The sequence below is a fragment of the Hyperolius riggenbachi genome, chromosome 3, assembly GCF_040937935.1.
Source record: "Hyperolius riggenbachi isolate aHypRig1 chromosome 3, aHypRig1.pri, whole genome shotgun sequence".
Taxonomy (NCBI): Eukaryota; Metazoa; Chordata; class Amphibia; order Anura; family Hyperoliidae; genus Hyperolius; species Hyperolius riggenbachi.
This window is the reverse complement of record NC_090648.1, coordinates 6,601,366-6,673,454: the sequence shown is the minus strand read 5'-3', so window position 1 is coordinate 6,673,454 and position 72,089 is coordinate 6,601,366. Positions and strand designations below refer to the sequence as shown.

General features: G+C 47.5%; 2 protein-coding genes across 2 annotated transcripts; both read left to right on the top strand.

The window, feature by feature from the left end:
• The first annotated feature begins 27,736 nt into the window (after positions 1 to 27,736).
• On the top strand, positions 27,737 to 29,886 carry LOC137562467 (E3 ubiquitin/ISG15 ligase TRIM25-like). The gene has a single exon (XM_068273834.1). It carries the CDS (start codon positions 27,743 to 27,745, stop codon positions 29,786 to 29,788), a length of 2,046 nt encoding a protein of 681 aa, XP_068129935.1. The 5' UTR covers positions 27,737 to 27,742; the 3' UTR covers positions 29,789 to 29,886.
• A 29,165-nt stretch (positions 29,887 to 59,051) lies between these two features.
• LOC137560937 (E3 ubiquitin/ISG15 ligase TRIM25-like) lies at positions 59,052 to 60,530 on the top strand. Its single transcript, XM_068272126.1, has one exon. The coding sequence runs from the start codon at positions 59,052 to 59,054 to the stop codon at positions 60,528 to 60,530; it is 1,479 nt and encodes a 492-aa protein (XP_068128227.1).
• Positions 60,531 to 72,089: the final 11,559 nt, after the last annotated feature.

Sequence of the window (72,089 nt, the reverse complement as noted above, 5' to 3'; positions counted from 1 at the left end):
AGTACATAGTTATGTCACTGACTGTCCTCAGAGGAACTCACACTCTAATCCTACCATAGCCATAGTCTAATGTCCTACCATATTATTATTATGTATTTATATAGCACTGACATCTTCTGCAGCACATTACAGAGTACATAGTCATGTCACTGACTGTCCTCAGAGGAGCTCACAATCTAATCCTACCATAGTCATAGTCTAATGTCCTACTATATTATTATTATGTACTAGCTGATGGATCGGTGTATGTATTTGGCTGGTGTTGGCTGGATGTTTGTTACTCAATCACACAAAAATGGCTGAACGGATTTGAATGAAATTTGGCACACACATAGTACATTACCTGGAATAAAGTATAGGATACTTTTAATTCCCATAACCAAAAAGTGGGCGGAGACAAATACAAATTTCACTGAAAAACTTAAACAGCAGCCATTCTTACACTGTTAATGATAGGGTTCTCAAACTTTGCACAGGTGGTCACTGGGTGACTGAGATTGATATTCAGAAAAGTGGGTGGAGCCTACAAAAGCCAATCAAAATGTATCTATTGATTTTCAAGGGGAAAATGTCATCGCTGCCATTCTTGCACTGTTATTGGCACAAGCCCCAAACTGGGTACAGTTAGTCATTGGGTGACTGGGGTTCAAATTCAGAAAAGGGGGTGGAGCAACAAACAGTCAATCAGATTTATTGTATATATATAAAGCTCTCTCTGTGAACACCAGTCACAGAGGCGCTGAGCTTTGTACCAGATCTGTTTGAGGTAAGACTTTTAGACTTTTCTGAACCATTGTTGTAACGATTGCAGAATTATTTCCGTGGTCAGCACACAAGATGTGCTCTGACACTGCGAAAATCCTCCACAAGCGAGTAATTTAACAGAACCCAGCTATGGTGCTATGCACCTGTAGAGGGAAATTCCCACCGGCAGATGGAGCTGTGGAGTGCAGAGTGGAGTGGGAATTGTACAAGTTTAAGCAATTCAGGGCAAGATAGCCCTTAGAGAGAGAGAGCACAGAAACAGAATGTATGTGTGTCCACCAATCTAGTCGCCACCCAGCGACGGTGAACACACAACAGCGGAAACGAAGTAGGAACGCAATCGCAAGAGTGGCGATTACCAATAGTGACACAAGACCGAATCAGACAGAGCACACGTGTAGCAAGAAAGACACAGCAAATAACAATGATCAGAACGTCAAAGAAAATAACAAACACTAGCTAAACGCGAACTCCGCACTCATTCGCAACAGCGAATGCATTAAAGACACGATCACCACGCGTTAGGCGCCCAGTGATAAGCGTGCCACCCTAACTAACCAATGTAACACAAACACAAAAATAGAGAACGCGAACGCTTGCTAAACGGTTACCTCACGGAGCCTACAGCAATCGTTCGTATCAGACAAGACAGAGAGAGGGAGTAGCCAGCAGCAACCGCAGCTCTTGCCTACACTCCCAGACAGAGTACAGAAAGAACCACTGCCACTACCACTAGGGCGAATGTGATCCAGACAGACAGACAGATGGGGCTACCAGTAGCAACCGCTGCTCTGGTTAGCACCCCTAAGGCAGAATACAGAAGGAACCACCGCCACTACCGCTAGGGCGAATGTGATCCCAACAGACAGAATGATGCAACAGATAGACAGTACAAGGCAAAACAGATAATACAACCTGACTACGCTAGAAGGAATGCCTAGTGCACTCCCAAGGAATTACTCTAAGATAATCTTAACAAACGATTAGCAAAGGCTGAGACTCCAGGTAAGTCAGCAGGAACAAACCATCATGATCAGCAAGAAATTCTGGTAAGAACTGGTTTTTATACTGCAAGCCATCAGAGGAAGCAGCTAAGCAATTTGCATGACAAGTGGATGCAAATTCCTCTCCAGAACAGCAACTCTGCAGCTTGCAGAGTGGAGGCAGGTCTCTTTCACAGGGACCTGCCGCACTCAGACCTAACAAATAGTCAAACAGCTGTCTGCCTGTGCAGACAGCAGAGCTGATCATTTCAATTGTATTTTATTTTATTTTTCCCGCAACTTTTTGCTTACTATAACTATGTACTACCTACTCATACTCCACTATGTGTTAACTCTTTACCCCCCTTCCCTGTTATTTTCATCTATGTTCAAATTACTTTTATGTAAAAGAAGGAATAGGGCAAGCACCAGTCAAATACTAAAGCTTCTATAATATACCAATCAACGTAATGCGTGCAGAAGGGGATTATATAAATTAGCAACAACAATTGGAAAGACTATCCCCATAAAACCGCACCACACTAGTATAACAAAATGACAAAGCTTTATTCATCATATTACAATGGATACCAAATGTTAAAATCAATTAAAAATGAACGTCCAAAACACACCATTCTGTATATATTATATTATAGTAATATAAATGCAATATTAAACGCTTCTACCATAGTCTACAATGAAAGTGAGAACCTCCCATCTAGGGCAGCAAGGAAAGTGCTAGTGCATGAAAAGGAGCCGATCCCTGTGATGAATGGGAAAATAGTGATACTAATAGCAGCAGAAGAAAAAGTGACTGGTGCATGGAGCGTGATGAAAGAGGATAGTGTAAGTGGAAAGTCCCACCAGTGGAAGGGCTGGACGGAGCCAGCAAACACCAACAAGAAACAGTGACGTGAAAACCCCGTGGCCAAGCTTACCAAGGAGGAGGTTGTACTGGAAGCGCGGTGTGCTAGGAAGAGACTTCGCGATTCGCCGCCGACTGCGGCTTCTACTGGGCATGAAATGAGCTGAGCGCCTTCCGTCTATGTAAGTAACGCGTAATAGCGAGGGGCGGGACAGGCAGTCAAAGTCTCGCGTTGTTTGTGCGTGGCCACGCACATAGGATCAGATCCAGCGCTGAACTCAGCGCTGAAATCCGTCCCACCCGGAAGTCAGAAGAACTCAAGGTAGTCAAGGAAACTGGGTAAACAATGCTAGTAAGCGTGCGCATGCCAGAGGGGAGCGAAAGAACACTTGGAGACAGGCACTGGAGGCTCGCAGTGTGCGCAGATTGTGGTGAAGAACAAAGAAACTGTCTGACCTACATAACGACCTTATATTAAGTTTATCCAACTATGAATAATTATACATAAATACCAATCACAATGATCCTGAGAACAAAAGGGCAAACACATCCCAGCTCCAGAGGCCACCTGGTGGTGAACTTGCAGAGTAACAATGTCAGAATACAATCCATACAACACCAGGATAGAATAAACAGATTAACTCCCACAAAAAGTGGGGAGAAACAGGCTATAGAATCACAAAATTAATGCAACCATCCCATTAAATGAATATAATCCAATAATTATCCGAGTTCCTTGTAGATGGTACGGTCTATTCTATCTTCATATGCCACAGATCGATGTTAATGATTCAAGTGAATGAAACTCATGTGTCCACACTGTACAGAAATAAAATAAAACAAGGATTAGAGCTCACACACACATAATCTCCAGCAATATTCCCTAGGTAGCACTCAGAGTGTAAAAACCCCCATCTCCACACCAGAGCATACACACGTGACAAAGGAGAGGGTCTACTCACCAAGACCCTGGATTTGCAGAATAAACATTATATGCATCACTCCAATAACAAGCCATTCTGCAAGGTGTCACCCATGTCAGTGAATGGAACACATCAGCCGGCATGCAGAATCATTACAGAGTGGAACAACAACTAAGCGTATAGGAAAGGTGTCAAGCACGTGTCTACTTACTGGACACTACACAGAAAAGGTGAAACACATGTAGCACTGACACTAATAATAAACCAGATAAAGACTTCGTGAGAGATATATTAAATCTAATGTAGGTATCCAAGAAAGGTAAATTCTTCATTTAAACCTACCGGCAGGGCCGGCCCGCTCATGAGGCGGGGTGAAACTTTTGCCTCAGGCGGCAAATTTCCAGGGGCGGCACCCGCCCGTCCGTGGGTGCGGGGAGCCGGCCCGCCGAGCTGGAGGGGTAGCTGGCAGGACGGGGGTATTGGGCCAGCGGCGGGGAGGGGGGTCGGACCTCCCCCTCCCTCGCCTGGGTCCCCCGTCCTCCGCTCCCCTCCAGCCTAAATAGAAGCAGCCGTATGTGTAAGAGGCACGGGCGGGGAGACACTCACCTCCTCCTCGCTCCAGCGTGCGCTCCACTGACATCACTTCCTGCAGGACGCTGCAGGAAGTGACGTCAGTGGAGCGCACGCTGGGAAGAGGTGAGTGTCTCCCCGCCCGTGCCTCTTACACATACGGCTGCTTCTATTTAGGCTGGAGGGGAGAGGAGGACGGGGGACCCAGGCGAGGGAGGGGGGGGTTCGACCCCCCTCCCCGCCGCTGGCCCAATACCCCCGTCCTGCCAGCTATCCCTCCAGCTCGGGGGCCCCCCAGAGCGGCCCCCCCCCGAGGGGGGGGGGGAGGGGCGGCGGTGACAATTTTTTAAAAAATTTGCCTCAGGCGGCAAAAAGTCTAGGGCCGGCCCTGCCTACCGGTGTAAGAGTATCCAGCTCATAGATCCATCTTGTCTCCTGACGCAATAAGGTCTGTGTGATGTCCCCACCCCTGGAAGATAAAGTGGCATGCATTAGTCCACACACTTTCCATCCTTTCATGTTACCTCTATGTGCTTTAAGCGCATGTTCAGCCACTGGAGTCAGTGTCTTACCATCCTGTAAATCCCGTTCGGCCAGTCGTATGGTGGACATGTGTTTCTGAATCCTTGTTTTCAGTGCGTTTTTTGTCTGTCCCACATACAACTTGTCACACGGGCAACGTAACAGGTAAACAACTCCCGTTGTTTGGCAATTGATAAAATCTTTGATGACATGTGTGTGGCCATTCCTCCGACTTATTACAAATTTCGTGGGTGTCATCAAGCTACAGACATTACATCTGCCGCACGGGAAACTGCCACACACCGCTGGACGTTTCCTAGGGAATCGCTGAAAATGGCTCCGACATAATCGGTCTTTCAGATTGGGGGCTCTCTTGGCTGTGATTGAGGGCCTGTGGGTGAGATAGCGTGTTAGAATGGGATCCGTTTGTAATACTGCCCAGTGTCTAGACAAAATATCCTTGAGATCATTCCATCTATTGTTATAGGGCGTGCAAAATCTCACCAGGTTACTCTGTTTCTGCTGTTTCTTACCATATAGTAGTTGTTCCCGGTTTGCATGTGATGCCTGATAATAAGCTTTTTGTACCACCTTTCGTGGGTAGCCTCTCTGCAAGAATCGTGTCCGTAATTCCATTGCCTGAGTTCTAAAGTCATTGTCATCTGAGCAATTCCTTCTGAGTCTCAGGAATTGTCCTGTAGGAATGTTGTCCTTCAGTGTCTTTGTATGAAAGGACTCATAGTGTAGAAGGCTGTTCACAGCTGTCTCTTTCCTATACAATTTACTTCCAATTCGACCTGTACCTGTAAGAAAAAGATGGAGATCCAAGAAGTCCAAAGAATCTTCTGCAATGTGTGAGGTAAGGACTATATTATGCTGGTTCTGGCCCAAGGCTGTAATAAAATCGGTGGCCATCTCTTTGGGCCCATCCCACAATATTAAGATATCATCAATAAAACAATACCACCCCAAAACATGGGGGTGGTATCGTTCCAACGAAGGGCCCCAGACAACCTCCCGTTCCCGCCAGCCAAGAAAAAGATTTGCTACCAAGGGGGCACACTTGGCCCCCATTGAAACTCCATGAACCTGTAAGTAGTACTTACCATCAAATACGAAGTAGTTATGCTGTAGAACGAATTCCAGGAGAGATACTAGAAAGTTATTAAAATCCGATCTTGTGTGAGTAGTCATCGAGAGAAAGTACCGTACGGCCTGACAGGCGTCCTGATGGTCAATGTTAGTATACAATGCCTCAACATCCAAGGATATTAAAAGTAAATCTGTGGGAACACAAACATGATTCAATTTTGTAATTAAGTCTAAAGAATCCCGCACATAGGAGTCCAGAGTGCGGACATGTTCCTGCAAAAAAAAGTCAATAAACGAGCAACATTTCTCTATCAGACTCCCAATCCCTGACACTATAGGTCTGCCGGGTGGGTGGCTTCTATTTTTGTAATTCTTGGGAAGTAGGTAGAAAGTGGGAGTAATGGGTTTTTGAACTGTTAAATACAACTTCTCCCTGTTTGAAATAACCCCACCTTCTTTGGCAGCGTCAAGTAGTGAATCTAATTTTTTCTTAAAGATCTCCATGGGATTACTGCTCAATACCTTATAAAATCTCCTGTTCTTAAGTTGTCTCATTACTTCACTTACATAATCATCAATGGGCCATAGCACCACGTTTCCGCCTTTGTCTGCTTCTCGTATGACAAACTCTTTAGAATTGGATAGATTCAATAGAGCCTTGCGCTCTACTTGTGTTAGATTATCGCACTGTTTTCTACCCCCTCGTAATCTCTCAATGTCCCCTGACACAAGTTCAAAGAATACCTTGATGGCCGGACAAGAGGACAGATTAGGCATGAAACTTGATTTAGGTCTAAACTTACCACTCCTTTGATCAGGTTCTGTACCACTTGTAGATGTATTTTCATTCTCCCCCAGTAATTCCATAAGGTCTTAAAACACCTGTCTATCCACAGCATCAGGTAGATCGACAATATGTCTCGCATTGTCGTCCATAGAGTTATCATGATACATTCTTTTTAGGGTCAATCTTCGGCAAAATAAGTACAAGTCCTTCACTGTTTCGAAGATATCAATATCCTTCGTGGGTTAAAAAGATAACCCTTTCTGTAAAATCTGTGTCTCTGTTGGAGACAGTTCCATGGCTGTAAGGTTGATTATCTGTAATAGGTCTGTAGTCTCTACAGGTCCGCCTGATCTGGGCTCAACTCCACCCTCATTCTCTTGTTGTCCCTGGGTCCACCTATTCCTCTTTCTCTTATAAGCGCGGCCGCCCCTTCGGCCTCGCTTTCCGTGTCTAAAAAATAGTCTGTACTGGACTCAGATACAGAGGAATAGGTTGGAATACCTGGTGTAATACCCCCTGATGGATTTTTTACTGGTCTTGGTGGCTTAGGATGTCGTTTCCTATGTCTCTTACCCTTACCATTTCCCTTGTGTTTCCATCTAAAGGCTTGTCCTGTAGCATAATCATTTCTATCTCGTGCCAATTTCGTTTTTTTCCCTTCAGTCGTTTTCTGTTCTATCTTGTTCACTTCACTCTGGAGCTGTGCCAAAAAAGGTTGTACAAATCTCACCTCATCAAATCCATTCAATTTCTGTAAAAGAGAGGTGATTTTGACCCTTAATTTAGGTAATAAATCTCTGTCGTGAGTCAAAAGCATGTTGATAATAATGACGGAACACTGTCCTAGACCTGTTTCCCAGGCTTTTTTCTCCTGGGAGGACACCTCCCATGAGGGAAAGATCTGCACCCTAAGTCCCCTGGGAAAGATGCCCTCCTTTTTATAGTTCTCTAAACTCTGAATGTTCCACCAGAGTCGTATATACTCTGCATGTGCGTTTTTGATCTCCACACATAATTTCTTAAAGTCTGGTGGGCAATCAGTTCCACCACTACCAGCTGCCTGCACCTCCCCAAACACCTGACTTAATTGGGAAGTCCAATCTCTTTCCAATCTATTCAGCGTCTCCATGTTTGAATCAACCAAGACCCAACCCACAGCCAAACTGTATCCTGCCAGAGACCAGATAAACAGATGTATAAATGTTTTCTCAATTGAAAACGTGAGGGAATTTTTACAACAAATGAATAAAAAGTGTGTGCTTATCAGGATCCTGTAGCATCGGTCCTCAACCTCAACATAGAAAACTCATAACGTTGGACTTTCAACAATGGTTCATGATCAAACGGAGAACAAACTCCTTGGCTCCACCACAACAAGCGTCGAAACGCCGCATACATGCAGGGCCAATCCCCTGCACCCTCTGGCAAAGACCGTGCTGTAGCCCTGGAAAAGACCAAAGACAGTCGTATGACCAATAATGTAAAAGAAGGAATAGGGCAAGCACCAGTCAAATACTAAAGCTTCTATAATATACCAATCAACTTAATGCGTGCAGAAGGGGATTATATAAATTAGCAACAACAATTGGAAAGACTACATATGTGTATCTGAATTCTGTGTTGGAAATATCTACAAAGAACCTCTTACAGAGATATTTTTAATGGACTATCTATTTTTGTGTCAATAAAGTTTTGATATTTTTGTACTTGAAGATCCTGTATGAATCTTTTTCTATGGTCCTTTCTATAATGTACCACATACAACTTGTCACACGGGCAAAGTAACAGGTAAACAACCCCCGTTGTTTGGCAATTGATAAAATCTTTGATGACATGTGTGTGGCCATTCCTCCGACTTATTACAAATTTTGTGGGTGTCATCAAGCTACAGACATTACATCTGCCGCACGGGAAACTGCCACACACCGCTGGACGTTTCCTAGGTAGAAGCGTTTAATATTGCATTTATATTACTATAATATAATATATACAGAATGGTGTGTTTTGGACGTTCATTTTTAATTGATTTTAACATTTGGTATCCATTGTAATATGATGAATAAAGCTTTGTCATTTTGTTATACTAGTGTGGTGCGGTTTTATGGGGATAGTCTTTCCAATTGTTGTTGCAAATTACTTTTATATCTACTTTGTACTTGACTTTGTACTCCCTGTTCCCCTTTCTCCCTTTTTCCCCCCACCTGATTTTTTCTAGTACCCCACCCATTTGATTACATGTTGAAAAAAACCTTTTATTGTTCATATTATGCACTACTTTAAACCCAGCATGTCATACTGAGCCAGCTTTTCTGTCCCACAGTTTTATGCTCCTTTTGTATTGCCTGATGAAGCGGGAGATGCCTGCGAAACATGTTGCACTTTTTGGAGTATACAAATAAATCTTTTGTTGTTTGAATTAACACAACATTCTTATGTGTCTGATTGGAGGAGGTAAGTCCACCACTGCCTCCTCTCATTTTAACATTTTTAGCATATTTTATTCTTCTGGCGCCTCTGTCTGCTTACACAGCCAATCAGATTTGTTTCATTCCAATGCAAATTATTGATGCCAAAGACCACAAAGCTCACAGACTTGGTCATTGAGTCATTGATTAATTGTGTGTTAGGGTTAGGAAAAGTGGTCCCAGCCAAATACATACCCAGGCAATGCTGGGTCATCAGTGGGTGGAGACAAATACGCATTTTACTGGGAAAATGTAAACTGCAGCCATTCTTACACTGTTAATGGTAGGGTTCTCAAAGTTTGCACAGTTGATCACTGGGTGACTGAAATTAATATTCAGAAAAGTGGGTGGAGCCTATAAAAGCAAATCAAAATTCACCTATTGATTTTCAAGTGGAATATTATATTGCTGCCATTCTTGCACTGTTAATGGCACAAGCCTCAAACCGGGTACAGTTGGTCATTGGGTGACTGGGGTTCAAATTCAGAAAAGGGGGTGGAGTCACAAACAGCCAATCAGATTCGTTTCATTTCAATGCAAATTATTGATGCCAAACACTGCAAAGCTCACAAACCTGGTCATTGATTAAAGGGGCACTACAGCAAAAAAATGTAAAATTTAAAATATGTGCAAACATATACAAATAAGAAGTCTGTTTCTTCCAGATTATTATGAGCCATAAATTACTTTTCTCCTATAATGCTGTCACTTACAGTAGGCAGTAGAAATCTGACAGAAGCAACAGGTTTTGGACTAGTCCATCTCTTCATAGGGGATTCTCAGCAAGGCTTTTATTCTTTATAAAGAGATTCCCTAAAAAGTATTTAAACAGTGATGCTGGCCGGCTTCCCTGCTCCCTACACAGTTTTTTGGCAGTTGGACAGAGCAACTGCCATTCACTAAGTGCTTCTGAAAATAAATATATCCCTGAAAATCCCCTATAAAGAGATGGACTAGTGCAAAACCTGTCACTTCTGTCAGATTTCTACTACCTACTGTAAGTGACAGCAACATAGGAGAAAAATCATTTATGGCTCATTTTACTCTGAAAAAAAAAATGTACCTCTTATTTGTATATGTTTGCACATATTTTAAATTTTACAGTTTTTCGCTGTAGTGCCCCTTTAATTGTGTGTTAGGGTTAGGAAAAGTGGGCAGAGGCAACCCCAGCCAAATACATACCGTAACCCGGGTAACGCCGGCAATCAGCTAGTATATACATAAATGCTACACAATTACAGAGTTTAGCCCCGTATGCTTCTGGCTGCGCTACGTCTATTGAACACTGGGGGGCAGAAGGGGACGATCGTTGTCTAGCAGTAATCACAGACCTGTGCTGGCCGGGGCCCAGGCTGATCAGTGGCAGAGAAACAGTAAACGATCCTGAGGGCTGACGCTGAGCAGGCACTGCTGTATGAGTCTCAAGGCTCATACACACGCTCAACAGAAGTCTTCTGTAATGCACAATTATCAAGCAACTTGGACAGGTTGGCTGATGATTATGCGTAAAAAACATGCAAAGGACGAGACGGAAGAACAGATAAGGCATACAAAATGACAGATAACATGTAACAGGGGTGTTGCTTGCTTCAAAGATCAGTGGCACGTGCCCTGTATCTATTCTGGGGTGCCCTGATGTCCCCCAGGCAGAGTCAGCTGTGGTGCCTCAATGGTGGGGGTGCTGGGAGCTGTGGTAAATCAATCAGGGCTATTCTGGGAGTTGTGGTGCCTCAATGTGGGCATACTGGGTGCTGTGGTGCCATGCTGGGTGCTGTGATGTCTTTATGGGGGCATGCTGGGAGCTGTGGTTCTTCTATGGGGGCATGCTGGGAGTTGTGGTGCCTCAATAGAGAGTCAGTGGGAGCATGGGAAGTAGTCCACTAGAAGGTCAGGGAAAGATATTGGGGGACTGGCAGACAACCTGGCAGCAGGCCAGCCCACCCAGCAGCAAACCAGACAGCCAGCACAGAAGCCAGGGAACTCTGCCTAGTTATGATTAAAGGGATACTGTAGGGGGGTCGGGGAGAGATGAGTTGAACTTACCCGGGGCTTCTATTGGTCCCCCGCAGACATCCTGTGCCTGCGCAGCCGCTCACCGATGCTCCGGCCCCGCCTCCCCCGCAGATGTCCGCGCACCCAGTCACCGATGCTCCGGCCCCGCAGACATCCTGTGCCCAAGCAGCCACTCCCCAATGCTCCAGCCCCGCCTCCGGTTCACTTCTGGAATTTCATTGCTCCCGCTGATGTCACCAGGAGCGTATAGCACAAGCCCAGTATGGTCTGTGTCTGTGCAGTACACTTCTAGCAACGTCAGCGGGAGCGAGAACACGGCAACGCAGGCGCAGTGGTTTACCGACTTTAAAGTCTGAAATTCCAGGAGTGAACCGGAGGCGGGGCCGGAGCATCGGGGAGTGGCTGCGCGGGCACAGGATGTCTGCGGGGGACCATTAGAACCCCCGGGTAAGTTCAACTCATGTTCCCCCGACCCCCCTACAGTATCCCTTTAAATGACACTGCCTATTTATGTGATGTGCTGTATTTGTGGGTTATTTTTGTATTAATGGAGAGGGGGGGCTTCGTCCAACAATTTGCTGGGCAGGCCCAATTAGACCACTGTGAAGTTCATGTAAATTTGGCTCCACCCATGATGACCACACCCACATGCCCAAAAGTGCCCCAGATCTCTTAGAATCCTAGCAACATCCCTGACATGTACCTCAAACGATTCAACCTTCGGATTGAACTGACAGACCATGCCGTGGAAGGATGTAGTTCAGTAATCAGTTGTGAACAGAAATCCGTCCAGAGGTTTGAACAACTTGTATCGGTTCAGCCGGGGTGGAAGTGTATAATGACATCTTCACGTTATTTATGTTTTCATGTATTTTACATCACCACAGTATGCAAGAAACACTTGTTCTGCATGTTTTTTTTCAGGGCAGCGGAGAGGAACCAGCTGATTTACCACAGCCTGGACTCTTCTGAATGCACTTTTCTGAAACAGCTCAAGTTTGACATGAACAATGGATACCCATACATGACCTTTACCTGGGTGAACTTTGATGATGTAGGTGATGGCCACTGCGCAGACTTCCTTCTGAACCCCCACTTACTGCCCACTCCATAGGTGATGGCCACTGTGCAGACCTCCTTCTGAACTCCCACTTACTGCCCACTCTGTAGGTGATGGCCACTGCGCAGACCTCCTTCTGAACTCCCGCTTACTGCCCACTCTGTAGGTAATGGCCACTGTGCAGACCTCCTTCTGAACCCCCACTTACTGCCCACTCTGTAGGTGATGGCCACTGTGCAGACCTCCTTCTGAACTCCCGCTTACTGCCCACTCTGTAGGTGATGGCCACTGCGCAGACCTCTTTCTGAACTCCCACTTACTGCCCACTCTGTAGGTGATGGCCACTGCGCAGACCTCCTTCTGAACCCCCACTTACTGCCCACTCTGTAGGTGATGGCCACTGCGCAGACCTCCTTCTGAACTCCCGCTTACTGCCCACTCTGTAGGTGATGACCACTGCGCAGACCTCCTTCTGAACTCCCACTTACTGCCCACTCTGTAGGTGATGACCACTGCGCAGACCTCCTTCTGAACTCCCGCTTACTGCCCACTCTGTAGGTGATGACCACTGCGCAGACCTCCTTCTGAACTCCCGCTTACTGCTCACTCTGTAGGTGATGACCACTGCGCAGACCTCCTTCTGAACTCCCGCTTACTGCCCACTCTGTAGGTGATGACCACTGCGCAGACCTCCTTCTGAACTCCCGCTTACTGCCCACTCTGTAGGTGATGGCCACTGCGCAGACCTCCTTCTGAACCCCCGCTTACTGCCCACTCTGTAGGTGATGACCGCTGCGCAGACCTCCTTCTGAACTCCCACTTACTGCCCACTCTGTAGGTGATGACCACTGCGCAGACCTCCTTCTGAACTCCCGCTTACTGCCCACTCTGTAGGTGATGACCACTGCGCAGACCTCCTTCTGAACTCCCACTTACTGCCCACTCTGTAGGTGATGACCACTGCGCAGACCTCCTTTTGAACTCCCGCTTACTGCCCACTCTGTAGGTGATGGCCACTGCGCAGACCTCCTTCTGAACTCCCGCTTACTGCCCACTCTGTAGGTGATGACCACTGCGCAGACCTCCTTCTGAACTCCCGCTTACTGCCCACTCTGTAGGTGATGACCACTGCGCAGACCTCCTTCTGAACTCCCACTTACTGCCCACTCTGTAGGTGATGACCACTGCGCAGACCTCCTTCTGAACTCCCGCTTACTGCCCACTCTGTAGGTGATGACCACTGCGCAGACCTCCTTCTGAACTCCCACTTACTGCCCACTCTGTAGGTGATGACCACTGCGCAGACCTCCTTCTGAACTCCCGCTTACTGCCCACTCTGTAGGTGATGACCACTGCGCAGACCTCCTTCTGAACTCCCACTTACTGCCCACTCTGTAGGTGATGACCACTGCGCAGACCTCCTTTTGAACTCCCGCTTACTGCCCACTCTGTAGGTGATGGCCACTGCGCAGACCTCCTTCTGAACTCCCGCTTACTGCCCACTCTGTAGGTGATGGCCACTGCGCAGACCTCCTTCTGAACCCCCGCTTACTGCCCACTCTGTAGGTGATGACCGCTGCGCAGACCTCCTTCTGAACTCCCACTTACTGCCCACTCTGTAGGTGATGACCACTGCGCAGACCTCCTTCTGAACTCCCGCTTACTGCCCACTCTGTAGGTGATGACCACTGCGCAGACCTCCTTCTGAACTCCCACTTACTGCCCACTCTGTAGGTGATGACCACTGCGCAGACCTCCTTCTGAACTCCCGCTTACTGCCCACTCTGTAGGTGATGACCGCTGCGCAGACCTCCTTCTGAACTCCCACTTACTGCCCACTCTGTAGGTGATGACCACTGCGCAGACCTCCTTCTGAACTCCCGCTTACTGCCCACTCTGTAGGTGATGACCACTGCGCAGACCTCCTTCTGAACTCCCACTTACTGCCCACTCTGTAGGTGATGACCACTGCGCAGACCTCCTTCTGAACTCCCACTTACTGCCCACTCTGTAGGTGATGACCACTGTGCAGACCTCCTTCTGAACTCCCGCTTACTGCCCACTCTCCGCCTCCATCCAGCCCTTCCCACCTTAATCATGAGAAGAGGAGGGCTGTGGGCGGAGAGCAGAGAAGATCTGCTCCTTCCTACTTCTTTCTCGGCCGTGTGGGGGCCAGGTCACGTGGGGGGACAGTGCAGTCTGATCCAGCACCCCCCCCCTCCATGTGCTGAGCCCGGAGACATATCCCCCCTTGCCCCACCTAGCTACGCCTCTACATAATTTAGTGATAATAACACAGGCCCTGCAGCAGTAGTGGAAAAAAAGGTGCTTTTATGTGGCACACAATTCAATATCACTGTAAGTGGGCACATGTGTGGCTCAGTGCTGTCTGTGGGCACAATGGTGGGGGCCTGTGGGCTGTGGAGTTTAACAGGATGAAGTAGCCCTCAGAAGGGCTGTTTGGGGTGATTAAACAGCAATCAGCCAGCAAGGATCACAATAAACAGACCTAGCTAACGCTTTCCCTATCTCCAGCAAGCGCTGTCCCTTCCTCTCCAGCCAAAGACAGACTGGAACATGGCAGGCTGATTGGCTGCCATGTGCCTGCTGACTGTGATGTAAGGGGTCAAACTTTAGCTCAATGATGATGTATGGGGGGCGGGTCGAATAGCACAAAGTTCTCGCCACTTGTGGCAAGCATGAATACTTGATCTTCGACGGTGAGCTATTCGGACCACCTCTATTAAACAATGCCATGTTGCTTTGCACTGAGCATGCAGCCAACCTAAGCTGAAGTCAGTGGCATAGCTAAGCAGCTGTGGGCCCCGATGCAAGCTTTACAATGGAGCCCCCCAAGCATTCTATACATAACAACTGATACGGCGCACCAAAACCTGCCAAGGACAGCACAATGACAGAGGTGCAAGAAGGGGATGGGGAGCAGTATGTTAATGATTACCACTATTCAAAGTATCTATAGAAGTGATAATTATGAGCGCAGGACTAGAGTTGAGTTGAAATTTTCGTAATTTCGCATTACTAAAATTACGCATGCGAAATTTGCTATTACGATGCGAAATTACAGTAGCGTAATTGCCATTAAAATCGTAATTGAAAATACCGTAAGCGTAATTTTCAACGCGTAATTTCGCGTTTCGTTCATGCCGTAATTTCGCATTAAACGCTACCGTAATTTCGCGTTAAACCGTAACGCTCCGTATAATATAAAAAAGCCGCCGACTTTAAGGGTTAATAGCAAAGCCCCCTTAAATGCTAAGAGCCTCAAATTTGGAGAATATATTAAGGAGATCAGGAGGAATAAGAGGAAATTTTTTTTTTCAAAAAGACCTTATAGTTTTTGAGAAAATCGATGTTAAAGTTTCAAAGGAAAAATGTAAACATTTAAAAACCCGCCGACTTTAACGGTTAATAGCAAAGCCTGCTTAAAGTTTAGGAACACCAAATTCCCAGGGTATATTAAGGGGATCAGTGGGAATAAGAGGAAAACATTTTTTTTCAAAAAGACCTTATAGTTTTTGAGAAAATCGATTTTTAAGTTTCAAGGGCGAAAATGTCTTTTAAATGCAGAAAATGACAGTTTTTTTTTGCACAGATAACAATAGTGTATTATTTTCATAGATTCCCCCAAGTGGGAAGAGTTTTACTTACTTCGTTCTGAGTGTGGGAAATATAAAAAAAAAACGACGTGGGGTCCCCCCTCCCAGACCTCTTTAACCCCTTGTCCCCCATGCAGGCTGGGATAGCCAGAATGCGGAGCACCGGCCGCGTGGGGCTCCGCACCCTGACTATACCAGCCCGCATGGTCCATGGATTGGGGGGTCTCGGAAGGGGAGGGGCAGCCAAGCTTTCCCCTCCCCCTCCGAGCCCTTGTCCAATCCAAGGACAAGGGGCTCTTCTCCACCTCCGATGGGCGGTGGAGGTGGAGGCCGCGATTTCCTGGGGGGGAGGTTCATGGTGGAATCTGGGAGTCCCCTTTAAAAAGGGGTCCCCCAGATGCCCACCCCCCCTCCCAGGAGAAATGAGTATAGAGGTACTTGTACCCAGTGGTGCTCAGCAGAGCTCGAATATTCGAGTAGCTCGAATATTCGAGCTCTTTTCCAGCTATTCGAGCTCAGTATTCGAGCTCCGAATAGCTGGAGCTATTCGAATGGGCTATCCGAGTACACTCTAATAGCCCATTCACTATTCGAGCTATTCGAGCAACCCGGCGCTATTCGAGCTCGGTACCGAGCTCGAATAGCGTCATAGCCCAGATTGATGTCCTTAGAGCCAATCAGAGGGCTCCCAGGCCCTCTGACGGCAGCCAATCACAGAGGGGGACCCTGGCCAGCCCCTACCCTATAAATAGCGGCCGCCATGTTCCGTTTCTCCATGCTTGCCTGAGACTTGTACAGAGAGAGAGTTGCTCCTTTGTGCTTTGGCTTAGCAAGTGCTCTATTGTGATCATTTACCTAGCGTTTTTGCTCACCTACACCTGCCATATACACCTATATTGTTGTTAGTTAGATAGACATTGTATTTTAGTTAGTAGCTTGTGTGTTACATTAGAGACAGGCAGCTGCTGCAAGCTTACAGGTTTAGGCCTCAGGGGGGCCTTGCCTCTGTGGGCAGCTGTCCTCTGTTTATTTCTCTCATCTATACCAGTATTTCTGCTGTCCTTTACTAATAGTATTGTAGTTATACTGTACTAGGAGTAGGACACTCACTGACTGTCACTGTTTACAGGCTACTAGCTAGCTCCTGCGTGTGTGCACTCACTTACTGTCTGTGTGTACACACACTCTATTTCCTTCTGATTACTGATAGATTATTGTTATTTAGTTGTACTTACTTACTACTTACTCTTACTGTACCCGTAGGGACACTCACTGTCACTGTTCATATAGGCTACTAGCTCCTGCGTGTGCGCACTGCACTCACTGTCTGAGTGTACACACACAACACACACTCTATTTCCTTCTGATCGCTGATTGATTATCGTAATTAGTTAGTTGTACTTACTGTTACTACTTACTCTTACTGTACTAGGAGTCTAGGACACTCGGTCACTGTCCATAGGCTACTAGCTCCTGCGTGCGTGCACTCACTGTCTGAGTGTACACACACCCACACTCCATTTCCTTCTGATCGCTGATTGATTATCGTAATTAGTTAGTTCTACTTACTGTTACTACTTACTCTTACTGTACTAGGAGTCTAGGACACTCAGTCACTGTGTTCATAGGCTACTAGCTCCTGCGTGCGGTCACTCACTGTCTGAGTGTACACACACCACCCACACTCTATTTCCTTCTGATCGCTGATTGATTATTGTAATTAGTTAGTTCTACTTACTGTTACTACTTACTCTTACTGTACTAGGAGTCTAGGACACTCAGTCACTGTGTTCATAGGCTACTAGCTCCTGCGTGCGTGCACTCACTGTCTGAGTGTACACACACCCACACTCCATTTCCTTCTGATCGCTGATTGATTATTGTAATTAGTTAGTTCTACTTACTGTTACTACTTACTCTTACTGTACTAGGAGTCTAGGACACTCAGTCACTGTGTTGATAGGCTACTAGCTCCTGCGTGCGTGCACTCACTGTCTGAGTGTACACACACCCACACTCCATTTCCTTCTGATCGCTGATTGATTATTGTAATTAGTTAGTTCTTCTTACTGTTACTACTTACTCTTACTGTACTAGGAGTCTAGGACACTCAGTCACTGTGTTCATAGGCTACTAGCTCCTGCGTGCGTGCACTCACTGTCTGAGTGTACACACACCCACACTCCATTTCCTTCTGATCGCTGATTGATTATTGTAATTAGTTAGTTCTACTTACTGTTACTACTTACTCTTACTGTACTAGGAGTCTAGGACACTCAGTCACTGTGTTCATAGGCTACTAGCTCCTGCGTGCGTGCACTCACTGTCTGAGTGTACACACACCCACACTCCATTTCCTTCTGATCGCTGATTGATTATTGTAATTAGTTAGTTCTACTTACTGTTACTAGTTACTCTTACTGTACTAGGAGTCTAGGACACTCAGTCACTGTCCATAGGCTACTAGCTCCTGCGTGCGGTCACTCACTGTCTGAGTGTACACACACCCACACTCCATTTCCTTCTGATCGCTGATTGATTATTGTAATTAGTTAGTTCTACTTACTGTTACTACTTACTCTTACTGTACTAGGAGTCTAGGACACTCAGTCACTGTGTTCATAGGCTACTAGCTCCTGCGTGCGTGCACTCACTGTCTGAGTGTACACACACCCACACTCCATTTCCTTCTGATCGCTGATTGATTATTGTAATTAGTTAGTTCTACTTACTGTTACTACTTACTCTTACTGTACTAGGAGTCTAGGACACTCAGTCACTGTGTTCATAGGCTACTAGCTCCTGCGTGCGTGCACTCACTGTCTGAGTGTACACACACCCACACTCCATTTCCTTCTGATCGCTGATTGATTATTGTAATTAGTTAGTTCTACTTACTGTTACTACTTACTCTTACTGTACTAGGAGTCTAGGACACTCAGTCACTGTGTTCATAGGCTACTAGCTCCTGCGTGCGTGCACTCACTGTCTGAGTGTACACACACAACACACACTCTATTTCCTTCTGATCGCTGATTGATTATCGTAATTAGTTAGTTCTACTTACTGTTACTACTTACTCTTACTGTACTAGGAGTCTAGGACACTCAGTCACTGTCCATAGGCTACTAGCTCCTGCGTGCGTGCACTCACTGTCTGAGTGTACACACACTAAATTTACTTGTGATTACTACTGATTATTGTAACTGCTAGTTGTACTTCCTGACTGTTACTACTTACTTACTGTACTAGGGGACACTCACTCAGTCACCTCACCAACCAACCCACTCCATTAAAGTACCCCACTTTTCAGCCGCCCTTTTAAAAAACTTTTCTCTATACGCCCAAAACATTGAAGATGTCTGGAAGTGGCAGCCAGCGCGGTTTGGGCAAGGGGAAGGGCAGCAAGGGAATCAGGAGGAGAGGGAGCAGCATTGTGGCAAGCCGCGGCCGCGGGCGCGCCACCATGCACAGTTCCGCAGCAGCAGCAGCAGCGTCAGTGGCTAACATTCCTCCCATAGCCACTGGCCGTGGACGCCTTGGGCGCCGCCCAGCAGGAGCATCTGCAACTCACGCTGCAGAGACACAGCAGCAGCAGCGTGTAGCACCTGCTCCCATTTTCCTCCAGCCGGGTCGGAAACGTCCCATTGAGGAAAAGGATGCAGACACTGTGGTGCAACTCATGACGGAGGATGAGCAGCCCGCCATCAGCTCTGCATCCGAGGCCTCCACCCTCACCACCACCACCACCACCACCCCTGTTCGCAGCAGCCGCCCAGCAGGGTCTGGGGAGGAGGCCAGTTCACCGTCACTCGCCGACCTGTCATTCAGCAGTCTTTTGACCCCAGGCATCATGAGTAAATTGTCTGCTGTTGTTGGCGATCTTGAGGAGGAGATGCTGATGGGCACTTTGGGGGATGAGGGATTGGACAGCAAGACTGTGGCGACAGTCAAGCAGCCCATCCATGCATCAGGAGAGGAGTTTGGGGGGTCCTCATCCCAGCAGGACATGTTTCAGGAGGGGGAGGGAGGATGATGATGACCCGGTGACAGACAGAGACTGGGTGCCACCACCTCCAGGGGATGTCGTCCTCAGCAGCTCTGAGGAGGAGGAGGAGGATGCTCTTGTGGGCCTTGCAAGGAGGCGCATCATTGCAAGCATTGGCAGCAGCAGTAGGCAGGTCCCACAGCCTGCTGGTGTCTCAGGCTCAGCAGCAGCAGCAGCAGCATCTGCCAGTACCACCACCAGCCGCACCCAAGCCCCCCAAGCCCCCCCCCCAACCACCACAGGGAGACAGGCAGCAGCGCTTCCATGCCGTAGGGGGATGTTTAAGTCACCAATCTGGCGATATTTCACCATGCCCACTGTGTACAGCAAGTACGCCACTTGCAACCACTGTCAGCGGAAGTTGAGCAGAGGTGCAGACCCCTTAAAGTTCTGCACCAGCTCGCTCATCAACCACCTTGCGGCTAAACATTTCCACCAGCATGAGGAGTTCCAGAGGCTGAAGGCATCTGGTGCTGGCAGTGGCACCACACCCATCACTGCACAGCCTTCAGCAGCAGCAGCAGCAACAGCAGCCACCCGCCCTCCTGCTCCTCCAGCAGCACCAGCAGGAGTGCGGAAACGCACTGCTCCTCCCCCCTCTGCAACTCCTGCCGCCGACACTGAGGCCTGTTCTGGCAGCCAGTCCTCAGTGGCCTCCTCCGCTGTGTCTGCTGATTCCCGTGCCAGCAAAAGGCCACGCCAGAGCCTTTTGAGCGAGTCCTTCCAGGGGGTGGTTAGGGCTCTGCCTCCCAGCAGCCGTCGCGTGCGGCAGCTGAACGGCTTGCTGGCACGGGCCATGTGCTCCCAACTCCTGCCGTACACGCTCGTGCAGGAGGGGAGCGACATTCGTGCGCTGCTTGCTTGCGCAGCCCCAGACTGGCAGCTCCCCAGCAGACACTTCTTTGCCCGCAAGGCCATTCCTGCACTGCACCGCTTTGTGATGGCCAATGTGGAGCGAGGGCTGGAGCACGCGGTTGGTGAAAGGGTCCACGTCACCATGGACTCCTGGAGCAGCCGCTTCGGGACAGGCCGCTACCTGTCCTTCACTGTCCACTGGGTCAGCTTGGTGGAAGGGGGTGAGGATGGGAGAGCAGCAGCGGGCACAGCAGCAGCAGCAACACAGTGGGTGGTGCCACCCCGCAGGGTCAGGGGAACTGCAGCAGGTTCCTCCGATCCTCTGCCATCCTCCGGCACACCTGGCCAAACCCCCCGCCTCAGCAGCAGCGTGAAGGCCCGCCACTGCCAAGCGCTGCTGCACTTGGTCAGCCTTGGGAAGACCAAGCTGACGGCAACCCATGTGTTGGCCAAACTCCAGGAGCAGGAGAGGATTTGGCTGACCCCCAGAGGCCTCAGAGTCGGAGAGGTGGTGGCCGACAATGGGGCCAATCTGGTTGCCGCAATAGACAGGGGAAACCTGACCCACATCCCCTGTCTTGCCCACGTGCTGAACCTGGTGGTGCAGAAGTTCCTGCGCACCTACCAGGGGATGGGCGAACTGCTGGAAACGGCAAGGAATGTTGTGCGTCACTTCCGGCGCTCGGCTGCAGCCTGTGCGAGCCTGGAAGACGTGCAAAAGGAGCTGGATCTGCCACGCCATCGGCTGATCCTTGACGTTCCGACTCGCTGGAACTCCACCCTGGCGATGTTGGAGCGTCTGGTTGAACAGAGGCACGCTGTCAACCAGTACCTTGCCCTGGCCACTGTTTCCGCAGCTCAGAGAAGGGACAAGACCAGCAACATCCCGTCCATCGTCCCCGATGATGACTGGAGGCACATGCAGCAGGTGTGCTTTGTGCTGGCTCCCTTCCTGCAGGCCACAAACATGGTGAGCAGGGACCATGCTATGGTCTGCGAGTGGGTGCCCCTGGTTTCTCTGCTGAACAGGGCCCTCGATGCTTTGCTGGAACAGGGAGCGGCAGCCTTGGACCAGCAGGAGCGGCAACCAGCTGCGCAGTCCACCTCTGAGGGGGAGGAGGAGGAGGACTTGGTGGAGGTCCCTGACCTGGCTGCTGATGAGGGGGATCAGCACAGCGCAGCTGAGTTGGTGCGGGGGTGGAGAGAGGATGAGGCGGCAGAGGAGGAGGATGAGGACAGCACTGACGTCGATGTGCCAGCAGACGTGGCCCGCCTCTTCCCAATGGCAGCGCACATGCTGACGTGCCTGCGCAGGGACCCCAGGGTGATCCAGATGAAGCAGAGGGAGGACATCTGGATCAGCATGATGTTGGACCCACGCCTCAAGGGGAAGTTGAGCCAGTTCCTGCCGCCTGCAGGAGGAGACCCAGCGCAACAAATAAGGAGCTTGCAGCAGGCCCTTGTTGAGCGCTTGGAGGAAGCCTTCCCCCAGCCTTCCACCCCCACTGTCCAGCAGCCAGCACAGAGGCAGCAGCAGGTGCCTGCATCCAGCAGCAGCAAGCGCCCCACAGACCTGCTGTCTCTCAGCCACGAGCTCTACAGGACTGTAGAGGCTCCGGCAGCAGTGACTAGAGAGGAGATGCATGCAGCAGCATCCTCCTCCGGTCACAGCCAGCGCCTGACCCGCATGGTGGCTGACTACATGGGGTCGTACAGCGGGCTTGACAGCGATGCCCCTGTTGATCCCATGGAGTATTGGGTCAAGCGCATGGAGATCTGGAGCGAGCTGGCGCAGTACGCCCTGGAAGTGCTGTCCTGCCCCCCTTCCAGCGTGCTGTCCGAGCGCTGCTTCAGTGCAGCTGGTGGCGTGGTCACCGAGAAACGCTCACGTCTGTCTCACAAGTCTGTGGACAGACTGACGTTTCTCAAGATGAACCAGGCGTGGGTGGAAGGCGAGTTCCTGGCCCCTGTTGTCGGCGAGAGGGGGACATGAACTGGCTGCCGGAACCATCGTTAATGTGCCTTACCACCGTTTACCACCTCCTGGCTCCTGCTCACTAAGCCAGCCTGGTTCACTTTGACTATTACGTCGCCTGCAGCCACACATTTTACACCTACAGTGGGCTGCTGTGTACTGCCCTTCTGCTGTCTGTCTGTGTTTCCCACTGCCAGGGTACACAGAATTACCTTCTTCTGCTGCCACTCTGCCACCAGCTATTACGTCAAACAATAGCTATATTGGTTGCAAAACCAAAACCAAACAAACCATTAAAAAAAATAAAAGGTTTAATTTTTCTGAGGTGCCCGGGTTGAAAACTGTGTTGTCCCAGTTGTGTATTGGACACAATGTGGGCTGCACGACCGCTGTCTGGGACCTCCTGTTGTGTTTATTTACAGCCCTGGTATCACCGCTAGGTACCAGGGCTATTATGTCACGCTGCCTACCTGCTGCCACACTCACACTGCTCCTCCACACCTCCTCCTGCTGCTGCTGCTGCTGCTGTCTGTCTGTGTTTCCCACTGCCAGGGTACACAGATGATTTACCTTCTGCTGCCACTCTGCCACCAGCTATTACGTCAAACAATAGCTGCTCGCCTACTCCTCCATTCCTCCTCCTGCTGCTGCTGTCTGTCTGTGTTTCCCACTGCCAGGGTACACAGAATTACCTTCTTCTGCTGCCACTCTGCCACCAGCTATTACGTCAAACAATAGCTATATTGGTTGTAAAACCAAAAACCAAAAAACCGATAAAAAAAAAAAAGGTTTAATTTTTCTGAGGTGCCCGGGTTGAAAACTGTGTTGTCCCAGTTGTGTATTGGACACAATGTGGGCTGCACGACCGCTGTCTGGGACCTCCTGTTGTGTTTATTTACAGCCCTGGTATCACCGCTAGGTACCAGGGCTATTATGTCACGCTGCCTACCTGCTGCCACACTCACACTGCTCCTCCACACCTCCTCCTGCTGCTGCTGCTGCTGTCTGTCTGTGTTTCCCACTGCCAGGGTACACAGATGATTTACCTTCTGCTGCCACTCTGCCACCAGCTATTACGTCAAACAATAGCTGCTCGCCTACTCCTCCATTCCTCCTCCTGCTGCTGCTGTCTGTCTGTGTTTCCCACTGCCAGGGTACACAGCATTACCTTCTTCTGCTGCCACTCTGCCACCAGCTATTACGTCAAACAATAGCTATATTGGTTGTAAAACCAAAAACCAAAAAACCATTAAAAAAAAAAAAAGGTTTAATTTTTCTGAGGTGCCCGGGTTGAAAACTGTGTTGTCCCAGTTGTGTATTGGACACAATGTGGGCTGCACGACCGCTGTCTGGGACCTCCTGTTGTGTTTATTTACAGCCCTGGTATCACCGCTAGGTACCAGGGCTATTATGTCACGCTGCCTACCTGCTGCCACACTCACACTGCTCCTCCACACCTCCTCCTGCTGCTGCTGCTGCTGTCTGTCTGTGTTTCCCACTGCCAGGGTACACAGATGATTTACTTTCTGCTGCCACTCTGCCACCAGCTATTACGTCAAACAATAGCTGCTCGCCTACTCCTCCATTCCTCCTCCTGCTGCTGCTGTCTGTCTGTGTTTCCCACTGCCAGGGTACACAGCATTACCTTCTTCTGCTGCCACTCTGCCACCAGCTATTACGTCAAACAATAGCTATATTGGTTGTAAAACCAAAAACCAAAAAACCATTAAAAAAAAAAAAAGGTTTAATTTTTCTGAGGTGCCCGGGTTGAAAACTGTGTTGTCCCAGTTGTGTATTGGACACAATGTGGGCTGCACGACCGCTGTCTGGGACCTCCTGTTGTGTTTATTTACAGCCCTGGTATCACCGCTAGGTACCAGGGCTATTATGTCACGGCGAGCTGCCTGCCTCATTGACTGCCTGCTGCCACACACTCATCCTCCTCCTCCTGCTGCTGAATTTACCTCCTGCTGTCTTTGTGTTTCCACTGCCAGGGAGCACATACAATGGCGCTTCCAACATGCGTGCGCCCACCAGCTATTTGTTACGCTCAAAAATAGCTGCATTTCTTTAAAAAAAAATTGAAAAGAGAAATACGTGAAGATGATGAAGAAGAAGATGAAAAAGAACAAGAAGATAAAGAAGAAGAAGATGAAGAAGATGAAGAAGAAGAAGATGAAGAAGAAGATGAAGAAGAAGATGAAGAAGAAGATGAAAAAGAAGATGAAAAAGAAGAAGAAGATGAAGAAGATGAAGAAGAAGAAGATGAAGAAGAAGAAGATGAAGAAGAAGAAGAAGAAGAAGATGAAGAAGATGAAGAAGAAGAAGAAGAAGAAGATGAAGAAGATGAAGAAGAAGAAGATGAAGAAGATGAAGAAGAAGAAGATGAAGAAGAAGAAGATGAAGAAGAAGAAGATGAAGAAGAAGAAGAAGAAGAAGATGAAGAAGAAGAAGATGAAGAAGATGAAGATGAAGAAGAAGATGAAGATGAAGATGAAGAAGAAGATGAAGAAGATGAAGAAGAAGAAGAAGAAGAAGAAGATGATGAAGAAGAAGAAGAAGAAGAAGAAGAAGAAGAAGATATAGAAGAAGAAGATCTAGAAGAAGAAGAAAGATAAAGAAGAAGAAGAACAAGTATATACAGTAACACTACTGAACAAAATTTAGGACACAACTTCTCTTTCCACATTTTTTTTTAAAGGAACATCCCCACATAATCACTTGCTGTTGTTACTTGGAAAAAAAGATGTTTCTTGCATCATTCACCCTCAAAACAAGTGTTAGAAGCTATTTAAGGCCAATTCGAATAGTCAGCTCAAATAGTGAGCTCGAATACCGACTCGAATAGTGAGCTCGAAGTCCGAGGTCGAATCGAATAGTAAAAATTATTCGACTCGAATATTCGACTGACCTCGAATAATTTACTATTCGAATTCGACCAAACTCGAATTTTAAAAAGGGGTATTTGAGCATCACTACTTGTACCCCTTACCCATTTCCTTTAAGCGTTAAAAGTAAATAAACACAAACACTTAGAAAAAGTATTTTAATTGAACAAAAAACATAACCACGAAAAAAGTCCTTTAATATTCTTAATTAACCATTAATACTTACCTGTCCCTTTAAATAAATGATCCCTCGAAATAGCCTCGGAAATGTTCTATCAGTTACAATGTAACAAAGTTATGACAATGTAACAACTTTGTTACATTGTAACTACGCCGCACCCGACGTCACTCGCCGCCGCCGCATACGCGTCTGCGCTGCACACATTCCCGACATAGCTCTGAGCTATATAACTCAGAGCTCTGAGAAGCATCTTTGTATTTTGGCTCCAAGGAGCCCCATTGGTCCTTAGCAGACCAATGGGGTTCCTTCAAATCAAAAGGAACCCCATTGGTCTGCTAAGGACCAATGGGGCTCCTTGGAGCCCAAATACAAAGATGCTTCTCAGAGCTCTGAGCTATATAGCTCAGAGCTCTGTCGGGTCCGTGCAGCACGGACGCGTATGCGGCGGCTGAGCGGCGAGTGACGTCGGGTGCGGCGTAGTTACAATGTAACAAAGTTGTTACATTGTAATAACTTTGTTACATTGTAACTGATAGAACATTTCCGAGGCTATTGCGAGGGATCATTTATTTAAAGGGACAGGTAAGTATTAATGGTTAATTAAGAATATTAAAGGACTTTTTTCGTGGTTATGTTTTTTGTTCAATTAAAATACTTTTTCTAAGTGTTTGTGTGTTTATTTACTTTTAACTCTTAAAGGAAATGGGTAAGGGGTACAAGTACCTCTATACTCATTTCTCCTGGGAGGGGGGGTGGGCATCTGGGGGACCCCTTTTTAAAGGGGACTCCCAGATTCCACCATGAACCTCCCCCCCCCCAGGAAATCGCGGCCTCCACCTCCACCGCCCATCGGAGGTGGAGAAGAGCCCCTTGTCCTTGGATTGGACAAGGGCTCGGAGGGGGAGGGGAAAGCTTGGCTGCCCCTCCCCTTCCGAGACCCCCCAATCCATGGACCATGCGGGCTGGTATAGTCAGGGTGCGGAGCCCCACGCGGCCGGTGCTCCGCATTCTGGCTATCCCAGCCTGCATGGGGGACAAGGGGTTAAAGAGGTCTGGGAGGGGGGACCCCACGTCGTTTTTTTTTTAATATTTCCCACACTCAGAACGAAGTAAGTAAAACTCTTCCCACTTGGGGGAATCTATGAAAATAATACACTATTGTTACCTGTGCAAAAAAAAAAACTGACATTTTCTGCATTTAAAAGACATTTTCGCCCTTGAAACTTAAAAATCGATTTTCTCAAAAACTATAAGGTCTTTTTGAAAAAAAAAATTTTCCTCTTATTCCCACTGATCCCCTTAATATACCCTGGGAATTTGGTGTTCCTAAACTTTAAGCAGGCTTTGCTATTAACCGTTAAAGTCGGCGGGTTTTTAAATGTTTACATTTTTCCTTTGAAACTTTAACATCGATTTTCTCAAAAACTATAAGGTCTTTTTGAAAAAAAAAATTTTCCTCTTATTCCTCCTGATCTCCTTAATATATTCTCCAAATTTGAGGCTCTTAGCATTTAAGGGGGCTTTGCTATTAACCCTTAAAGTCGGCGGCTACCTAACATTGATACATGCGTCAACTTTTCCGCTTCGGGAGCATGACCATACGCATTAATTTCGTAATACCCGTTGCAATGCGAAAATTACGCGAAAATTACGCTTACGCGAAATTTCGCGAAATCCTTCTTCATTACGATTATGTACTTACGGCCATAAACGTAATTACACTAATTACGCGAAATTTCGCGAAATCGTAATTACTCCATTACGCTCATCTCTACGCAGGACCAATAGAGAGCTAATACTGCAGTTCAGGGAGGGTCCTTTGGGGCCCCTTTGGCCCAAGGGCCCCGATGCGGCTGCAACCTCTGCACCCCCTATTGCTATGCCCCTGGCTGAAGTGTTGAGAAGTCTGAGGCCAGTACATGAGGTGTGAATTCACTATAAATTACCCTTCAGTTCCTGAGCAGCTACATATTAGCTGTAATCTCCTTTTCTATATAATTCCAGGAAATAGTAACTAATGCTGAGAACACAGCAACAGTCTCAGCCCCTCCCCAGGCAGGAATGTGTGGGACTGATAACATGGACTTCTGACACCGAGGATTTCACTTTCACTTTCCTCTTCTGCTGTCAGCGATGGCATCTGGTGGTCTGAGAGTGGAGCTGGAGTGTTCCCTCTGTCTGGACATATATACCGATCCTGTAACCCTGAGATGTGGCCACAACTTCTGCCGGGTCTGTATTGATCGTGTTTTGGACTCACAGGAGGGGTCTGGAGGATATTCCTGTCCTGAATGCAGAGAGAGGTTCCAGGAACGGACGGCACTGCAGAGGAACATAAAGCTGCGTAACATCGTGGAGAACTTCCAGTCTACTCAGCCAAGCCAGGAAGTCTTCTGCAGTCACTGTGTGGACTTTCCTGTACCTGCTGTGAAATCCTGTCTACTGTGTGAAGTTTCTCTGTGTGATAAACACCTGAGAGTCCACAGCAAGGCACCAGATCATGTCTTGTGTGACCCAACCACCTCCCTGGAGTCCAGGAAATGCTCCGTCCATAAGAAGATCCTGGAGTATTACTGCACGGAGGATGCTGCCTGTGTCTGTGTGTCCTGCTATGTGATTGGGGGACATGTAGGACATAAGATGGAGTCACTGGATGAGGCCTCTGAGGAGAAGAAGAAGCAGTTGAGAACCTATGTGGAGAAACTCATCAAACAGACAGAGAAAAATAAGGAGAGAGTGCAGAGTCTGGAGAAACGCAGGAAAAAATCTCAAGAAAAAGCAGATGGTGAAACACAGAGAGTATCTATCCTGTTTACAGAGCTCAGGAAACGTCTGGAAGACCTTGAGAAGAAAGTCCTGAGTGATATCACCAAGCAGGCAATGGAGATATCAAGCAAATACAATGTGAGGATTCAGCAGCTGGAGATAAAGAAGGCGGAGCTGTCCAGGAAGATGCGTCACATTGAGGAGCTGTGTAACATGACTGATCCACTGACTGTCTTACAGGAATCACACACAGGTGACTTGTGTGACTTAGAGGAGGGAGATGGGGAGGAAACAGAATCAGACACAGGTGAATCCTGTGACATGGAGGAGGAGGATGAGGAAGAAGAAGAGGATGAGGACAGTGCAGAATCAGACACAGGTGAATCCTGTGACATGGAGGAGGAGGATGAGGAAGAAGAAGAGGATGAGGACAGTGCAGAATCAGACACAGGTGACTTATTGGACATGGAGGAGGGAGATGAGGAGGAAGAAGAGGAGGAGGAGGGTGCAGAATTAGACACAGGTGACTTGTGTGACATGGAGGAGGGAGATGAGGAGGAAGAAGAGGAGGAGGATGAGGGCAGTGCAGAATTAGACACAGGTGACTTGTGTGACATGGAGGACAGAGATGAGGGGGAAGAAGAAGAGGACGAGGAGAATGCAGAATCAGACACAGGTGACTTACTGGACACGGAGGAGGGAGATGAGGAGGAAGAAGAGGACGAGGAGAGCGCAGAATCAGACACAGGTGACTTGTGTGACACGGAGGACAGACATGATGAGCAGCTCCATGATGGAGGGGATCTGGATTTGGCCGGCATCTCACACACACTACACACAGGACTGGCTGATATCATGTCTGGGGTAACTGGGAGGATCTATAACTATTTACAGCCTGCAGACATATTACTGGATGTAAACACAGCTGGTTATGAGCTCCGTATATCAGCTGACAGGAAAACTGCATCCTGGTCATTTGTAGAGCAGCAGTACCCTGAAACACCAGAGAGATTTGAGCATTATAATCAGGTGTTGAGCAGCCAGAGTTTCTCCTCAGGGCAACATTACTGGGAAGTGGATGTTGGGGGATCAGAGTGGTGGATAGTCGGGATGTGTTACCCCAGTATAGACAAGTGGGGAGATAGGTCAGAGATTGGATATACTAAAAGATCTTGGGGTCTGTACAGGTATAATAACAAGTGTTTTGTGATACATGGCAGGAAAGAGATCCAGTTGCCTGCTGATTTCTCCAGCGATAGAGTCAGGATAGATCTGGATTATGAGGCCGGGCAGATCTCCTTCTATGATAGGTGTGACCCCATCAGACACCTCCACACCTTCTCTGCGACCTTCACCGAGCCCCTACATGCGGGGATAGGTTTAGGGGGAGGCTGTGTTAGGATTTCTGAGTAGAAATGAAGATTAAAAAAAAGTGTGAAATCACAAGCAGGCTTGCTCAAATCCGAATTCGGGAGATACCCGGATAGTTGTATCTGGATCTCTCCCATTAATGCTGTGTTGGGGGGGGGGGGGGGGTGGGGTTTATTCTTACCTGCCTGACGTCTTCTTAGCTCCGTCCTCAGCGCCTCCCACGATGCGGTTCATGCGCCGGTCACATGACTCCAAACACTTCCTCCTTCCGGGTTGAAGGAGGAAGTGTTTGCAGTCACGTGGTGCGCATGAACCGCATCATGGGAGGTGCTGAGGGACGGAGCTAAGAACACGCACCCCCCCCCCCCCGCCCCTCCTCCCCCCCCCTGCACAGCTTTACTGGGAGATATTCGGATACAACTATCTGGGTATCTCCCAAATTTGGATTTGATCAAGCCTGATCACAAGGAAGGAGATGTCATTATATATAAAACAATCCAGCATTCTTCTCCGAATCAGTTGAAAAGGGCTCCTGAGCCATCTATATTAAAAGTGCTCCTCCATAGACTTCAATGTTATTTCTGCAAATATGGGCTACAAGGTGGTGAAAAGGGCTCCCGAGTTTTCTTTCAGCTACAGGGTTTCCGATTTGATCAAAAAAGGGCACCCCTTTTTAGCCCATATTTATGATTCGGTTACAAGGGTTTTGGCTGAAAGGTTTTTGATTCTAATACAAAAGGGTGCCCTTTAATAGCTAAGATTTTTTATTCGGGGGTGCAGGGGGAGGCATCACAATTTGTGGGGGTCTTAGGGTTAGGCACCACCGGGGGGGTTAGGGTTAGGCACCACCAGGGGGGGTTAGGGTTAGGCACCACCAGGGGCGGTTAGGGTTAGGCACCACCAGGGGGGTCTTAGGGTTAGGCACCCCAGGGGGGGTTAGGGTTAGGCACCACCAGGGGGGGTTAGGGTTAGGCACCACCAGGGGGGTCTTAGGGTTAGGCACCCCAGGGGGGGTTAGGGTTAGGCACCACCAGGGGGGGTTAGGGTTAGGCACCACCAGGGGGGTCTTAGGGTTAGGCACCACCAGGGTAGGGTTCTGTGTAAGAGTAGAGAGAAGTTAGGTCATAGTAATCACTTTTCTCGGCTATGTCCTGAGCCCTTTTATAGCCCAACAAATTTTGCCTATAACAGCATCCTTTTTGTAAACTAAAACTAGCTTTTTGGCTACACCAGGTGCCCTTTGTAGCCAAATTTGCCATATGGGCTACACCAGGTGCCCTTTGTAGCTGAATCTGGCATATGGGCTACACCAGGTGCCCTTTGTAGCTGAATCTGGCATATGGGCTACACCAGGTGCCCTTTGTAGCTGAATCTGGCATATGGGCTACACCAGGTGCCCTTTGTAGCTGAATCTGGCATATGGGCTACACCAGGTGCCCTTTGTAGCTGAATCTGACATATGGGCTACACCAGGTACCCTTTGTAGCTGAATCTGGCATATGGGCTACACCAGGTGCCCTTTGTAGCGGAATCTGGCATATGGGCTACACCAGGCGCCCTTTGTAGCTGAATCTGACATATGGGCTACACCAGGTGCCCTTTGTAGCTGAATCTGGCATATGGGCTACACCAGGTGCCCTTTGTAGCTGAATCTGGCATATGGGCTACACCAGGTGCCCTTTGTAGCTGAATCTGACATATGGGCTACACCAGGTGCCCTTTGTAGCTGAATCTGACATATGGGCTACACCAGGTGCCCTTTGTAGCTGAATCTGGCATATGGGCTACACCAGGCGCCCTTTGTAGCTGAATCTGGCATATGGGCTACACCAGGCGCCCTTTGTAGCTGAATCTGGCATATGGGCTACACCAGGTGCCCTTTGTAGCTGAATCTGGCATATGGGCTACACCAGGCGCCCTTTGTAGCTGAATCTGGCATATGGGCTACACCAGGCGCCCTTTGTAGCTGAATCTGGCATATGGGCTACACCAGGTGCCCTTTGTAGCTGAATCTGGCATATGGGCTACACCAGGTGCCCTTTGTAGCGGAATCTGGCATATGGGCTACACCAGGCGCCCTTTGTAGCTGAATCTGGCATATGGGCTACACCAGGCGCCCTTTGTAGCTGAATCTGGCATATGGACTACACCAGGTACCCTTTGTAGCTGAATTTGGCATATGGGCTACACCAGGTGCCCCTTTTAGCTGAATTTGGCATATGGGCTACACCAGGTGCTTTTTGTAGCTGAATTTGGCATATGGGCTACACCAGGTGCCCTTTGTAGCCGAATATGGCTTTTTGCGTCTATATCAGGTGCCCTTTTTTCCAGGAGCCCTTTTGAAATGTACACTTATTATTTTGCTACTAATGAGAAATGTAATGACAAATATATCTGTTCAAATGGTTCTTCATCTTAACTGTGATTCACTGTTATACTGATCACAGCTATTAGTAAGGCTTACTCCTTAATAAAGGCCTGCTTCTATTGGCTATAATGTACAGGAGGCGGAGACTGATATCATTCACTATTTTCTTGCTTTAACAAACATGTAAATATTAAACACTAGCTGGACGCCCTGCGTTGCCCGGGTATGTATTTGGCTAGTGTTGACCCCTCCCCCTTTTCCTAACCCTAACACACAATTACTTAATGACCAAGTTTGTGAGCTTTGCAGTCTTTGGCATCAATAATTTGCATTGAAATAAAATTAATCTGATTGGATGTGGCTCCACCCCTTTTCTGAATTTGAACCCCAATCACCCAATGGCCAAGTGTACCAGGTACAGGTGATTAACAGTGCAAGAGGCTTGTGCCATTAACAGTGCAAGAATGGCAGCAATTAAATATTCCCCTTAAAAATCAATAGGTGCCCCTCCCCTCTATCCTTGTTTTACCCCTGCTATCCCTAGAACAGGTCCATTGGCATGTTGTGGTCACTCCACTCATGGACCGTTCTTTTCCCTTTTCCCATATCCCTCTCCTTTCCCTTTCAATCCTTCTTCTTACCTAATTTATCCCTCCCCCCCCCCCCTTAACTATTTAGCAATTATTATCTTGTGGTTCTACACTTTAGAATTATATGCGAAGTTTTTGTGCTATGATCACTCTGTTATGAACAATTTATCATTCTGTATAATTTGGCATTTCCCCATGTGTGGGGTACTATTGCTCTTTCTCTGTGTATCTTTGATATCTTTAATAAAAACCCTTGAAACGAAAAATCAATAGGTGGATTTTGATTGGCTTTTATAGGCTCCACCCACTTTTTTGAATATTAATCTCAGTCACCCAGCGACCAACTGTGCAAAGTTTGAGAACCCTGCCATTAACAGTGTAAGAATGGCTGCAGTTTACATTTGCGCAATGAAATTTGTATTTTTCTCCACCCACTTATTTCCTAACATTGTTCAGGTATGTATTTGGCTGGTGTTGGCCCCGCCTACTATTTCTAACCCTAACACACAATTACTCAATAACCAAGTTTGTGAGCTTTGCGGTCTTTGGCATCAATAATTTGCATTGAGATTAAACAAATCTGATTGGCTGTTTTGGCTCCACCCCATTGTCTGAATTTGAACCCCAGTCACCCAATGATCAACTGTACCAGGTTTAAGGCTTGTGCCATTAACAGTGCAAGAATGGCAGCAATGTAAATATTCCCCTTGAAAATCAATAGGTGAATTTTGATTGGCTTTTATAGACTCCACCCACCTTTCTGAATATTAATCCCAGTCACCCAGCGACCAACTGTGCAAAGTTTGAGAACCCTGCCATTAACAGTGTAAGAATGGCTGCAGTTTACATTTTCCAGTGAAATTTGTATTTGTCTCCGCCCCCTTTTTGGTTATGGGGATAAAACGCATCCTATACTTTATTCCAGGTAATGTACTATGTGTGTGCCAAATGTCATTCAAATCCGTTCAGCCATTTTTGCGTGATCGAGTAACAAACATCCAAACATCCGAACTTTCCCATTTATTATATTAGTAGGATAAAGGAGGCGGAGGTAATTAACCTCCTGGGCGATAATCCCGAGCTGAGCTCGGGGTATGTCGCGCAGGAGGAGTTCTCAGGCCCTGGTGGGCCGATTTGCATAATTTTTTTTTTGTTACACGCAGCTAGCACTTTGCTAGCTGCGTGTAACTTCCGATCGCCGTCACTCGCCGCCGATCCGCCACTCGCCGCCGTGCCGCGCAGCCCCCCCCCCCTCCCCGACCCCCTGCGCAGCCTGGCCAATCAGTGCCAGGCAGCGCTGAGGGGTGGATCGGGACTCCCTCTGACGTCACGACGTCCATGACGTCGGCGACGTCATCCCGCCCGGTCGCCATGGCGACCGGGGAAGCCCAGCAGGAAATCCCGTTCTGAACGGGATTTCCTGGTTACTTTCGGCGATCGGAGTGGGTGGGGGGATGCCGCTGCGCTGCGGCTATCATGTAGCGAGCCCAGGGCTCGCTACATGATTAAAAAATAAAAAATAAAAAAGTGCTGCGCCCCCTACTGGGCAATCTAATTGTATCGCCCAGAGTGTTAATAAGTGATATTCTGGGTATCAGTGATGCTAAGCTTGTAATCTAACACACACTTGTCACATTACTGCCAGGTTATTACATGTAATGGGTGGGGCTCCTCTGCCTTTAATACCCCTCCAGGAACACAGCACAGTGAGACACTCGGGCTATTAATTCAGCAATAACTTGTGTAATATTCCGGATATTCTCTGGGAAGTGTTATTATGTTCCTGACAAATAAGACTCTCTTAGCAATAACATGAGACTGGCCGATATGTTCCCTCTGGGCACGTTACAGGTGGCATTAGGGCAATAGGTATGTGTGGGGGTAACTGGGTGTGGGGGGAGGTATCAGGAAAAAAGGGCTCAGGAGCCCTTATGGAAAAAATGTCGCTGCTATAGCCAGCTATTATAAAAGCCTCAATGTGCGGCAAAGAAGGGAAATTTGTGCGCTCGGCGGAGCCCGCTATTAGCTGCCTCCATTGCTGAAATTTCCCTTCTTTGCCCCAAATGATGGATTTTATCATGGCTGCGATTTGTGGAATAGAAGGTACATTTTGGCACCCAGAGCTGCCTGATAGAATCGCTCCATGCCTGCTATGCAATGCCGTGATTTGTATATTCTATTGGGCACCTACCTTGTTTGTTGCTAATAGCAGCTTTGCAGCGGTGCCTCCGAGCGCATAAATTTACTTTCTTTGCTGCAAATTGTGGCTTTGCGGCTGGGGGTTAAAGCTTAGGCATAGGAGGATAGGGTTAGGAGCCACTGGGGAGGTCTCAGGGTCATAGGGTTAGCCGCCACCAGGGGGGGTTGTAAGGTTAGGCATTGGTTCTGTGTGAGAGTAGGGTTAGGTTTAGGCATAGGAGGATAGGGTTAGGCGCCACTGGGGAGGTCTCAGGGTCATAGGGTTAGCCGCCACCAGGGGGGGTTGTAGGGTTAGGCATTGGTTCTGTGTGAGAGTAGGGTTAGGTTTAGGCATAGGAGGATAGGGTTAGGCGCCACTGGGGAGGTCTCAGGGTCATAGGGTTAGCCGCCACCAGGGGGGGTTGTAGGGTTAGGCATTGGTTCTGTGTGAGAGTAGGGTTAGGTTTAGGCATAGGAGGATAGGGTTAGGCGCCACTGGGGAGGTCTCAGGGTCATAGGGTTGGCCGCCACCAGGGGGGGTTGTAGGGTTAGGCATTGGTTCTGTGTGAGAGTAGGGTTAGGTTTAGCCATAGTACAATATCAGTAACTATTACCGGTATTTTACTATCAGAGTCCAGCAGCAAAATATCTTTTATTTTAGCGATTTTCTACTAGCGGCAATCCCTTGCACCATTATTTCCCCTTTTTTATGTATAGGTGGGGGAGTGTGGGGAGATCTCAGGAACAATGTTGCCAGGAAGCATTTATTTTGGGGGAAGAAGGGGACGGAGGTAAAGGTAAAGTTTATGCTGATGATATGCCTTTAACCCTCCTGGCGGTTTGTCAAAATCCGCCAGGGGGTAGCAAATACGTTTTTTTTTTTAAAAAATTTTTTCTTCATGTAGCGAGACGAGGTCTTGCTACATGATAGCCGCCGGCGATTGGAGATCAAGAGATCCCGTTCAAAGAACGGGATCTCCTGGAGGGCTTCCCCCGTCGCCATGGCGACGGGGCGGGATGACGTCACCGACGTCATCGACGTCGTGACGTCAAAGGGGACTCCGATCCACCCCACAGCGCTGCCTGGCACTGATTGGCCAGGCAGCGCAAGGGGTCTGGGGGGGGGGCGGCTGCGGCGACGCGTATAGCGGCATATCGGCAGGTAGCGGCAGCGATCGGGCACTGCACGCAGCTAGCAAAGTGCTAGCTGCGTGCAGCCCCAAAAAAATTATGCAAATCGGCCCAGCGGGGCCTGAGCAGTGCCTCCCGGCGGCATAGCCCGTGCTCAGCACGGGCTTACCGCCAGGGAGGTTAAACATGGAGGACACATAGGGGGCGGGGCATAGACCCACACATAATGAGGCGTGGCAAACACGTATGGGGTGGCATCACTCTACTGAGATTTTGGTTTCTTCTCCCATATGTTCGTCCTGTATTTTGCTTTTGTGTTGCTCCTCCTACTGGTGCCGTGTTACTTTTTCATCAAACCTCCCTTATTACATCATCTGTTTATGCTCCACCCTTCTAACTCCACCATACATAGAGGCAGACACACCTCCTGCATTGCATGAGACTTATTGCCACACCCTCTGGTGCCAACTCTGATCACGTGGCCAATAAAGACAAATAGCACTGCACTATACTCTGGTCAATGTGGCCAACAGATAGACCCCTCAGTTCATTATCTGATCTCAGAGAGGCTCTATCTGCCTGATTCCCCCACACACTACTCACAGATTTTCAATCAATTTCATCATGAAATCTTTAAAAATGTGGGTTCCCCTGCTGGGTCTCCCAGTCCCGTGTAGTCCCGGTCTCTGCTGTCCCCGCTGGCTGCTGTTTCCTCACTCCTTAGTCCCAGATACATGTGTGACGTAATTCAGGGGACAGACACTAGGGGCAATGTGGCACTACCTGTACATGATCACTGGAGACCCCAGCGTTTGGCCTCCAGTATTTGGGATGTCACACAGGCGGCCGACACTCAGAAGTGAGGAGAGGAAGAAGCAGCCAGTGGGGGGAGAAGAGACCGGAACTACGCCATGGACAGATGAGAGTAGCTTTGTCGGTTGGTGAATCTAACACCGCCGCTAGCAACACGCTCCCGACCTGCCACCAATAGACCAAAATGTTCTGTCCTGCATGATCCACCAAATTGACAAATTTGCTCCATCCACAAAATGTGTGTGTTAAAGGGAAGGTCCAAGCATAAAAAAAAATGCACTTACCTGGGGCTTCCTCCAGCCCCTGGCTGCCGTCCTTAGTCCTCGCCGCAGCTCAAGTGGCTCCCTGATGACGTCAGCCGGACCACGTTACTTGCGCTGTGGAGCGCACAGGAAGCCGGCCAGGAAGCAGACCTGGCAAGCTCGGCTTCTGCAGCGGAGGAAACCGGGAGCCACTTGAGCTGCGGCGAGGACACAGGACGGCAGCTAGGGGCTGGGGGAAGCCCCAGGTATGTGGATTTTTTTTTCATGCTTGGATGTTTCCGTTAACTTAACAGTGACAGCGAAGCATACTTTTCATTACCTATATGTATACTTTGCTATGTGCAGCGTAATGTTCAGATCATGCGCGGAGGCTCTTTTCCATTCCAGTGCATTGCGTTCCTCCTATTACAGGGCAGGCAACGCCCAGTGTGAACCCAGCCTAAAGGGGAGATAAAGGGGGTCCATGTAGATGAAGATTAAAGCAAAGCGGAAGCAAAAAGTAAAAAGTGATATAATGAATTGTATGTGTAGCCTGGATACTGAATAAAACATTCGTAGCAAAGAAAAGAGTCTTTTTCTTATTTATTTTTTCAGTTACATAGAATTGTTTAATAACATTTCATCGTTCTGTCATAGTGACAGAATTCTAGCAGTTTGTTCATGCAGGAAAAGCTGGCATACGTATATGTTTTTGCAAAATGTCATTGTACACTGTAAAGTTAGGGTACTTCTTTAAAATATTGCTCTGTGACATCTCAGCATATTCCAGGCCGTGAAACTTATAGGATTATTTTTAGTTACAGAACCTAAAACATTTTTTGCTTATGTTACAAGCATCTTTCAAATGTCAAAGTTGTAGATAAGCGAAAGAAGTTTAAAAATCACATTACAGCAGCAATCATCATATATGTATATTTGCTTTGTTATTACACATAAATATTATTATTCAATACATTCCTTCTAAAGAAAGAAATATTTATTGTTAAACTCTTGTTTAAATTACATGTAATAGGATTTTTAGCTTTGAAATACATTTAGGCCTCTTTCACAGTGCAACGTTAAAGTCGCATGTTAGAAAATGTTTTAACGCAGACTAACGCACAGCAATACTAAGTCTGTGCGACATTCACAGTGTTTGTGTGTAACGTGTAGCATTATTAGACAGTGCAGCATGCTGTGTGTTATACACGTTATTAGCTGCGTTGGACTGTTTGCACATGCTCAGTAATGACCTGGAAGCATACTTGTCATTGCCTGTATGCCTACTGTATGTAACCATAACAGGGCATAGAGTTGTGTTGTGTGTAACGTGTAGTGTTATTAGAAAGTGCTGCATGCTGTGCGTTATACACGTTATTAGCTGCGGTGGACTGTTTGCACATGCTCAGTAATGACCTGGAAGCATACTTGTCATTGCCTGTATGCCTACTGTATGCGACCATAACAGGGCATAGAGTTGTGTTGTGTGTAACGTGTAGTGTTATTAGAAAGTGCTGCATGCTGTGCGTTATACACGTTATTAGCTGCGGTGGACTGTTTGCACATGCTCAGTAATGACCTGGCAGCATACTTGTCATTGCCTGTATGCCCTACTGTATGCGACCATAACGGGGCATAGAGTTGTGTTGTGTGTAACGTGTAGTGTTATTAGAAAGTGCAGCATGCTGTGTGTTATACACGTTATTAGCTGCGGTGGGCTGTTTGCACATGCTCAGTAATGACCTGGAAGCATACTTGTCATTGCCTGTATGCCTACTGTATGTGACCATAACAGGGCATAGAGTTGTGTGTAACGTGTAGTGTTATTAGAAAGTGCTGCATGCTGGGCGTTATACACGTTATTAGCTGCGGTGGGCTGTTTGCACATGCTCAGTAATGACCTGGAAGCATACTTGTCATTGCCTGTATGCCCTACTGTATGCGACCATAACAGGGCATAGAGTTGTGTTGTGTGTAACGTGTAGCATTATTAGAAAGTGCTGCATGCTGTGCGTTATACACGTTATTAGCTATGTTGGACTGTTTGCACATGCTCAGTAATGACCTGGAAGCATACTTGTCATTGCCTGTATGCCTATTGTATGCGACCATAACAGGGGATAGAGTTGTGTTGTGTGTACCGTGTAGCGTTATTAGAAAGTGCTGCATGCTGTGCGTTATACACGTTATTAGCTGCGGTGGGCTGTTTGCACATGCTCAGTAATGACCTGGAAGCATACTTGTCATTGCCTGTATGCCCTACTGTATGCGACCATAACAGGGCATAGAGTTGTGTTGTGTGTAATGTGTAGTGTTATTAGAGAGTGCTGCATGCTGTGCGTTATACACGTTATTAGCTGCGGTGGACTGTCTGCACATGCTCAGTAATGACCTGGAAGCATACTTGTCATTGCCTGTATGCCCTACTGTATGCGACCATAACAGGGCATAGAGTTGTGTTGTGTGTAACGTGTAGCATTATTAGAAAGTGCTGCATGCTGTGTGTTATACATGTTATTAGCTGCGGTGGGCTGTTTGCACATGCTCAGTAATGGCCTGGAAGCATACTTGTCATTGCCTGTATGCCTACTGTATGCGACCATAACAGGGCATAGAGTTGTGTTGTGTGTAACGTGTAGTGTTATTAGAGAGTGCTGCATGCTGTGTGTTATACACGTTATTAGCTGCGGTGGGCTGTTTGCACATGCTCAGTAATGACCTGGAAGCATACTTGTCATTGCCTGTATGCCCTACTGTATGCGATGATAACAGGGCATAGAGTTGTGTTGTGTGTAACGTGTAGTGTTATTAGAAAGTGCTGCATGCTGTGTGTTATACATGTTATTAGCTGCGGTGGACTGTCTGCACATGCTCAGTAATGACCTGGCAGCATACTTGTCATTGCCTGTATGCCTACTGTATGCGACCATAACAGGGCATAGAGTTGTGTTGTGTGTAACGTGTAGTGTTATTAGAAAGTGCTGCATGCTGTGCGTTATACACGTTATTAGCTGCGTTGGACTGTTTGCACATGCTCAGTAATGACCTGGAAGCATACTTGTCATTGCCTGTATGCTGTACTGTATGTGACCATAACAGGGCATAGAGTTGTGTTGTGTGTAACGTGTAGCGTTATTAGAAAGTGCTGCATGCTGTGCGTTATACACGTTATTAGCTGCGGTGGACTGTCTGCACATGCTCAGTAATGACCTGGAAGCATACTTGTCATTGCCTGTATGCCCTACTGTATGCGACCATAACAGGGCATAGAGTTGTGTTGTGTGTAGCATTATTAGAAAGTGCTGCATGCTGTGCGTTATACACGTTATTAGCTGCGGTGGACTGTTTGCACATGCTCAGTAATGACCTGGAAGCATACTTGTCATTGCCTGTATGCCTACTGTATGCGACCATAACGGGGCATAGAGTTGTGTTGTGTGTAACGTGTAGCGTTATTAGAAAGTGCTGCATGCTGTGTGTTATACACGTTATTAGCTGCGGTGGACTGTTTGCACATGCTCAGTAATGACCTGGAAGCATACTTGCCATTGCCTGTATGCCTACTGTATGCGACCATAACAGGGCATAGAGTTGTGTTGTGTGTAACGTGTAGTGTTATTAGAGAGTGCAGCATGCTGTGTGTTATACACGTTATTAGCTGCAGTGGACTGTTTGCACATGCTCAGTAATGACCTGGAAGCATACTTGTCATTGCCTGTATGCCTACTGTATGCGACCATAACAGGGCATAGAGTTGTGTTGTGTGTAACGTGTAGTGTTATTAGAAAGTGCTGCATGCTGTGCGTTATACACGTTATTAGCTGCGGTGGACTGTTTGCACATGCTCAGTAATGGCCTGGAAGCATACTTGTCATTGCCTGTATGCCTACTGTATGCGACCATAACAGGGCATAGAGTTGTGTTGTGTGTAACGTGTAGTGTTATTAGAGAGTGCTGCATGCTGTGTGTTATACACGTTATTAGCTGTGGTGGACTGTTTGCACATGCTCAGTAATGACCTGGAAGCATACTGGTCATTGCCTGTATGCCCTACTGTATGTGACCATAACAGGGCATAGAGTTGTGTTGTGTGTAATGTGTAGTGTTATTAGAAAGTGCTGCATGCTGTGCGTTATACACGTTATTAGCTGCGGTGGACTGTTTGCACATGCTCAGTAATGGCCTGGAAGCATACTTGTCATTGCCTGTATGCCTACTGTATGCGACCATAACAGGGCATAGAGTTGTGTTGTGTGTAACGTGTAGTGTTATTAGACAGTGCTGCATGCTGTGCATTATACACGTTATTAGCTGCGGTGGACTGTTTGCACATGCTCAGTAATGACCTGGAAGCATACTTGTCATTGCCTGTATGCCTACTGTATGCGACCATAACAGGGCATAGAGTTGTGTTGTGTGTATCGTGTAGCATTATTAGAAAGTGCTGCATGCTGTGCGTTATACACGTTATTAGCTGCGGTGGACTGTTTGCACATGCTCAGTAATGACCTGGAAGCATACTTGTCATTGCCTGTATGCCCTACTGTATGCGACCATAACAGGGCATAGAGTTGTGTTGTGTGTAACGTGTAGTGTTATTAGAGAGTGCTGCATGCTGTGTGTTATACACGTTATTAGCTGTGGTGGACTGTTTGCACATGCTCAGTAATGACCTGGAAGCATACTGGTCATTGCCTGTATGCCCTACTGTATGTGACCATAACAGGGCATAGAGTTGTGTTGTGTGTAATGTGTAGTGTTATTAGAAAGTGCTGCATGCTGTGCGTTATACACGTTATTAGCTGCGGTGGACTGTTTGCACATGCTCAGTAATGGCCTGGAAGCATACTTGTCATTGCCTGTATGCCTACTGTATGCGACCATAACAGGGCATAGAGTTGTGTTGTGTGTAACGTGTAGTGTTATTAGACAGTGCTGCATGCTGTGCATTATACACGTTATTAGCTGCGGTGGACTGTTTGCACATGCTCAGTAATGACCTGGAAGCATACTTGTCATTGCCTGTATGCCTACTGTATGCGACCATAACAGGGCATAGAGTTGTGTTGTGTGTAACGTGTAGTGTTATTAGAAAGTGCTGCATGCTGTGCGTTATACACATTATTAGCTGCGTTGGACTGTTTGCACATGCTCAGTAATGGCCTGGAAGCATACTTGTCATTGCCTGTATGCCCTACTGTATGCGACCATAACAGGGCATAGAGTTGTGTTGTGTGTAACGTGTAGTGTTATTAGAAAGTGCTGCATGCTGTGCGTTATACACGTTATTAGCTGCGGTGGGCTGTCTGCACATGCTCAGTAATGACCTGGAAGCATACTTGTCATTGCCTGTATGCCCTACTGTATGTGACGATAACAGGGCATTGAGTTGTGTTGTGTGTAACGTGTAGCATTATTAGAAAGTGCTGCATGCTGTGCGTTATACACGTTATTAGCTGCGGTGGACTGTTTGCACATGCTCAGTAGTGACCTGGAAGCATACTTGTCATTGCCTGTATGCCTACTGTATGCGACCATAACAGGGCATAGAGTTGTGTTGTGTGTAACGTGTAGCGTTATTAGAAAGTGCAGCATGCTGTGCGTTATACACGTTATTAGCTGCGGTGAACTGTCTGCACATGCTCAGTAATGACCTGGAAGCATACTTGTCATTGCCTGTATGCCTACTGTATGCGACCATAACAGGGCATAGAGTTGTGTTGTGTGTAACGTGTAGCATTATTAGAAAGTGCTGCATGCTGTGCGTTATACACGTTATTAGCTGCGGTGGACTGTTTGCACATGCTCAGTAATGACCTGGAAGCATACTTGTCATTGCCTGTATGCCCTACTGTATGCGACCATAACAGGGCATAGAGTTGTGTTGTGTGTAACGTGTAGTGTTATTAGAAAGTGCTGCATGCTGTGTGTTATACACGTTATTAGCTGCGGTGGGCTGTTTGCACATGCTCAGTAATGACCTGGAAGCATACTTGTCATTGCCTGTATGCCTACTGTATGCGACCATAACAGGGCATAGAGTTGTGTTGTGTGTAATGTGTAGTGTTATTAGAAAGTGCTGCATGCTGTGCGTTATACACGTTATTAGCTGTGGTGGACTGTTTGCACATGCTCAGTAGTGACCTGGAAGCATACTTGTCATTGCCTGTATGCCTACTGTATGTGACCATAACAGGGCATAGAGTTGTGTTGTGTGTAATGTGTAGTGTTATTAGAAAGTGCTGCATGCTGTGCGTTATACACGCTATTAGCTGCGGTGGACTGTTTGCACATGCTCAGTAATGACCTGGCAGCATACTTGTCATTGCCTGTATGCCTACTGTATGCGACCATAACAGGGCATAGAGTTGTGTTGTGTGTAACGTGTAGTGTTATTAGAAAGTGCTGCATGCTGTGTGTTATACACATTATTAGCTGCAGTGGACTGTTTGCACATGCTCAGTAATGACCTGGAAGCATACTTGTCATTGCCTGTATGCCTACTGTATGCGACCATAACAGGGCATAGAGTTGTGTTGTGTGTAACGTGTAGCATTATTAGAAAGTGCTGCATGCTGTGCGTTATACACGTTATTAGCTGCGGTGGACTGTCTGCACATGCTCAGTAATGACCTGGCAGCATACTTGTCATTGCCTGTATGCCCTACTGTATGCGACCATAACAGGGCATAGAGTTGTGTTGTGTGTAACGTGTAGTGTTATTAGAAAGTGCTGCATGCTGTGCGTTATACATGTTATTAGCTGCGTTGGACTGTTTGCACATGCTCAGTAATGACCTGGAAGCATACTTGTCATTGCCTGTATGCTCTACTGTATGTGACCATAACAGGGCATAGAGTTGTGTTGTGTGTAACGTGTAGTGTTATTAGAAAGTGCTGCATGCTGTGCGTTATACACGTTATTAGCTGCGGTGGGCTGTTTGCACATGCTCAGTAATGACCTGGAAGCATACTTGTCATTGCCTGTATGCCTACTGTATGCGACCATAACAGGGCATAGAGTTGTGTTGTGTGTAACGTGTAGTGTTATTAGAAGGTGCTGCATGCTGTGCGTTATACACGTTATTAGCTGCGGTGGACTGTTTGCACATGCTCAGTAATGACCTGGAAGCATACTTGCCATTGCCTGTATGCCTACTGTATGTGACCATAACAGGGCATAGAGTTGTGTTGTGTGTAACGTGTAGTGTTATTAGAAAGTGCTGCATGCTGTGTGTTATACACGTTATTAGCTGCGTTGGACTGTTTGCACATGCTCAGTAATGACCTGGAAGCATACTTGTCATTGCCTGTATGCCTACTGTATGCAACGATAACAGGGCATAGAGTTGTGTTGTGACATTTTTGGGACGTTGCGTTGTTAGTTTGCGTTGCGACTTTAATATCACATCAAAACGTTTCACTGTGAAAGTAGCCTTAAATGCTGAATTCTGCAGGGAAAGTTGGAAACACATTTTTGATATTTAGGTTGTGAAGTTATAACTAACATCCTGGAACGTCAACATAAAACCATCAAGGTTTTTTTCTATTGTCTAATATCTTATATTTAGGACAATTATGCCATTTGGTGGTTTTTATCTTTATGAAATTAACATGGAAAATGACTTTTTTATATGCAATTATATCTTATAGTAGTAGTACGGCTGCGCTGGCCTGGCGGTGTGCGTCCTTGATCGCGCGCCTGTTGCCGGGTACTTTCTACGCATGAGCGTGACATCATGAGTGACGTCACACTCATGCGCAGAGAGTGCTTGGCAACAGGCGCACAATCAAAGATGCACACCGCCGGCCCAGCGCAGTCGTACTACTATGGGTCATAGCGACCCGGAAGTAGTATAGATTCGCTGACGAACTGTTCGCTACCATCTCTATCCTCCTTATCTCATCTGAAATTTGGGAAGAGCTTGTTAAAAAAAAAGAAAAGACTTCCCACAATGCTGCTGGCACTGCACAGTTCATCAAAGGCACACAGACCAGGTAAAATAAATAAAAATAAATAAATAAATAAATAAAATGGGGAACATACAAGGACCTATTTTAGGGGGAAACAAAAGAGGTTTACTTACGTAGTATTTGGGGCACTAACTATTTTTAGGCCTTTTTTTTTCTGGATCTTACAACCCTCTTTAAAGGGAACCTAAAATGGATATAAACAAAATATACAGACCTGAGGCTTCCTCCAGCCCCCTCCAGGCTTACCACTCCTTCGCCATCCGCTTCTGCCTCCTCTGCAATTGGCCCTGGGAAGTCGTCCGGGGCCAACTGCGCATGCGTGGCCGTGAGCGTTCTGCACCTGTGAGCGAGATTGGGGAGTATGCGTGGACGGAATGCGTTTGCACCTACTGGCCCTGACAGGATGACTTACCGGGGCCAGTAGAGGACGTCCCAGACGGCAACTGAGGATAACGAGGGAAGGGTCAGGCTGGAGGGGGCAGGAGGGAGCCCCAGGTATGTATATCTTGTTTATAATTGCTCATCTCAGGTACACTTTACACTTTGCAGAGAAATCATTATTGCTCCTCTGATCAGGTGTGCTTGCAGTGGTGCTGTGACCCTGAGGTCCTGAAGGGCTGTGATATCACCGGTAGTCAACTGTAATGACAAGAATCATAAAATATATGTATCTGGAAAATGTCCTATATCTAGCAGTGACATTATAAGACCTCTTTGTGCCCCCCCCCCCCCTCCACACACACCAGCGTTAGGTAGACAGAGGTGCCCCCAGTGTTAGGCAGCCACCCAGTGTAGGTAGCCATAGGTAACCTCGGTATTAAGTAGCCCCAGATATCCCCCCACTATAGGTAGCCAGAGGTATTTAGAGAAGCTCCCAGATTTAGGTAGCCCCTGTATAGATGCCCCCCCCACCCTATTATATACCCACCAGTATAGGGCACCATAAGTCGCCCCTTGCATATAGGTAGCCCACCAGAATAGGCAGCATCCCCCAGTATAGGTAGCCTGTAGTAGTCCCCCAGTATAGCTAGACCCATCAGTATTTGTAGCCAGATGTAGCACTCCTAGTATAGGTAGCCAGAGGGGCCCCTAGTATAGGTAGCCAGTGGGGCCTCTAGTATAGGTAGCCAGAGGGGCCCCTAATATAAGTACCCCAGTATAGGTCACCAGAGGGATCTCCCAGTATAGGTGGCCCCCCAGTATAGGTCATCAGAGGTACCCCCCAGTATAGGTACCCGACAGTATAAGTAGCCAGAGGGGCCCCTAATATAAGTACCCCAGTATAGGTCACCAGAGGGATCTCCCAGTATAGGTGGCCCCCCAGTATAGGTCATCAGAGGTACCCCCCAGTATAGGTACCCGACAGTATAAGTAGCCAGAGGGGCCCCTAATATAAGTACCCCAGTATAGGTCACCAGAGGGATCTCCCAGTATAGGTGGCCCCCCAGTATAGGTCATCAGAGGTACCCCCCAGTATAGGTACCCGACAGTATAAGTAGCCAAAGGGGCTCCTAATATAAGAGGGATCTCCCAGTATAGGTAGCTCCCTGTATAGATCAACAGATTAACCCCCTAGTATAGGTAGCCAGTGGAGCCCCTAGTAATGGCTGCCAGAGAGGCCCCCCAGTATAGGTAGCCTGATGTTACCGCTTCTATGGCTATTCTATCTATGGCTCCAGCATCTACCTTCTCCAGGCATCTATGGCTCCAGCATCTACCTTCTCCAGGCATCTATGGCTCCAGCACCACCTCTCCAGGCATTTATGGCTCCAGCATCTACCTTCTCCAGGCATCTATGGCTCCAGCACCACCTCTCCAGGCATTTATGGCTCCAGCATCTACCTTCTCCAGGCATCTATGGCTCCAGCATCTACCTTCTCCAGGCATCTATGGCTCCAGCACCACCTCTCCTTCCATGACAGCACTGTAGTTATGGGGAGAGGACAACTGAACAGAAGTAAATCACCCGTGGAACCTGAAGAGGTGAGGTAATTCCTCTCCTTCACTCTGCTTGTGTTACTCTGCATCTCAGGGGGTCCACCACAAGTCTCCATGAGGCTCTCTGCAGACCCCCTTCTCACCGCCAACCACTGCCAATGGGCCTCCTTTGGCTACATGCCCCTTAGCAGCCACTACAAGTGGACTCTGGGTATGACTAGATTATTAGAACCTGTGGAACTGAGAATGCGGGGATTGCTACGCAGCTGCAACATATCTTTCATGTATCCAGGGCCCAGATTATTCAGGGATTTAAATGTCAGTAGGCCGATCTTGAATAGGACCCTCCATTCTATAGGTAGCCAGTGAAGGGCGTGCAGGACTGGCGTTATGTGGCAGTGACGGGGTTGGTTGGTTAGCAGTCTGGCAGCAATATTCTGTATCAGCTGTAGGCGGTACAAGGCCTTTTTTGGAAGGCCAGTGTAGAGAGCATTGCAGTAGTCCAGTTGGGAGGTAATGAAGGCATGAACTAAGGTTGGTAGATCTTCTGGCTGGGGGGATATCGACTCGCCTGCCCCAGATGCGCTGCTCCATTGGTCCATGCATTCTCATCTTTATCCTCTCAGGGCTGCCTCTTGTCAGTGACCACAGGCCCAGCAGCACTTGGGGGCCCCTTTACCTCTATGGTAGAGCCAGCCCTGTGTGCAGACAGGAACACCTTGTAGGTGAGATAGGACAGAGAGAAATGGCCAGCCTGGCTTAAGCTGATGGAAAGGCTGCAATGGCTGAGATAATCATTCATTAGGACTGTGGTGAGTGGTGAAGAGGAAGGTAGCACACGTCTCACCACATCGGGTTCCACTTCTGTCATCCAAGAACAGAAAGCTGAGGCTGCAGCTGGCACTAGAGCCCGCTAGATGGCCAAGCATGATCTCATAGGAAATCAGCCCCAACTTAGTTTCCTGAACTTTCCACAGAATCACCTTTGAAATTTGCCATGTCTGGCTTAGGAAAATACTATAAAGTATATGGGACAGACCGGGAGTTGCCTGAGCAGGAAAAAAATCAGGTGGGAAACTTGGGAAACGCCCTCTGCTTGCCCAATAACTTTTACCCAGGTCTGCCTGGGGCACAATGCAGGAGGGGGGGGGGGGGAGCAGACACACAGTGATATAGCCACAGAGAGGGGGCCCAGACTTCTCCCTGCCTCACCTCGGGGATCCCTGTGACCAATGAGGAGTCTAATGTAGTGATGGGAAGTCCGGCTCTTTTCAATGAATCGATTCATTTGATTCAATTCATTAAAAAGAACCGGATCATGCACCGAATCAAAAACTCAAAACACATGTGTTTGCTGATTCTTAAGTGCAGCCTGTTTAAAATAATCCTGGGAGGCCTTTTCCACTGCTGCGTTCCAATTAAAAAAAAAAAAAAAATTCAAACACATGTCTGTGCAATTATGATGCGTTTGCGCTTCAATGTAAAGTATAGGAATGCATGAAAAACACTTTGCGCTTTGCGTTTTGTATTGATTTAACCACTAGTATCTATTTTCAAAAATCATTACAACACTTGCCAATCTGAAAAACGCAAACCCATAAAAGATGCACAAAAACGCGCATCAAAATTGGTAAAAAATAAAAACGCATAAAAACGCACAAAAAACACACATCAAAATTTGCGTTTTGCGTTTTGCAGCGGAAAAGGGCCCTGTGCAGCTGCAGTTCCTGTCTCATCTAGTGAACTGATTTGGTTCTGTGTGATGAGTCAGATCACTCAACTCACAGGAAAGAACCGGCTCAAATGAACCAATCACTTGTGAACCAGACATACCTGGTCTAATGAGAAAGTTTTGGGCTCTTGGGAGGGGGCACCTCTGCCTGACACTTGGGGTGTGTGCAGCCCATGTCAGGTGCAGCTCTGTGCCAGCAGCAGGGAAGTCCAGCTGTGCTTGCGTGGAAGGTTTGGGCCTATTTCCGCTAAGCCCGAATCCGAGCATTGCTGAAAGGACCACTATCACAAAAAATTATATCATCTCACTAATATTAAACACTAGCTGGACACTCCGCGTTGCCCGGGTATGTATTTGGCTAGTGTTGGCTCTGCCCACTTTTCCTAACCCTAACACACAATTACTTAATGACCAAGTATGTGAGCTTTGCGGTCTTTGGCATCAATAATATGCAATGAAATAAAATTAATCTGATTGGATGTGGCTCCACCCCTTTTCTGAATTTGAACCCCAATCACCCAAAGGCCAACTGTACCAGGTACAGGTGATTAACAGTGCAAGAGGCTTGTGCCATTAACAGTGCAAGAATGGCAGCAATTAAATATTCCCCTTACAAATCAATAGGTGGATTTTGATTGGCTTTTATAGGCTCCACCCACTTTTCTGAATATTAATCTCAGTCACCCAGTGACCAACTGTGCAAAGTTTGAGAACCCTACCATTAACAGTGTAAGAATGGCTGCAGTTTACATTTGCGCAATGAAATTTGTATTTTTCTCCACCCACTTATTCCTAACATTGTTCAGGTATGTATTTGGCTGGTGTTGGCTCGCCTACTATTTCTAACCCTAACACACAATTACTCAATAACCAAGTTTGTGAGCTTTGCGGTCTTTGGCATCAATAATTTGCATTGAGATTAAACAAATCTGATTGGCTGTTTGAGGCTCCACCCCTTTGTCTGAATTTGAACCCCAGTCACCCAATGATCAACTGTACCAGGTTTAAGGCTTGTGCCATTAACAGTGCAAGAATGGCAGCAATTACATATTCCCCTTGAAAATCAATAGGTGAATTTTGATTGGCTTTTGTAGGCTCCACCCACTTCTCTGAATATTAATCCCAGTCACCCAGTGACCAATTGTGCAAAGTGTGAGAACCCTGCCATTAACAGTGTAAGAATTACTGCAGTTTACATTTTCCAGTGAAATTTGTATTTGTCTCCGCCTACTGATGACCCAGCATTGCCCGCTTATGTGTCTTGCAGGTGCTGGCTGCGTCCACTTTTGTGAACAAAGCCTAAGTGCTGTTGCAAATTAAGAACATTGTCAGAATCCCCCATGAGGAGATAGACTAGTGCAAAATCATATTATTCCTGCTTAGGCCCCGTTTACCCTTAATCAGTTGGTGTGCGTTAATGCGCGTTGGTACACGTTATTACGCGTTTTTTCCATAGCAGTGCATTGTGAAAAGGATTTTATTTAAAACGCGTTAAGTGTGAAAGGTGCGATAGGAAAACATGGGCATTACTTTGAAAATCAGTTTTCTTTCAGTTATAACTGAGAGCAACTGATGAAGTGTAAAAGGGCCCTTACTGTTACAGAGGAGGATATTAATATATTAGCTGATGGTTCATCCACTTTCCCTAACCCTGATACACAATTACTCAATTACTCAATGACCAAGTTTGTGAGCTTTGCGGTCTTTGGCATCAATAACCTGCATTAAAATGAAACAAATCATATTGGCTGTTTGTGGCTCCACCCCCTTTTATAAATTTAAACCCCAGTCACCCAATGATCAACTGTACCAGGTTTGAGGCTTGTGCCATTAACAGTGCAAGAATGGCAGCAATGTAAATATTCCCCTTGAAAATCAATAGGTGAATTTTGATTGGCTTTTATAGACTCCACCCACTTTTCTGAATATTAATCCCAGTCACCCAGTAACCAACTGTGCAAAGTTTGAGAACCCTGCCATTAACAGTGTAAGAATGGCTGCAGTTTATATTTTCCCAGTGAAATTTGTATTTGTCTCCGCCCACTTATGACCCGGCATTTCCCTTTTATGTATTTTGCTGGCGTTGGCTGTGCCTACTTCTAACCCTAACACACAATTAATCAATTACCAAGTTTGTGATCTTTGCGGTGTTTGGCATCAATAATGTGCATTGAAATGAAACAAATGTAATTGGCTGTTTGTGGCTCCACCCCCTTTCTGAAATTGAACCCCAGTCACCCAATGATCAACTGTACCAGGTTTGAGGCTTGTGCCATTAACAGTGCAAGAATGGCAGCAATGTAAATATTCCCCTTGAAAATCAATAGGTTAATTTTGATTGGCTTTTATAGACTCCACCCACCTTTCTGAATATTAATCCCAGTCACCCAGCGACCAACTGTGCAAAGTGTGAGAACCCTGCCATTAACAGTGTAAGAATGGCTGCAGTTTACATTTTCCCAGTGAAATTTGTATTTGTCTCCGCCCCCTTTTTGGTTATGGGAATAAAAAGTATCCTATACTTTATTCCAGGTAATGTACTATGTGTGTGCCAAATTTCATTCAAATCCGTTCAGCCATATTTGCGTGATCGAGTAACAAACATCCAAACATCCGAACTTTCCCATTCATTATATTAGTAGGATAGGATGGGAAAGTTCGGATGTTTGGATGTTTGTTACTCGATCACGCAAATATGGCTGAACGGATTTGAATGAAATTTGGCACACACATAATACATTACCTGGAATAACATATAGGATACGTTTTATCGCCATAACCAAAAAGGGGGCGGAGACAAATACAAATTTCACTGGAAAATGTAAACTACAGCCATTCTTACACTGTTATTGGCAGGGTTCTCAAACTTTGCACAGTTGGTCGCTGGGTGACTGGGATTAATATTAAGAAAAGTGGGTGGAGTCTATAAAAGCCAATCACAATTCACCTATTGATTTTCAAGGGGGATATTTTATTGCTTCCATTCTTGCACTGTTAATGGCACAAACCTCAAACCTGGTACAGTTGGTCATTGGGTGATAGTGTTGATTGAACAGTGTTCACCACTGTTCGGGATTCGGCAAATTTTGTGGTGTTCGAGTTCACGGTGAACACCATCCAAACACCTCAGTGTCCATGATGGATGCTCGGCCACGTGGCTCGAACTTGTCCTTGACCGAACGTTCGGCTGAATGCGCGTCTCGCGCTGTGATTGGCCGAGCGGGTCACGTGTTCCGGTGCATAAATACCCGAACTTGCGTGATCGGCGCCATTTGCATTGGGGTTTAGCTTTGGGTAGGTAGGGAGTTTAGCGTAGTGTACTATCTGCCAGTGCCAGCCACAGGGCCCCAGCCTCCAGCCTCACTGCTGACAGCAGCACCCACAGAGCCTGTCTGCTAGCCAGGCCAGCCACAGGGCCCCAGCCTCACAGCTAACAGCAGCAGCCACAGGGCCTCACTGCTAGCCAGGCCAGCCACAGGGCCCCAGCCTCACCGCTGACAGCAGCAGCCACAGGGCCTCACTGCCAGCCAGGCCAGCTACAGGGCCCCAGCCTCACCGCTGACAGCAGCAGCCACAGGGCCTCTCTGCTAGCCAGGCCAGCCACAGGGCCCCAGCCTCACTGCTGACAGCAGCACCCACAGAGCCTCTCTGCTAGCCAGGCAAGACACAGGTCCCCAGCCTCACCGCTGACAACAGCAGCCACAGGGCCTCACTGCCAGCCAGGCCAGCCACAGGGCCCCAGCCTCCAGCCTCACGCTGACAGCAGCACCCACAGGGCCTCTCTGCTAGCCAGGCCAGCCACAGGGCCCCAGCCTCCAGCCTCACCGCTGACAGCAGCAGCCACAGGGCCTCACTGCCAGCCAGGCCAGCCACAGGGCCCCAGCCTCCAGCCTCACGCTGACAGCAGCACCCACAGGGCCTCTCTGCTAGCCAGGCCAGCCACAGGGCCCCAGCCTCACTGCTGACAGCAGCAGCCACAGGGCCTCACTGCTAGCCAGGCCAGCCACAGGGCCCCAGCCTCACCGCTGACAGCAGCACCCACAGAGCCTCACTGCTAGCCAGGCCAGACACAGGGCCCCAGCCTCACCGCTGACAGCAGCACCCACAGGGCCTCACTGCCAGCCAGGCCAGCCACAGGGCCCCAGCCTCACCGCTGACAGCAACACCCACAGGGCCTCACTGCTAGCCAGGCCAGCCACAGGGCCCCAGCCTCACTGCTGACAGCAGCAGCCACAGGGCCTCACTGCTAGCCAGGCCAGCCACAGAGCCCCAGCCTCACCGCTGACAGCAGCAGCCACAGGGCCTCACTGCTAGCCAGGCCAGCCACAGGGCCCCAGCCTCACCACTGACAGCAGCTGCAGCAGCCACAGGGCCTCACTGCCAGCCAGGCCAGCCACAGGGCCCCAGCCTCACCGCTGACAGCAGCACCCACAGGGCCTCACTGCCAGCCAGGCCAGCCACAGGGCCCCAGCCTCACCGCTGACAGCAGCACCCACAGGGCCTTACTGCCAGCCAGGCCAGCCACAGGGCCCCAGCCTCACCGCTGACAGCAGCAGCCACAGGGCCTCACTGCCAGCCAGGCCAGCCACAGGGCCCCAGCCTCACCGCTGACAGCAGCTGCAGCACCCACAGGGCCTCACTGCCAGCCAGGCCAGCCACAGGGCCCCAGCCTCACGCTGACAGCAGCACCTACAGGGCCTCACTGCCAGCCAGGCCAGCCACAGGGCCCCAGCCTCACCGCTGACAGCAGCACCCACAGGGCCTCACTGCCAGCCAGGCCAGCCACAGGGCCCCAGCCTCACCGCTGACAGCAGCACCCACAGGGCCTCACTGCCAGCCAGGCCAGTCACAGGGCCCCAGCCTCACCGCTGACAGCAGCTGCAGCACCCACAGGGCCTCACTGCCAGCCAGGCCAGCCACAGGGCCCCAGCCTCACGCTGACAGCAGCACCTACAGGGCCTCACTGCCAGCCAGGCCAGCCACAGGGCCCCAGCCTCACCGCTGACAGCAGCACCCACAGGGCCTCACTGCCAGCCAGGCCAGCCACAGGGCCCCAACCTCACCGCTGACAGCAGCACCCACAGGGCCTCACTGCCAGCCAGGCCAGTCACAGGGCCCCAGCCTCTCCACTGACAGCAGCTGCAGCACCCACAGGGCTGTTAAAAATCCACACGTATTTTCAGTGACTTTTGTAGCATATTGTTTATTAAAAAAAACACTTTCAGTGCCACCAAGTGGGATCACTTGCGTACCACCGATCCACACGTATATTCTGTGACTTTTGTTGCATATTGTTAATTAAAAAAGCACCTTCAGGGCAGCTAAGTGGGATCACTTGCGTACCACCAAGCCACACGTATTTTCAGTGACTTTTACCGCATATTGTTTATTAAAAAAACACTCACTTTCAGTGCCGCCAAGTGGGATCACTTGTGTCCCACCAGGTGCGCAGAGGTTGTTCTGATGAGCTGTACTCCATCGCACACATGTGAGCCCACCATGAGTTCCTCAGAGACCTCCGCTGTGAGCAGCACTCCCAACAACAGCAACAGCCAACGCCCCACGCAAGCTATAACATCCACCCCAGCAGCCAGTGGTCAGCAGCAGCCCTCCCCGGAGGAGACCGTTGTGTCCATCGGTCCGGCGCCAGAGCGATTAATGAGGGCTGCCATTGAGGAGATGATGGGGCCTGATGTGGAGGAGGAGGTCGGGCTCAGGCCAGCATCCCAAGTTAATGTTGAGGACGATGAGGGGTCTGTGTCTGGGGATGTTGGGGTGGCAGTGGTGGTGGGGGGGTCAGGAGAAGAGTTGTATGATGAGGATGATGATCGGGACCATCTGTATGTGCCTTAGACCCCGTAAAACATGTTGTATCGTGTGTTTAGGTACTAAAATCTGCATTCCCACTTCCCAGTACTGCCCGGGTCCACGGATCCATATAATTTTTGGGCAGCACTATCAAACTGTGGTACTATGAGTGAGTTGCCATGGTCCTTCTGTGCTGCCGCACTGACCGTCCACTTTGTCCAGTGCCAGCATAACATGGTCACGTGGTCGGCAAAATCACCCGAAGCCTGTAAAATGCCGTTGCCTGCAAGGTTCACCTCACCACTGACACCTGGACGAGTGCGTTTGGCCAGGGTCGATACATCTCCCTTACTGCGCACTGGGAGAACCTTGTGGAGTCTGGCAGCGACTCCTCACCCGCTACGGCACAGGTGTTGCCAACGCCGCAAATTGCCGGACCTGCTTCCCTGCGAGTCAATGACAACAGCGGCCTTTCTGGCTCCTTCTCCTCCACCGCCTCTGTAAGCTCTACCTCATCCGGCATCGCTAACCCAGCAACAGGAGCGTGGAAGCGGTGCAGCACAGCTGTTGCCATGCGTCATCAAGCCTTACGGCAGCTGATCTGCATTGGAGATAAGCAGCACACAGGTGCAGAAATTTGGAAGGCAATCAAGGAACAGACCCAGTTGTGGCTGCACCTGGAACCAGGCATGGTTGTGTGTGATAATGGGAGCAATCTCATTCACGCCTTACAGTTGGCAAAGCTGACACACATCCCTTGCCTGGCCCACGTTCTGAACCTAGTTGATCAGCGGTTCCTGAGGACATACCCAAACGTGGCGGATCTTCTGCTGAAGGTGCAGCGAGTGGCCAAACATTTCCGAAAGTCCAGTGCCGCTTCGGCCGCACTCACCAAGTTTCAGCAGCGCTTCAGTTACGCCTGCATTTTGTCGTCATGCCAGGCCTGGATTGTGTCACAAAGTGTGGCCTTGCTCTGCTGTAGTACCTCCTCTTCCATCCTGTTTGCTGGCTTAGCCAGCACACAGGATGGCAGAGCGGGCACAGGAGAGCAAGGCCACACTTTGAGACACAACCCAGGCCTTGTGTGAGGACAAATTGCATGCTTAAAGCAATGCACTTTGTCGCCATGCTTTGAAAAATATAATAACATTGAAATATTCCTGAAAATGGCACCGGCAACGCTAAGCCAGCCTGTCTTAGCGTTGCCGGTGCCATTTTCAGGAATATTTTAATTTTATTATATTTTTCAATGCATAGCGACAAAGTGCATTGCTTTCAGTATCCAATTTGGCCTCACGCAAGGCCTGGGTTGTGTCTCAAAGCGTGGCCTTCTCCTCCTGCACCTCCTCTTCCATCCTGTGTGCTGCGGGGTTAGCGTTGCCGGTCCCATTGGTAGTACTACGACAGCTTTCCAGGATCTCATTTGCCCCCCCCCCCCCCACACACACACACACACACTATTCCCAAGCCATTTTGCAGAAGTTTCCCTCATTTTTTATGTTTTTTCTAGCCTGCAAAGCAGAAATATTCGGGTCCCCATTGACTTGAATTGGGTTCGGAATTCAGCCCGAACATGCCGAATTTATCGGGGCGACGTTCGGCCAAACCGAACCCGAACGTTTTGGTGTTTGATCAACAGTGGATGACTGGGGTTAATATTCAGAAATGTGTGTGTGTGGGGGGGGGGGGGAGCCTACAAAAGCCAATCAAAATTCACCTATTGATTTTCAAGGGGAATATGTAATTGCTGCCATTCTTGCACTGTTAATGGCACAAGCCTCAAACCTGGTACAGTTGATCATTGGGTGACTGGGGTTCAATTTCAGAAAGGGGGTGGAGCCACAAACAGCCAATCTGATTTGTTTCATTTCAATGCAAATTATTGATGCCAAACACTGCAAAGCTCACAAACTTGGTCATTGAGTAATTGAGTGATTGTGTGTTAGGGTTAGGAAAAGTGGATGAGCCATCAGCTAGTATATTAATATCCTCCTCTGTAACAGTAAGGGCCCTTTTACACTTCATCAGTTGCTCTCAGTTATAACTGAAAGAAAACTGATTGTCAAAGTAAGTCCCATGTTTTCCTATCGCACCTTTCACACTTAACGCGTTTTAACTGAAATCTTTTTCACAATGCACTGCTATGGAAAAAACGCATAATAACGTGTACCAACGCGCATTAACGCACATTAACGCACACCAACTGATTAAGGGTAAGCGGGGCCTAAGCAGGAATAATATGATTTTGCAATAGTCTATCTCCTCATGGGGGATTCTGACAATGTTCTTAATTTGCAACAGCACTTAGGCTTTGTTCACATCTAAAATCGAAATCTCTGATGGCAGATTTTATTTGAGCGTTTTTCCCCCCCTCCCGTCACTCCACTGCACGCTACGATTTTGGGCAAAGTGAATTTGTAAGCTCTTTTGCAGAGCGATTCCGTTTTGTCACTTCCTGACTGACTCTTTGACCGGAATACAATCGCTGCAGAAAGTGATTTTGTGAGCATTTAGCGCTCTTCCTACACCTTCCATTAGAGCAAAATCACCCCAAAAATCTTACAGGCAGCGCTTTGCAGAGCGCAAACTGGACGAAACGCGCAGATATGAACCTTTACATAGGGAATCATTACACAAGCGTTTAGTGGGCGATTTTGAAAATCGACTGTGCTTGAGAAAAGACCAAAAACGCCCTGAGTGTGAACGAGCCCTTACTGAGCAGCAGCTGCTCAATTCAACTGCCAGAATTGTGTGTAAATGAGTAGACAGGCTGGCTGACATGTGTGTGTAGATCCTTTCCAGGGAGTGATTTAGTACAGAATAAGGGCGCGTTCACACTAGGGGCGTTTTCTGCCTTTTTTCAAGCACAGGCGATTTTTAAGATCGCCCACAAAACGCTTGTGTAATGATTCTCTATGAGAAGGTTCCTATCAGCGCAGTTCGTGCGTTCAGCAAACTGGTGCACTGGACCATTTTGGGGTGTTTTTGCTATAATGGAAGGTATGGGAAGAGCGCTAAACGCTCACACAACCGCTTTGTGCGACGATTGCGTTCACGTTTTTAAGAATAAATACATTGTATTTATTCTTTTCTGGGTCAAAGAGTTCACTTCATGACTTGCATCAGGGAGTGAATCTCAAAACCACTTAGGCAAAGCGCTTAAAAAAGCGGTTTTTCAAAAAACGCAGCGCACAGTGGAGCATTGGGAGAGGGAAAAAAAAGCTTGCGTTTGCATTATCGTTTCATTATCGTGAATGAGGCCTAAAGGAGGTACTGAGAATACCCCATGAGGAGATGGAATAGTTCAAAACCTGCCAAATTTTAAATGCCTACTGAAAGTGACTGTGACATAGTACAAAAGGTTATTTATATTGCTTTTAACTCTGGGGGAATTTTTTTTTTTTTTTTTACAAGTTTGTGAATTTAATTTTTTCTTATTTAATTTGTAGGTGAGATAAACGCGAGAAAGGATTTTGCCTTACCTGGAGCTTCTCCCAGCCCCCTGCAGTTTGCCAGCTCCCTCTATGTCTTACCGGTCCCTCCGGTGTAGCTGCTGTCAGCCCTGGTATAGTCCACAACAAGGGCCGCAAGAGCACATTCAGACTGGCCCGCAACCCAGATGAACACAGCGCATTGCATTGAAAATCAGGGCCGCTATCAGAATTATCTGGGCCCCATACTTGGCAAACCTACATGGCTCCCCTCACACCGAATAACAATCTGATAGGTAGATTTTGTGGGGGCGGAGCCACGGTATGTGGGGTGGAGTCAAAGCAACTTGCCTGTCGCCCATAACACTCTCCCCCCTGCATTGATACCTGTTCACCAATCACGCAGCAGGGAAGAGGGACCACACAATTGCCAGCAGAGGCTCGAGTGGCATTGCCACTGTTTGGGCCCCAGACCCTTCCTGGGCCCCATAATACTGTCCCTCTTGTACCCCCCTGATGGCTGCCCTGTTGAAAATACATTGAGGCTGGGTGCACACTTGTCAGTGCATGAAAGGTCGCGTTCTCTGTCATGTGTGTTTTTGTGTTTGTAGTGCGCTTTGCAGTTTTTTCCCGCATGTGCGTTTTGCGTGCGTTTTAATGCATTTGCGGTTTGCATATACAAAATACATATGATTATCTGGGCCAATAGAAACTTATGAGTAGAAAGCTGATGTCCTGAGAAATTTGGGGAAAGTGTTTTTTTCTTTCCTGCAGACAGATTCCAAATCTTTTAGGACTAAAAAAAAGAGGAATTATCTCATAGTCATTAGGAATCTGTGCAGTTTAGAATGCAGTTTGGTGGCATTCTCCAGGGAAACAGAAGAAGGCTTCACACTCATTGAGGACTTTTGTTTGGAACCAGAAATTCAGGGAAGTCCAACAGCCATTGAGCCTCTATTCTTCTGAGAACAAAGGTTCCCACAGGAAGAAACTTACTGATGAGAGTCACCTGGTCTCCTGAAAATTACTGAGTGACCAGTCTTCCCGGAGGACTACAAGACTACAGAAACTCAGTGTCCTTTCACTCTTCATCTCTCAGCCATGGCATCTGCTGATCTGAGGGAAGAGCTGGGCTGTCCCATCTGTCTGAACATTTATACGGATCCTGTGATGCTAAAATGTGGACACAACTTCTGCCATCTCTGCATCGATGGAGTGCTGGATTCACAGGAGGTGTCCGGGAGTTATTTCTGTCCTGAATGCAGAGAAACATTTATGGAGCGACCAGAATCGTGGAAGAACTTTCCCTTGGGGAACATCGCAAGACGTTTCCTGTCTACTCATCCTGATAATGAGAAGTCTGGGGTCTGCTGTACTTACTGTCTACACTCTCCTGTACCTGCTGCTAAGTCCTGTGTGATGTGTGAAGCTTCTCTGTGTGAAAGACACCTGATGGTCCACAGCAAGTCTCCTGAACATGTCCTGTGTGACCCCACCGCCACCGCCTCCCTGGAGAGCAGGAAATGCTCTGTCCATCAGAGGATCCTGGAGTATTACTGCACTGAGGACTCTGCCTGGATCTGTGTGTCGTGCAGGCTGGATGGAGACCATCGGGGCCATCAAGTGAAGGAACTGGATGTGAAATATGAAAAGGAGAAGAAGAAATCTAAACATGTTCTTCAGAAACTGATATCAGTGATAGGAAACACTCAGAAAAGAGTGCAGAGCCAGCAGGACCGCAGGAGAAAAGGACAAGAAAGGGGAGACATAGAAACCGAGAGAAGCCCTGCCCAGGTTAGAGAAAACCTAAGTGGAAAAGAAGAGCTAAAACATACAGATTATCCGGGTTCTACACCTTCTCCTACCGAGGACAAAGTTTCCTTCACTGAGGAACTATCCAAAACACAACGTCAACCCTCCCTCACCAAAGAGCTCAAACGCCTCTGGGCTCTGAAACTCCATATTGGGTCTGTACAGCAAACAGCAGACCAATCAGAGAAGACAGACCTCGTTCTGGATCTGAACACAGCTGGTAATAACCTGCATATATCTGAGGACAGGAAAACTGCCTCCATGTCAGATAAAATGCAGAACCGCCCAGAAACCCCAGAAAGGTTTCACTATTCTCAGGTGTTGAGCAGCCAGAGCTTCTCCTCAGGGCGGCATCACTGGGATGTGGAGGTTGGTGAGTCTCGTACCTGGAGGGTTGGGATGTGCTACCCCAGTATAGACAGGACTGGGCGATACTCAGGGATTGGTGATAATAAGCGATCCTGGTGTTTAGTGAGGGGGTGTGACCTGTATTCAGTGGTACACGACAGGAGATTGATTCTTCTTACTTCAGATATCTCCAGTAGCAGAATCAGGATATATCTGGATTATGAAGTGGGGCAGATCTCCTTCTATGCCCTGTGTGACCCCATCAGACACCTCCACACCTTCACCACGACTTTCACAGAGCCCCTACATGCCGCCATAGGGGTGTGGAAAGGTTATGTGAAGATCTCCGAGGTATATCGGAAAACGTCAACAATTTGCCCAGAAAATACCACAAAACGGGGAATATTATTTGGTTTGTAGGGATAGTTATTCAAATGTTATGCTTGTTTTATGCAAATATATCTCATAAGGAAATGGACGAATTAAATCCAATAACTGCTGGTTAATCGGTCCATCTCCATGCTGCATGAATTTACATTAAATCAGCATACATATTGCATCAACCCAGATTTATTAGCATCTGATTGGTGGTCTGTCCATTGAGATCAGGGAGTGGGTGGAGCCAGAGCAGTCTTGTTATGTATGCTAATCACGCTAGGGGCAATGCAAATTGCCAAAATTTCTGAAAATTTTGCTGAAATTTTTGATTTTGTGGATTCATGATTTGTAATTTTGCATTACTTTTATAATTAAGATGGAGGTCTTTGAATTCTGAATTCTGACTTCAATTAAAAATTCCTAAATTCTAATGTGAAAGTCAGAACTCTGTAAAATCCATGTGCTCCTCCTCCCTGGTCACATGTTCAGCTGTGTGCTCCTCCCTAGTCACATGTCCAGCTGTGTGCTCCTCCCTAGTCACATGTCCAGCTATGTGCTCCTCCCCCCTGGTCACATGTCCAGCTATGTGCTCCTCCTCCCTGGCCACATGTTCAGCTATGTGCTCCTCCCTAGTCATGTGTCCAGCTATGTGCTCCCCCCCCCTAGTCACATGTCCAGCTATGTGCTCCTCCCCCCTGGTCACATGTCTACCTGGGATCCACAGACGGCTGCACATGATCAGGGAAACAACCGATAGGAATCTAATAACGATTGATGAATGCCTGGTACACACATTCTTCTTGTGGTATGATTTGTAAAACTGTGGATAGGTAACCTCAAAAGCCTAGTACACACTTTCAATTATGATTTTCCAATCAATGACCAATTTTACCACCTCCATGTAGTATGAGAGCGTACCTAAACAATCTGCTCATAGTATTCAATATCTGTTGCCTTTCTTTCTACATGAAGGTGGTCAATTTGGACAGTGATTGGCCAATTAAAATTGAAGGTGTATACCAGGTTTCATACTACATGGTAGTGGTATCAGGGCCAGATTTAGGGCAAGGCCAGCTAGGCCATGGCCTAGGGCACCGCAGGAGCAAGGGCTTCAAAGCAGCAGGCTAAACTGGTGCAAGCTTGCAAATGCTACAATGCAGGGAGATCAGGTGACCGCGGTACTCTGCTGCCAGCCGCCTGTGCAGCAACCACCTTGCTCTCTGTGCACGTTTGCATTGTGGCTGGAGTCTATGGACATGTGCAGCATTGGAGACGGAAAGGAAGAGGAAGCTTCTGCAGTGGGGACAAGTGGAGAAATGAGTGACACTGATGGCTGCTGCGGTGTGAAGGCGAGCTGGCTACCTATACTGATTGGGAGGGGGGGGTGAAAGGAGGGATTAAGGGAGTCATCTGGCTACCTATACTGGAGGGAAGTGGGAGGGGTCATCTGGCTACCTATACTGGAGGGAAGTGGGAGGGGTCATCTCGCTACCTATACTGGAGGGAAGGGGTCATCTCGCTACCTATATTGAAGGGGGGCACCTGGTGACAGTGGCCTTGGGCAGTAGAGAGTACAAATCCGCCCCTGAGTGGTATCAAAATGAGATGTGTATGCACCAGAAAACTAAGTACACACATAAGATTATTGTCCGGTGATTGGGAAACAATCCCTCCGGTGACAATCAGATGCTGCACAGATGCAATGCATTCTGTTGCTATGGAGAGGGGCGGAGGGACGCGGTTTGGCACACGACAGAGCAGCTTCCTGTGAGCTGTTAGAGCAGAAATAACATTATGATAAGGCGGCTTGTGGATTCGGGGGCCGATAAGGATGCAACACGCGGGATCCATGAGTGACATTAGGTGGGCGCTGTACACACACTAGATAAGTAAACAATCGGCGGGCTGAAGCGGTCATTATTGGCTGTTTCAGCTGACTTGTATCTAATGTGTGTAGGCACTTTTACTTGCATCAGTCAATATTAGGTCACAATACAGCAGATATCAGATCTTATACTGATTATTCACTCTGTTTACCCTTCTACTACATATAATGCATACACACATGCAATTTTAATTGGTCAATGACTGGGGAATCTTACCTCCTCCATGTAGTATGAGGATTCACCTACACAATCTGCTCATAGTATTCAAAACCTGCCACCCCTCATACTACATAGAGGAGGTAAAATCGGTCAGTGATTGGTCAATCAAAATTGGATACGCTTATGCACCCATACATTTGGTTAGATTGTTCATTGATGGGCACCTTGAGGGTGCATATACACATCCAATTTTGATTGGCCAGTGATTGGTCAATTTTACCCGCTCCATGTAGTATGAGAGCCAATAGATTTTGAATATTATGGACAGATGGTGCAGGTAAGCTCTCATACTACATGGAGGTGGTTATATTGACCAATCACTGGCCAATCAAAATTGGATGTGTGTTTGCACCCTTAAAGCCTGATACACGCATCCAATTTGGATTGGCCAATTTTACCATTTCTATGTAGTTTGAGAGACCACATGCACAATCTGATTATAGCATCTGTGTGTGCAGCATCTTGCAAAGATTTCTGTCTGATGGGGAGTTCAGCTCCATAGAATAGACTGTGTAGGTGTGGCTCTCATACTACATGGAAGGGGGTAAGATTTCTGTCTGATGGGGAGTTCAGCTCCATAGAATAGACTGTGTAGGTGTGGCTCTCATACTACATGGAGGGTGGTAAGATTTCTGTCTGATGGGGAGTGCAGCTCTATAGAATAGACTGTGTAGGTATGGCTCTCATACTACATGGAGGGTGGTAAGATTTCTGTCTGATGGGGAGTTCAGCTCCATAGAATAGACTGTGTAGGTGTGGCTCTCATACTACATGGAAGGGGGTAAGATTTCTGTCTGATGGGGAGTTCAGCTCCATAGAATAGACTGTGTAGAGTATGGCTCTCATACTACATGGAAGGGGGTAAGATTTCTGTCTGATGGGGAGTGCAGCTCCATAGAATAGACTGTGTAGGTGTGGCTCTCATACTACATGGAAGGGGGTAAGATTTCTGTCTGATGGGGAGTTCAGCTCCATAGAATAGACTGTGTAGAGTATGGCTCTCATACTACATGGAAGGGGGTAAGATTTCTGTCTGATGGGGAGTGCAGCTCCATAGAATAGACTGTGTAGGTGTGGCTCTCATACTACATGGAAGGGGGTAAGATTTGTGTCTGATGGGGGGTGCAGCTCCATAGAATAGACTGTGTAGGTGTGGCTCTCATACTACATGGAAGGGGGTAAGATTTCTGTCTGATGGGGAGTTCAGCTCCATAGAATAGACTGTGTAGAGTATGGCTCTCATACTACATGGAAGGGGGTAAGAGTTCTGTCTGATGGGGAGTGCAGCCCCATAGAATAGACTGTGTAGGTGTGGCTCTCATACTACATGGAAGGGGGTAAGATTTCTGTCTGATGGGGGGTGCAGCTCCATAGAATAGACTGTGTAGGTATGGCTCTCATACTACATGGAAGGGGGTAAGATTTCTGTCTGATGGGGAGTGCAGCTCCATAGAATAGACTGTGTAGGTGTGGCTCTCATACTACATGGAAGGGGGTAAGATTTCTGTCTGATGGGGAGTGCAGCTCCATAGAATAGACTGTGTAGGTGTGGCTCTCATACTACATGGAAGGGGGTAAGATTTCTATCTGATGGGGAGTTCAGCTCCATAGAATAGACTGTGTAGGTGTGGCTCTCATACTACATGGAAGGGGGTAAGATTTCTGTCTGATGGGGAGTGCAGCTCCATAGAATAGACTGTGTAGGTGTGGCTCTCATACTACATGGAAGGGGGTAAGATTTTTTTCTGATGGGGAGTGCAGCTCCATAGAATAGACTGTGTAGGTGTGGCTCTCATACTACATGGAAGGGGGTAAGATTTCTATCTGATGGGGAGTGCAGCTCCATAGAATAGACTGTGTAGGTGTGGCTCTCATACTACATGGAAGGGGGTAAGATTTCTGTCTGATGGGGAGTTCAGCTCCATAGAATAGACTGTGTAGGTGTGGCTCTCATACTACATGGAAGGGGGTAAGATTTCTGTCTGATGGGGAGTGCAGCTCCATAGAATAGACTGTGTAGGTGTGGCTCTCATACTACATGGAAGGGGGTAAGATTTCTGTCTGATGGGGAGTGCAGCTCCATAGAATAGACTGTGTAGAGTATGGCTCTCATACTACATGGAAGGGGGTAAGATTTCTGTCTGATGGGGAGTGCAGCTCCATAGAATAGACTGTGTAGGTATGGCTCTCATACTACATGGAAGGGGGTAAGATTTCTGTCTGATGGGGAGTGCAGCTCCATAGAATAGACTGTGTAGGTGTGGCTCTCATACTACATGGGAGGGGGTAAGATTTCTGTCTGAGGGGGAGTGCAGCTCCATAGAATAGACTGTGTAGGTGTGGCTCTCATACTACATGGAAGGGTGGTAAGATTTCTGTCTGATGGGGAGTGCAGCTCCATAGAATAGACTGTGTAGGTGTGGCTCTCATACTACATGGAAGGGGGTAAGATTTCTGTCTGATGGGGAGTGCAGCTCCATAGAATAGACTGTGTAGGTGTGGCTCTCATACTACATGGAAGGGGTAAGATTTCTGTCTGATGGGGAGTGCAGCTCCATAGAATAGACTGTGTAGGTGTGGCTCTCATACTACATGGAAGGGGTAAGATTTCTGTCTGATGGGGAGTGCAGCTCCATAGAATAGACTGTGTAGGTGTGGCTCTCATACTACATGGAAGGGGGTAAGATTTCTGTCTGATGGGGAGTGCAGCTCCATAGAATAGACTGTGTAGGTGTGGCTCTCATACTACATGGAAGGGGGTAAGATTTCTATCTGATGGGGAGTGCAGCTCCATAGAATAGACTGTGTAGGTGTGGCTCTCATACTACATGGAAGGGGGTAAGATTTCTGTCTGATGGGGAGTGCAGCTCCATAGAATAGACTGTGTAGAGTATGGCTCTCATACTACATGGAAGGGGGTAAGATTTCTATCTGATGGGGAGTGCAGCTCCATAGAATAGACTGTGTAGGTGTGGCTCTCATACTACATGGAAGGGGGTAAGATTTCTGTCTGATGGAGAGTTCAGCTCCATAGAATAGACTGTGTAGGTGTGGCTCTCATACTACATGGAAGGGGGTAAGATTTCTGTCTGATGGGGAGTGCAGCTCCATAGAATAGACTGTGTAGGTGTGGCTCTCATACTACATGGAAGGGGGTAAGATTTCTATCTGATGGGGAGTGCAGCTCCATAGAATAGACTGTGTAGGTGTGGCTCTCATACTACATGGAAGGGGGTAAGATCTCTGTCTGATGGGGAGTGCAGCTCCATAGAATAGACTGTGTAGGTGTGGCTCTCATACTACATGGAAGGGGGTAAGATTTCTGTCTGATGGAGAGTTCAGCTCCATAGAATAGACTGTGTAGGTGTGGCTCTCATACTACATGGAAGGGGGTAAGATCTCTGTCTGATGGGGAGTGCAGCTCCATAGAATAGACTGTGTAGGTGTGGCTCTCATACTACATGGAAGGGGGTAAGATTTCTGTCTGATGGGGAGTGCAGCTCCATAGAATAGACTGTGTAGGTGTGGCTCTCATACTACATGGAAGGGGGTAAGATTTCTATCTGATGGGGAGTGCAGCTCCATAGAATAGACTGTGTAGGTGTGGCTCTCATACTACATGGAAGGGGGTAAGATCTCTGTCTGATGGGGAGTGCAGCTCCATAGAATAGACTGTGTAGGTGTGGCTCTCATACTACATGGAAGGGGGTAAGATTTCTGTCTGATGGGGAGTGCAGCTCCATAGAATAGACTGTGTAGGTGTGGCTCTCATACTACATGGAAGGGGGTAAAATTGGTCTGTGATCTTTCATTTTCCAAAGACTTTTATCTGGCGTGTGTACCCACCTTAAGATTGTTCAGTCAAGATTTGTTTTATTAATGGGCACCTTAAAGACTGGTACAGACTTTCATAGGCTCGCTAGTATCCTCTGCAGAGAACATACACCATAACCCCGGTACACACCTTCAATTAGAATTGGCCACTCATTGACCAATTGTACCTCCTCCATGTAGTATGAGGGTTTGTCTACACAATCTGCTCATAGTATTTAATATCTGTTGGACCTCATACTACATGGAGGGGGTAACATTGGTCAGTGATTGGCAGATCGTGTAGGTAAGCTTTCATACTGCATGAAGAGATAAAAATCGGCCAATCAAAATTGTATGTGTGTTCCAGGCTTTACACTATGCTACTGCTCCTGCTTGTGGGCCTTGTTATCGAATCGATAAAATGATTGAAAATTAATTGGGAGGGCCCTTCATTTTAATATATTCTCATCTGATTCTTTTTTTTTTTAATAAAAAAATAATTGTAACATGTTATCTTCTATTAAAAATACAAAATAGCACGTGGGCACCAAATTGTAACCGATTGGCTGATATAATTACCAGGCACGTGTTGTGTCCAGCGATAACGTGAGATCTGGAGGATGTTCCCTGGAAATGTGTCTGATGCTGATTATTGAGCAAATGTGCAATAAACGTTTAAAACAAAAATTGTAATCTCATTCTTCTCCCCTTCCTAGTTCAGAACGGTGTGAGGACTGACTTTTCCGTGTGACTTCAGGGCGTTACCATGGTTGCTAAGCAACATCGCATCAAAGTTCCAGTAGTAGAAAAGGTCGGTGAGCACTCCAGCTTCTCAATGAACATCATTTATTCTCCAATCACGTCACACGCTAAGGTTAACAATTGTTTCGGGGCCACTCAGGTTCCCCTTCGTCAGAACAGTGCAGAAAAACAATGGGGACCCTGAGTGGCCCCGAAACAGCTGTTATCCTTAGCGTGTGACATGTGATTGGAGAATAAATGATGCTCATTGAGAAGCTGGAGAGCTAACCGACCTTTCCTTCCTAGTCCAATCAGTCCACAGGGACAATCCATTGATTTATTCCTTAATTTACCTTCTTGTGTGTGCAACGCTGTACTAATATATAAATACACTAGCTGGACGCCCGGCGTTGCCCGGGTATGTATTTGGTTGGTGTTGGCTCTGCCCACTTTTCCTAACCCTAACACACAATTACTTAATGACCAAGTATGTGAGCTTTGCGGTCTTTGGCATCAATAATTTGCAATGAAATAAAATTAATCTGATTGGATGTGGCTCCACCCCTTTTCTGAATTTGAAGCCCAATCACCCAATGGCCAAGTGTACCAGGTACAGGTGATTAACAGTGCAAGAGGCTTGTGCAATTAACAGTGCAAGAATGGCAGCAATTAAATATTCCCCTTAAAGATTAATAGGTGGATTTTGATTGGCTTTTGCAGGCTCCACCCACCTTTCTGAATATTAATCCCAGTCACCCAGTAACCAACTGTGCAAAGTTTGAGAACCCTGCCATTAACAGTGTAAGAATGGCTGCAGTTTACATTTTCCCAGTAAAATTTGTATTTGTCTCTGCCCACTTATGACCCCGAATTGCCCGATTATGTATTTGGCTGGTGTTGGCTCCGCCTACTTTTTCTAACCCTCACACATATTTACTCAATGACCAACTTTGTGCACTTTGCGGTCTTTGGCATCAATAATTTGCATTGAGATTAAACAAATCTGATTCGCTGTCAGGGCGGGAGCTACCAAAGGAAAAAATTGGCAATTGCCCCAGGGCCCCAGAGCTTGTAGGGGCCCCCAAGTTGTCCCTCCCCCATCTTAACTGTTGCTCCCCAGGGACTCTGCAGAGTCTGTTAAGTTGGGAGGTGAGTCTGGGAGGGTCAGCAGCCAGCTCAGAGGCCCAAGAGGGAAATTTGGCTGCAACAAAGGGCTTCTAATGACACATTTTGGTTTGCAGGGTGTCTGTTAGGGGGCCCCCAGGCTAATTTTTCCCTAGGGCCCAATTGTTACTTGAACCCTGTTCGCTGTTTGTGGCTCCACCCCTTTGTGTAAATTTGAACCCCAGTCACCCAATGACCAACTGTACCAGGTTTAAGGCTTGTGCCATTAACAGTGCAAGAATGGCAGTAATTACATATTCCCCTTGAAAATCAATAGGTAATTTTTGACTGGCTTTTGTAGGCTCCACCCACTTTTCTGAATATTAATCCCAGTCACCCAGTAACCAACTGTGCAAAGTTTGAGAACCCTGCCATTAACAGTGTAAGAATGGCTGCAGTTTACATTTTCCCAGTAAAATTTGTATTTGTCTCCGCCCACTTATGACCCCGCATTGCCCGCTTATGTATTTGGCTGGTGTTGGCTGTGCCCACTTTTCTAACCCTCACACACAATTAATCAATTACTCAATTACCAAGTTTGTGAGCTTTGCTGTATTTGGCATCAATAATTTGCATTGGAATTAAACAAATCTAATTGGCTGTTTGTGGCTCCACCCCCCTTTCTCAAATTGAACCCCAGTCACCCAATGATCAACTGTACCAGGTTTGAGGCTTGTTCCGTTAACAGTGCAAGAATGGCAGCAATGTAAATATTCCCCTTGAAAATCATTAGGTGAATTATGATTGGCTTTTGTAGGCTCCACCCACCTTTCTGAATATTAATCCCAGTCACCCAACGACCAACTGTGCAAAGTTTGAGAACCCTGCCATTAACAGTGTAAGAATGGCTGCAGTTTACATTTTCCAGTGAAATTTGTATTTGTCTCCGCCCCCTTTTTGGTTATGGGAATAAAAAGTATCCTATACTTTATTCCAGGTAATGTACTATGTGTGTGCCAAATTTCATTCAAATCCATTCAGCCATTTTTGCCAAACATCCAAACATCCAAACTTTCCCATTTATTATATTAGTAGGATACTAGCTGGACACCCGGCGTTGCCCGGGTATGTATTGGCTAGTGTTGGCTCTGCCCACTTTTCCTAACCCTAACACACAATTACTTAATGACCAAGTATGTGAGCTTTGTGGTCTTTGGCATCAATAATTTGCAATGAAATAAAATTAATCTGATTGGATGTGGCTCCACCCCTTTTCTGAATTTGAACCCCAATCACCCAATGGCCAACTGTACCAGGTACAGGTGATTAACGGTGGCTGGATAGTGTACTGGTTAAGGGCTCTGCCTTTGACATGGGAGACCAGGGTTCAAATCCTGGCTAGGTCAAGTATCTATTCAGTAAGGAGTTCAAGGCAAGACTCCCTAACACTGCAGGGTGGCCTCTTGAGCGCGTCCCAGTGGCTGCAGCTCTTGAGCGCTTTGAGTCCGACAGGAGAAAAGCGCTATACAAATGTTCAGAAGATTATTATTATATTATTATTATTATTATTAACAGTGCAAGAATGGCAGCAAGCAATTATATATTCCCCTTGAAAATCAATAGGTAGATTTTGATTGGCTTTTATAGGCTCCACCTACTTTTCTGAATATTATCCCAGACACCCAGTGACCAACTGTGCAAAGTTTGAGAACCCTGTCATTAACAGTGTAAGAATGGCTGCAGTTTACATTTGCGCAATGAAATTTGTATTTTTCTCCACCCACTTATTTCCTAACATTGTTCAGGTATGTATTTGGCTGGTGTTGGTCCCGCCTACTATTTCTAACCCTAACACACAATTACTCAAAAACCAAGTTTGTGAGCTTTGCGGTGTTTGGCATCAACAATTTGCATTGAGATTAAACAAATCTGATTGGCTGTTTGAGGCTCCACCCCTTTGTCTGAATTTGAACCCCAGTCACCCAATGACCAACTGTACCAGGTTTAAGGCTTGTGCCATTAACAGTGCAAGAATGGTAAAAATTACATATTCCCCTTGAAAATCAATACGTTAATTTTGATTGGCTTTTGTAGGCTCCACTAGGGATGAGCGTAATGACCTAATTACGAATTTCCGAAATTTCGCGAAATTACTACAATTACGATTTTAGCAGTAATCGAAATTTCGTAATTTTCGCAAATTACGCAAATTTTCGTAATTACGATTACGAAATTTAGTATTTTAAAGTTTGCAAAGGTTTCTATCCCTCTAGATGCCTAAAATGAATAACCAACCTCCTCCTCCTTCTCTCTCTCTCTCTCTCTCTCTCTCTCTCTCTCTCTCTCTCTCTCTCTCTCTCTCTCTCTCTCTCTCTCTCTCATTTGTAGTATTTCAAAACCATACTCACATTCATGACATGTCCAGGGATCAAACCCAGGCCAACCACATGGAAGACAGCTATGCTCACCACCATACCACCAAACACACACTAAATAGACTGCTAACCTAAATCTTACTTGTAGACAGTCATATGAGACACATGCTGGGTGCAGGGCTTTGTGATTGGACCATGCGATAGAGTGAGGTGCAAAAATGAAATCATGCCTAGCAGAGGATGGTTTCACAGTGCTAAATGCTAGGCTGGCTGTGGTGCAATTGGTTAGTGTGTCTGGCTGGTAACAGCAAGGTTACAGGTTCGATTCCATCCAGGCATGTCTTTTCCTTTTGCGTTCAACAGTTGTCCAAACAGAGCCAACAGAGCCCCAGATAGCCATGTAGAGTTAGGTCACAGCTAGCCTGGCTGTGGTGCAATTGGTTAGTGTGTCTGGCTGGTAACAGCAAGGTTACAGGTTCGATTCCATCCAGGCATGTCTTTTCCTTTTGCGTTCAACAGTTGTCCAAACAGAGCCAACAGAGCCCCAGATAGCCATGTAGAGTTAGGTCACAGCTAGCCTGGCTGTGGTGCAATTGGTTAGTGTGTCTGGCTGGTAACAGCAAGGTTACAGGTTTGATTCCATCCAGGCATGTCTTTTCCTTTTGCGTGCGCGCGCTGCGCCATTGAACCCCATGGGGTATTTTGCGTGCGTAAAACTTTACGCATGCAAAACTTTGTGCTCGGTGTTTGGACAACTGTTGAACTCAAAAGGAAAAGACATGCCTGGATGGAATCGAACCTGTAACCTTGCTGTTACCAGCCAGACACACTAACCAATTGCACCACAGCCAGGCTAGCTGTGACCTAACTCTACATGGCTATCTGGGGCTCTGTTGGCTCTGTTTGGACAACTGTTGAACGCAAAAGGAAAAGACATGCCTGGATGGAATCGAACCTGTAACCTTGCTGTTACCAGCCAGACGCACTAACCAATTGCACCACAGCCAGCCTAGCATTTAGCATTGTGAAACCATCCTCTGCTAGGCATGATTTCATTTTTGCACCTCACTCTATCGCATGGTCCATGGTCCAATCACAAAGCCCTGCACCCAGCATGTGTCTCATATGACTGTCTACAAGTAAGATTTAGGTTAGCAGTCTATTTAGTGTGTGTTTGGTGGTATGGTGGTGAGCATAGCTGTCTTCCATGTGGTTGGCCTGGGTTTGATCCCTGGACATGTCATGAATGTGAGTATGGTTTTGAAATACTACAGATCTCTGGAGAGAGAGAGAGAGAGAGAGAGAGAGAGAGAGAGAGAGAGAGAGAGAGAGAGAGAGAGAGAGAGAGAGAGAGAGAGAGAGAGAGAGAGAGAGAGAGAGAGAGAGAGAGAGAGAGAGAGAGAGAGAGAGAGAGAGAGAGAGAGAGAGAGACTGGCTGGCTGTGCATTTTAGGCATCTAGAGG

Coding starts and splice junctions, on each gene's coding strand:
- LOC137562467 (XM_068273834.1), top strand. CDS start 27,743: ATGGCATCTGGTGGTCTGAGAGTGGAGCTGGAGTGTTCCCTCTGTCTG.
- LOC137560937 (XM_068272126.1), top strand. CDS start 59,052: ATGGCATCTGCTGATCTGAGGGAAGAGCTGGGCTGTCCCATCTGTCTG.